The following is a 72,089-nucleotide window of genomic DNA, read 5'->3' as shown; positions in this document are numbered from 1 at the left end:
GTAAATCCAAAACTCATCTAAAATTCATGAAACTTGGCATGCTATCATGTAGCGGCATCAACATGTTGTGGTAAATTTTCTGTCCCATTTGGGGTAGGTTTTGATATAAGCTTCTCGCAAACCAGAGCTTCTCACAACAATCCTGATGGTTTCGGTAGGGAACGTGCCACCTTTGGGGACGAAACAATATCCGTTGACTCTTCTTGCTTTCAAAAAATTTCTAGTGTCAACATAGAACAGCAGGAGTGTTGTGTCAATATTTGGGATTTTTCGGGGTTTGCTACGACATTTTTATACATTAACTGGGTTTTCTAGGCATTTTATGTGCATAATTCAAATTTGAACTACATGCACATGCTCTAGTGCAGAATAATGGTTGAAAAATCAAATGTGTGTCCTTGGGTGCATGCTTAGGTCCCATGCAAGAAATGGGAATAAATTTCAAACACCAGGGCACCGTTGATTGCTGGCAAAATTTTGAGATACTTTGTTTTTAAATTCTAGTAAATCCAAAACTCGTCTGAAATTCATGAAACTTGGCATGCTATCATGGAATGGCACCCGACATGCTATAGTATTTTTCGTGTCCATTTTGAGAGAAGGTGCACTCGAATAATAGCCAACAAAGGCATTTTGAAACAAATAGCTGCCACTTTAACATCTCAAACGTTTTGTATAATTTAAATCGTGTGCGTTCTGTTAACCATTCACATGACACCACACCTCACTCTTTTAATGGCTAGGAGGTGCCATGCGGACAGGTGCTTGACTGAACAGGAGGCGTGCGAGCTATACTCCAATGCGTAGGCTCACCGAGAAGCGTGCGAGCTATAGTGATGTATGCCGCGTAGGCTCAAGGGGAAGGGAGCCCTTTGACTTCCATGGCCACCGCCCGCCTTGCTCGCATCCTCTCCATTAATGGCGCCGAAGCTGCAGTTTAATACGGGCCATTCCCCTCCCACAGACCTCCACCAACGCCATGGCATAGAAGGATCATCTGCCACTAGTCTTCCAGTTGGGTTTAATACTGTATCTCGATCATATGAATATAAATTCGCATTGCGACTGAATGAAAGATATGGTTTGAACGAACTTGTGTCTTTCTCTCTGAATGTACAAACTTATCAAATGATTTTCTTTAAAAAATGGTTTTTAAATATAAACACTCATCACAAATGTTTTAGTTAGAACACCCGTATGCAAACCGATAGCTTCCCCGGGAAGCCAAGGGAAAATGCCGAGCAGGATTTGTGGACCTCTTGATCGCAAACGTTTTAGATAGAACACCCGTATGTACACCGACAGCTTCTCCAGGAAGCCAAGGGAAAATGTGCCGAGCAGGATTTCTGCAGCTCTTGTTCGCAAACATTTTAGATAGAACACCCGTATGCAAAGTGAGAGCTATGGTCTTCCCCAATAAGCCAAGGGAAAATTCGCCGCGCAGGATTTGTGCATCTCTTCAACGCAAACGGTTCAGATTGAATACAGTGTGCAAAGCAAGACTTCGGCACTAAGCGAAGAGAAAATCTGGCAAGCAGGATTTGTACCTCCCTTCAACGCAAATAGTTTTTTCGGATGACCCGTGTGCAACCGCACGTACAGACAATTTGGTAAGATTTGCATCTCTCATATTGGGTATATTTCTATATTGCCATTTGTCAAACTGGAAAGATTGACATTTGTTGATCTAGTAACATTGCCATTTGTCAACCTTGTAACACTGCCATTTGTCAAAATATGCAGCTAAAAATCACTAGCACTATCTAATTTTTGCAACTAAAATTCAGTAATTAAGCATACATTTCATTCATAGATTAAGCATTCGTTCTTTTATACAAACAGTTCAACTCGACAGCTGAGCCGACCAAACTTTTCCGCAATTGTTGCCAACCATGTACTGAAATAGCTAGTTCAACTATATATACTAGCCAATTTTAGGTACGTTGTACAGTTCCACCACATCTATAGTCAGATGAAGTGAACAAAATAGCCCCTAAATACTACTACTACGGAGGGGCTTTGTACTACTTCTGGCAGCCTCTCCTTTGCCGAGCACCCTCAGTAAGAGGCAGAGGAGGACGAGTCTACTGACGAGCTGGACAACTGCAATACGGTGCCTGCCGCTGCTGCACCTTCAGCGACACTCACCTCTCGAACGCCCACTGTCGCTCTAGACGACCCCTCTCGAAGCGGTGGGACTCGTCGTAGATCTCCTGATTCCTCGCCTCAGCATTGGCGTGTGCTGTGGGCACGGCGGCGGTGAGGCTCTTTGCAAGCTCGACGAGGCGCTCCTCCTCCTCCCACAGGAACTCGATGTAGCGCTCAAGGTCGCTAACGCACATGCAGGCCTCCACCTCCGCCTCCCGCCTTTGGGCGGTGGTGGCAGAGCGGGTGATGACCCCGGCGGTCGACGGTGGGCTGGCGGCCACGGCGGCCGACGATGGAGTGGCGGCCACGACCACCACCTCCCACCTTCGGGCCTCGATGGTGGAGCAGGTGATGACCATGGTGGCCGGCAGTGGGGTGGCGGCCACGACGGCCACCTCCTGCCTTCGGGCCATGGCGGCGGAGCGGGCGATGGCCCTGGGTTTCGACGATGGTGTGGCGGCCACGGCGGCAGATGGTGGGGTGGCGGCCATGGCGGCAGGCGGTGGGGTGGCAGCAACAGCGGCCGGAAACAGCTGCCCACGGGCAGCAACGGCGGAGCGTGTGGTGGGTGTTCTGTGCACAGCTAACAGGAGGGACGCCATATGCACTACACTACGCCCAGGACAGAGCCGCGGCCACGGTGTAGCCTCCCAGTTGGAGCTGTCCTCTGATGATGGCGGAGTGGCTGAGCGACGATGATGGACCGGTGCCATTGGTGATTGTGGGAGAAACAGATGAAATAAGCTACAGGGAGGGAGGGGAAAATGCGACACAGGACTCACCGACCGTGAGGGTTTATATAACAGGCTGGTAAGCATTGGGATTTTGGGGGATTTCACCGACTCGGGCCGGAAGCTTGTGCGGGAACCTGCGCGGTTGCGCGAGAACGGGCTCACTACCGTTTGGCCAAATAAATGCCCCCTCGCGCTGCTCAAGCTTGCGCTCGAAGACGTCTGCAGCAGCGAGGTGAAAAAACATGCGAGAGGAGGACGAAAGGACACTTACACATACGATTAACAAAAAAAATGTTTGCGATTTTATTACCTACTACCCCGGCCCCGTCATGGTTTATAAGTAGGATTTAACTAATAAAATATGAATGCATGTCGCCAAAGATTATATCATTGGATTCGTATTTGAACATAGTTTCCAGTTATATAATTTTAATAACATGCATTAACATTTTGTTGGTTAAATTTAAGGTCAAAATATGGCACTGAATATAAAGGGGACTAATAGACCAAGACGGAGGTAGTAGCACACGGCCGCTCTCTATGCAGCGACGCAACTGCCGACCGGCTTGTAGACGATCATTCCCTGCGTGTTCAACTGCTCTATGCGTGTGGTTGCTCGCAGTTGAGGTGGCCGCGGCGCGCTCTGCTCGCGTCCCGCCCGACTCGGTGTTAGCAGCAATCATAGACAGAGCAAATCACACGGCTCATTAGCAACAATCGTCTGTGCTATTATTGGTCTTTGCACACATTTCTGATTACGGACCTGTTTGTCACGTATCACACACATCTTGTTCAGTTGAACTATTTCTGTTGTCTAGGCTCATCGCAAACAGTTCATCCGAGTGAACTCTATGCCCGCCATAGCACACACCTTGATCTGGCTGACCGTTTCTATTGTGTTGCCTAATCACACACAGTTCATCCTAGTGAACTGTATGCCGTATATCGCACACACCCTCATCTGGCTGCCCGTTTCTGTTGTTCTGCCTCATCACAAACAATTCTGCTGGATTAACCGTTTTCCACGCATCGCACACGCAACTCTAATCTGAACTGTGTTTGATGTCACCACCATCGCAAACGTTTTGCATCTTTTTTGACGGTTTTATTACATCACCGTTTGTGATTGATCCATTGCACATAGTTTCGTCGAAGGGTCTCTAATTGGACTGTCGCGTTTGGACCATCCTGCAGTAGTGTTATATTATCATTTCTATATACCTGATGTCGCTTGAAGCTACGTCGGTATTTCCCCAAAGAGGAAGGGATGATGTAGCACAGCGGTGGTAGGTATTTCCCTCAGATATGAAACCAAGGTTATCGAACCAGTAGGAGATCCAAGCAACATAACGAAAACATCCCCTGCACACAAATAACAACACCTCGCAACCCGACGTGTTAAAGGGGTTGTCAATTCCTTTCGGGTAAAGGCGCTAGAAACGGCGTGCCAACGGGAAAAGTTGTAATAGATTGAATAAATAGATCACAAATAAAATAAAACGCAGCAAGGTATTTTTGTATTTTTGTTTTAATAGATCTAAAAATAAATGCAAAAGAAAAGTAGATCGCAAAGGCAAATATATGAGAAAGAGACCTGGGGGCCGTAGGTTTCACTAGTGGCTTCTCTCAAGAAAAATAGCAAACGGCGGGTGAACAAATTACTGTTGGGAAATTGATAGAACTTCAAATAATCATGACGATATCCAGGCAATGATCATTATATAGGCATCACGTCCAAGATTAGTAGACCGACTCCTGCCTGCATCTACTACTATTACTCCACATCGACCGCTAATCAGCATGCATATAGTGTATTAAGTTCATGGAAAAACGGAGTAATGCAATAAGAACGATGACATGATGTAGACAAGATCTACCTATGTAGAGATAGACCCCCATCGTTTTATCCTTAGTAGCAACGATACATATGTGTCGGTGCCCCTTCTGTCACTGGGATCAAGCACCGTAAGATCGAACCCACTACAAAGCACCTCTTCCCATTGCAAGATAAATAGATGAAGTTGGCCAAACAAAACCAAAATATCGGAGAAGAAATACGAGGCTATAAGCAATCATGCATATAAGAGATCAAAGAAACTCAAATAACTTTCATGGATATAAAAAGATAGATCTCATCATAAACTCAAAGTTCATCGATCCCAACAAACACACCGCAAAAGAGTTACATCATATGGATCTGCAAGAGACCATTGTATTGAGAATTCAATGAGAGAGAGGAAGCCATCTAGCTACTAACTACGGACCCGAAGGTCTACAAAGAACTACTCACGCATCATCGGAGAGGCACCAATGGAGGTGGTGAACCCCATCCGAGATGGTGTCTAGATTGGATCTGGTGGTTCTGGACTCTGCGGCGGCTGGATCAATATTTCATCGACTCCCCTAGGGTTTTGGGAATATTGGGGTATTTATAGAGCAAACAGGCGGTCCGGGGGCACCCAAGGTGGGCACAACCCACCAGGGCGCGCATGGGCCTCCTAGCGCGCCCTGGTGGGTTGTGCCCTCCTCGGGACACCCTCCAGGCGTAGCCAGAGCCCATTATGTTCCTTCTGGTCCATCAAAATTCTCCGTGAAGTTTCGTTGCATTTGGACTCCGTCTGATATTGATGTCATGTGATGTAAAAAAACATGCAGAAAACAGCAACTAGCACTTGGCACTATGTAAATAGGTTAGTACCAAAAAACGATATAAAATGATTATAAAACATCCAAGATTGATAATATAACAGCATGGAACAATAAAAAATTATAGATACCCTGGAGACGTATCAATACCTTTTCTATCATTTTATATTATTTTTATGGACTAACCTATTAATTTAGTGCCCAGTGCCAGTTCATGTTTTCTGCTTGTTTTTTGTCTTGCATGAAATCAATATCTATGGAGATTAAAATACATCGCCGATTTGACACGATCTTTTTGGGCAACAAGAGACAGGAAGCTACGGGAGAGATCGAGACGAGCCTCAGGTGCCCCACAAGGACAAGTGGCATGGCCAGGGGGTGGCTGTGCCCCTGGGCTTGTGGGGCCCACGAGAACCGCCTTAGACCAATTCCACCATCATAAATTCCTATAAATACCGACACAATAATCTATCATACCACTAGAAGAATTTTATCACCGTCGCAAGCCTCTGTTCCGAAGAGATCCATCTGGAGCCCTTTTCCGGAGTTCTGCTGGAGGGGGAAGCCATTACCGGAGGCCTCTACACCAACCTTGTTGCCTCCATGACCATGTTTGATTAGTTCCCTCAGGACCTACGGGGCCATAGTAGTAGCTAGATGGTTCTCTCTCTCTTTTGGATCTTCAATGCCATGTCCCCTTTGTTCCTTGTGTGATTGGGATCAATCTGATGTAATTTTGTGGCGCGTTTGTTGGGATCCGATGAATTGTGAGTTATGATCAGATTGTTCATTGAATATTATTTAATCTTTTTTAAGTTTCTTTGATGTATAATTAAGTATCCATGTATGCTTTTCGATCTATTTGTCTTCTCTGGCCAAGATTGATGGGTAGTTCTTGAGAGGAAGTGGTGCATAGTAGTGGGCTCAATCTTGCGGTGCTCTAACCCAGTGACAATAAGGGCCAAGACACGTATTGCAGTGTTGCCACTAAGGACAAAATGACGGGGTTTAATCTTATGGCTAGATTTCTTTCTGTTACATCATGTCATCTTGCTTATTGCGTTACTCTATTTCGTGTAAAATTAATACCTTGAGATGCATGCTTATAGTGGTTTTGGCGTGGAGTAATAGTAGTAGATGCATTTGGGTTAACGGTCTACTTGTCACAGACGTAATGCCTATATGAGATTATGCCATGAATGATCTTAGTTATAAATATCACAATCTTGTCAATTGCCCAACTATAATTTGTTTACCATGCCATTAGGTTGCTTTCGAGAGAGATACCTCTAGTGAACCTATGCCCCCAGGTCCATTCTCCATCAATACTTTCTTCTATAAAAATTGCTCTTCTATTTTGCTGTTTCACTATACCATTTCTATCTATCTATTTGATTTTAACCTTGTAATTAACTAGCAAGACAAGGGGCTTGACAACCCTTTTGTTGCGTTGGGTGCAAGTATTTCATTTTCTTTGTGTGCAGGTGTTGCTTATGTTCTTAGTCTGAAGCTCCTGCTAGTTCGATAGACCTTGGTTTTTAACCGAGGGATACCTTTGTTGCTATCTACATCACCCTTCCTCCATGGGGAAACCCAACAACTCCTGCGGGAGTAGCAATTTGTCATGATGCACATAAGATGCTTGCCATGATGTTTACACAAAGGATATTAATGGCAAAAATGTGTGTAATTTTGTCATGATGGCAAATTCAGTGCAAATTTTCCATGATGGCAAAATTAGTGTAAAATCGCCATGTTGCATGTAACCCAATTTCCCGTGATGCTCAACAAAAACATCAACAAAATTGACCTGGTCTAAATATAAAAATTGCAATTGTAAATGTAAAAATTGCCTTGGTCCATAAACTAAAATTGCCATGATCCCCCAAAAGTATTTTTTTCCATGCATCTATTTCTTCCTTCGAAAAATTGTAAAAACAATAAATAACATGACAAAGTAGCTTTGTAAGATCATGGCAACTGTACATATATGCATTTGCCATCCTATTTCAAGAATTATTTTGCCATTGGATGTTAAACAAATTTCCCATGGTCTATATAGTAGGGTCATGGCAAGGTACTACCTAATATCATGGCAAATGTTTGCATGGCTAAGTTTGATAGAAAAACCATGAAATTTGGAGAGGAGTTAAATTACCACAGAAAATTAAGGAAAATGTTATTTAAATAAATAAAAAGGAAAAAGTATATATGCAAATGATGGCAAATAAGGAGAAAAAACTACTTGTATCATGACAACTACATAAAAATATTGGCAAAAAAACTACCATATAACATGGGAAATAAGGAGAAAAACTACTTGTATCATGGCAAATGTTTGTGGCCTATATCATGGATGATCCCTCGGCAGGTTTCTTAGCTAGGAGACTTGGCTGGAGGGTAACAGGAAGCAAGGATTTACCCAGGTTTGGGCTCTGACGGAGGAGATAATACCCTACTCCTGCTCTCATATATTGCATTGGCGTGCATACAAAGTACAAGAAAATACAAATAGATTGTGCCTTGTTCTATCGAAGAGCCTGGCCCCTGGCTTATATAGCATATCGGGGTCCTAGGTTTACAAATCTAAGTCAGCTACGTCGGTGGAGGTAGAGTCCTCCATGGCTCCATATCTTTGGCTTGTACTTCAAGTCTTCCAGAGTCTTTTTATAATCCGCCATGGGCCACCAATGTGACCTAGGACGAAATTGACCTAGGGGTCCTCAGCCCAGCCCACTAGGTCGGTAGCCAGCATGGTGAGGGACCCCTCGGCGGGGACACCATTAGTAGCCCTTGAACCGGTCTTCTAACTTGGCCGCACCTCCGAAACTTCGAGTTGCACTTCATCTTCGATCGTCGGGCTTGAAACAGGTTCAATGAAGCGTCCCCTAACATTTCCTTAATGCAACCGACCTCTTAATTGTCGGGTTGCCACCAAGGTGATATAAACCACCTCAATCTTGAAAATGTCGATGGACATAGCCAACCTTGACGACCCACAAGTATAGGGGATCAATCGTAGTCCTTTCGATAATTAAGAGCGTCGAACCCAATGTGGAGCAGAAAGAAATGACAAGCGGTTTTCAGCAAGGTAATTTCTGCAAGCACTAAAATTGTCGGTAACAGGTAGTTTGATAGCAAGATAATTTGTAACGGACAAGTAATGGTAACGGTAAATAAAGTGCAGCAAGGTAGCCCAATCATTTTGTGGCAAAGGACAGGCCAAAACAGTATCTTATAATATGCAAAGCGTTCTTGAGAGCACACGGGACTTTCATCTAGTCACTTTCATCATGTTGGTTTGATTCGCGTTTGCTACTTTGATAATTTGATATGTGGGTGGACCAATGCTTGGGTGATGTTCTTACTTGAACAAACCTCCCACTTATGATTAACCCCCTCGCAAGCATCCACAACTAAGAGAAAAATATTAAGATAAAATCTAACCATAGCATTAAACATGTGGATCCAAATCAGTCCCTTACAAAGTAGCACAAAGACAAGGGTTTAAGCTTTTGTCACTCTAGCAACCCATCATCTAATAAGTACTCCACAATGCGTTCCTGTTGAGGATATAACCATTAGAGTCACCCGCCCAGGAGGGGCCGGGTTACGTCATAATGATCATCACGTGAAGCCCAGTGCCAAGCTTGAGGATGGCGGTTCAGTAATGGGCTTAAGACCCGGAGGCGGCATAAGGCCCGTAGTGATAAACCGCCGTTATGGCCAGACTTGTAGTGTAAGGCAAGAATAGTTAAGAGTCCGAGCCGGGCACTGTTATAAGCCGGCTGGGACTCTGAGAGCCGCGGGGCGTCAACCTCTCTATATAAAGGGACGACCCGGCGGCGGTTCAGGACAAGTAAGATCAGATCGATAGCCAAGCAGAGCGGTTTAGCTCCTGGTCATCGAAACCCTAAGTAATACCACCTCAATTGGACGTAGGCTTTTACCTTCACCGTAAGGGGCCGAACCAGTATAATCCTTGTGTCCTTTGTCCCGTTTAACCCCTTTAAGCTTCCTAGCTGCGATGGCTCCACGACTAAGTCCTTGCACGAGGACATCTGTCGTGACAATTCCACGACAGTTGGCGCCCACCGTGGGGCCAGCGCACGGTGGATTTGAGTTCTTGAAGGGCAGCTTCGAAGGGCTCAAGGGATACGCTGTGGGCCAGATGACCAAGAGTCGTCGCGGCAAGCTCTACATCGACGATGCAAGCTGGGGCCCCGACGCCGGCTCAATCGAGTACGGGTATCGGGTCCCTTTCGGCGGAATCCACGTTTTCATTGGCAAGATTGGCGAGCCGGGCCCTGAGCCGGACCTCTGCGCCAACCTCATCGAGACGGCTCAGCGTGCGAGACCCGCCCGGACTCTGCCTGCCTTGAAGCGTGCTTTCGTGCGATGCGTCCATGGGGGACTCTCTGAAGGATCTGGATCTGGCGATGAGACGGCCGCTCGCTCTGACGGCGGGTCGTCCACAGACGAGACCAACTCGTTATATCAACTTCAAGATGGCAGGCTCAGGGGTGGTTCCGATGGCGACAGTATTCCGGACCCCTTTGAGCCGCCCAGCCGGGTTGGGATCTTCATGGCCGGCGCACAACCTGTTCAAAACCCCGCTGCTGGGGAAGGAGGCCCTGCGCACTCGCCGGCTCAGGCGCTGATGGATCTCACAGATAAGATGACAGCCCTGTTAACTGCTATGGTTGTCCCAGCGGATCAAGCTCAGCATGATGCGGAGGTGGCACAGTTAAAGCTGGATATAGCAAGAGCCAAGGAAGACCTAGCAGCGGAAGGGATCAGGATGGCTGCAGAGCGGGCGGCTCTCGACGCCCAGACTCAGCTAATCTAGGCGCAGTCTTTCTGGCTCACGATGGATCAGAACGCATCCAATGAGATCATGAGAAGGAGGCATCAGAAGGCTCAATCTCGACTCCCTCTAGTTTACGATCCTCGAAACCTTTTCAACACGCCTGGTGCAGGGCCCAGTAACCCGCCAGAGATCATGGCACCCGGGGCTGGAACGCCGCTTCAGCCGCAAGTGATGGGGCCTCCCCGTGTGAACACTACCCCGCCTCAGTACGTGCCAATACCACCGGGTCATTATGCCAACCCGTTGGAAAACATGGTCGCCGCGGCGGCGCGATTGGCGGCTCTCCCAATCGATGGCGACTCTCCAACGGCGGTCAAAACCTGCCGGGTCAGAGAACTTCTTCAGACGGCTCTGGCGCAACAGGAGGCATATTCATATAGCCGGGACAGGATTCACTCAACCCCTCGTCCAGGCCGGAGCCCAAGTTATAGCAGACACATGGTCTCAGTGACCGGTTCAAGCAACGTCCAGCGCCATGACTTGTCGGCGGGCCACGGCCCGGCTCATAACGGAGCCTTTAACGCAGTAGACCAAGACAGGGCACGGCAAGAGGCGGAGCAGGCGCCTCAGTTAACGGCTTACCAGCCCCTCCCGGTTTATCCGACGGCTTCTATAGAGGCGGGTATACCTACGAGGACCGGAGGTGTCCCTTGTCTGGTGCCGGCTCTCCGTAATGAACGTCTGCCCAATGATTTCAAAGGACCTAGGAAGGTGCCTAATTATACGGTTGATTTACAACCTGGAGCATGGATCGAGAGCTACGAGATGGCTATGGAGTTGCTAGAGGTCAGCGAAGCGGCAATGGCCAAATACTTCACCATGATGTTGGATGGAACTGCCGCACTTGGTTGAAAGGACTGCCGCCTAATTCTATCGGGTCATGGGCAGAGCTAAAAGCCCGGTTCATCCAAAACTTCAAAGATACATGTAGGCAATCTATGTCAATTGTGGATTTGACTAACTGCAAGCAGCAGGAGGGTGAGTCTACAACCCATTGGGTTGGCCGGGTCAAAGAGATAATACATTCATCTGATAAGATGGATGCCGGCTCTGCAGTCTTAATGTTGGAGCAGAATTGACGTTTTGCGCCCCTGAAGATGAAGCTCGGGCGGCTCAAGCGCAATTGCAATGATATGGGTACGCTGATGGCGGCTCTGGTCAAATACGCCGACTCTGATAGTACCAAGGATCCCGCGTCGGATGATGAAAGGACAGGGAAGGGAAAATGGAATGGCAATGGCAAGGGCCCTCAACATAACCCGGCGAACCAGGGAGGTAACAAGCGTAAGGCTAATGGCAGTATGGAGTTTGTGACCGACACCAATTCACAGGGTAACAACCACCGACGTAAGGGGAGACCACCTCCCCGAGCTGGCGGGTCAGGCCCGACGCTTGAGCAGTTGTTGAATGAGCCTTGTCCAAGGCATGGCTCTAGGGAGAAGCCGGCCACTCGTCTATGGAAGGACCGCGCAATCATGAAGGCCTTCAAAAATTCCAATGCTTTTAATGGCAACAATGGCCCGGGCGGCGGCTCAGGCGCCGGTGGTTTTCATGGCCCGGGCGACGGCTCAAATCCCAATTCTCAGAATTTCCAAGGGAGTTTTAATCAGCAATCTGGCCAGGGTAATCAGCAGCAGCAGCAGGGGGGTACCAGACCAATCCAAAGCAGCTCAATGGTGACAGTATCATGTGTTCACTACCAGCCGGTGCAAGCGAGATTAGAAGCTTCATAAGAGGGCTGTAAATGCTGTTGAGCCGGTGATTCCCCGCTATTTAAGATGGTCTAAGCAGCCTATCATATGGAGTAGGGAAGATCACCCTCCCTGGGTCGATAATCCGGGTCACCTGGCCTTGGTGGTGGCCCCTCAGGTTGGGGGATATAAATTCACCAAAGTGCTCATGGACGGAGGTAGCAGCATCAACATCCTCTATTATGAGACCTTCCGTCTTATGGGATTAACCGATAAGAACCTCAGCCAGTCTAATACTGTTTTCCATCGGGTGGTGCCCGGCAAGTCGGCGTATCCTGTCGGTAAGATCGAGCTGGAAGTGGCCTTTGGAGATGAGTACAACTATAGGGCGGAAAAACTAACCTTTGAGGTGGTTAAGATAATAAGTCCGTACCATGCTTTATTTGGGCGGCCGGCTTACGCCAAGTTCATGGCACGGCCGTGTTACGTGTATTTGCAGCTCAAGATGCCGGGTCACAATGGGACCATTACGGTTCATGGCAGCCGAAAGATAGCCTTGGAGTGTGAGGAAGGTGACGCGGCTTACGCTGAATCTGTTTGTGCAACAGAGGAGTTGAAGTTTTACAAGGACAATGTTGACCCGGCAGATATGACGTCTTTGAAAAAGCCAACCACGGAGCATGAGCCAGTAATGAAATTTAAGTCAGCTGATGAGACTAAACTTGTTGACTTTGTTCCAGGTGACTCATCTCAGCAGTTCAGCATCAGTGCCAATCTGGATCCAAAATAGGAAGGCGCGCTCATCGAGTTCATCCGTGAGAACAGGGACATCTTTGCATGGAAACCTTCTGACATGCCGGGTGTACCTAGAGAACTCGCTGAGCACACTCTCAATATTGATCCGAAATTTAAGCCGGTCAGGCAATTCCTCCGGCGGTTTAATGAGGAGAGGCGGAAAGCCATTGGTGAGGAGGTAGCCCGGCTCTTGGCGGCCGGGTTTATTGTTGAAGTTTTTCATCCAGAATGGTTAGCTAACCCGGTGCTCGTGCTCAAGAAGAACGGCACCTGGCGGATGTGTGTGGACTATACGGATTTAAACAAAGCTTGTCCGGCTGATCCTTTTGCTCTCCCCCGTATTGATCAAATTATTGATGCTACGGCGGGTTGTGAGCGTTTAAGCTTTTTGGATGCTTACTCTGGATACCATCAGATCAAAATGGCAGTTAAGGACCGGGAGAAGACGGCGTTCATCACTCCCTTTGGAGCCTTCTGTTATGTGTCTATGCCTTTTGGGCTCAAGAGTGCACAGGCGACTTACCAGCGTTGCGTGCAGAATTGTCTTCATAACCAGATTGGGCGCAACGTTCATGCCTATGTGGATGATATCGTGGTTAAGTCCAGGGTCTTTCAAGAAGGTGATCTGGTGCTCCAGCTCATCCAAGATCAAACAGATGCACACAAGTTATCCCCGCCTTGGGAAGGGCCCTTTGTGGTCAGCAAGAGCTTGCACAACGGGTCATACTACCTTATCGATGTTCGGGGGCACAAAGGTTCACGTAAGTCGGAGGAAGAGACCCGTCGGCCGTGGAACATAGCTCAGCTTCGGCCTTATTACACTTGAGCCTTCGGCTCTCATAATGTACATATTTCTATAGCCATGTATATATTATGATAAATAATAAAGCAGGACCTCTGTCCTTTTTTCCTCCAAAGGTAAATGTATTATTGTTATTTCCATTACAACATTACATGGTCACTTGGAGGTTGATCCAGCTTATGATCGTATTCTAATCTAAGTTAACAATATGATCACTTGGGGGCTTCCTGTTCAAACATAGGTCATATCCGAACCAAAGAGAACATAGCTGTCGATACCCACTTGATTGGCAAATTGCCGAGCTCATTGGGGAGTTTTTCTTGATCATATCTGAATCATAGCTCAACCCCCTTTGGGAACCAACGTGGATCGTATTCGAATCAGTGTCGTTAAACAACTCTCAAGGTCATTTGGGGGCTTCCTGTTCAAACATAGGTCGTATTCGAACCAAAGAGAACATAGTTGTCGGTACCCTCTTGATCGGCAACGCCAAAGCCACTGGGGGCTATATGATTGCATTCGAATCTTAGCTTAACCCCTTTGGGACAGTTCTCTGGTCGTATTCGAATCAGAAGCCCCTAAGTTTTTGATCTTTTGGTTTGCACCAAGTTCTTTTGATCATATCAAAAGTGTGCACGGGTGGTTCTTACTCCACCGGCTTCACTTTGATTAATAATGTTGATAGCACACAATAAGCACTATAGGTGCTGGTGAACCGGAGTTGAGTTCTCAACCTCATTATTTGGGTTACATAAACCGGAAGTGTACTTGAAGGCTTGCAGGTATGCTATTATGGTTATCTCGAAGATATAATTGAGAACCGGTCTTTTATGACCTTGGTTCATATTCCGGGTTATATGTAAAATATATGACTCTCCATGCGGTAAGCCGCCTAGAGACTTGTGATTTGTTTTTCTATGCAGGACAATTAAAGACAACTCTTTAAGCTTAAGGAAAGTAAATGATCAAACATAACCCGGAGGAATATAAAAGAGCAGCTTCAACAGAGTTAAGCGCTGCACACGTGCACGATGGCACGGCAAAATTAAGTGTTTGTCCTACTCTATTACAGGACTCCCCGAGTCCAAAAGGTGAGGCATTGTTTTTAAGGCATAACCATGAGCCGCCTAAGAAATCAAAGTGCTTGTTGGGTTGAAGCTCCCGGCTCATCCCTCTCCGCTCCTCCGGCTGTTTCCATGACCTGGAAGGTTGATGATTTCCGGTCAATGCCACTCAAGGCTTCAAATTGAGCCTCATCATCAATTAACCCGGCCGGGTCAACTTCTGGGGCGAAGGTATGCTTACGAGTCGGAGGGATCAGGCTGACTGCTTCATAACCTGGAGTTGGGATCCTCTGATTCTCCGCGTCATAGCCCGGTTGATACTTGGTAAGGTCTGTGTCATTCCCAATCAAGGTGGCCACCGGACGCACGCTCTTCACACAGGCGGTGAAGTCTTTCTGGTCAAAGGGGGTGCCGTCTTCCTTCAGGCTGGGGTATCCAAGAGCGATGTCGGCCGGGTCTAGCTCCGGTAGAAACGCCTTGGCCCGGCTCAGAGCAGCTATAGCTCCGGCTCTTGCAGAAGCCCGTCTCAGCTCTTGGAAGCATTGAGGAAGTACGGCAAGCCGCCTGAGTATGTCTGCCAGGTGAGTGGGAACCTCATTTGACAGAGCCACAACGGCTAAGGCACGCTGTGACCCGGTGTAAAGTTGCTCTACCAAGGTAAACCGCCTTCAGCTTGGTCAGCATGTTCTGATTGAGATTGGAACTTCCGGGACCTGCATGACAAAGTCAGGTGAGCTGACGGCAATGGTGAGGTTTCTGGGAAATGAATGGTGTAAACTAGTTAGAAACTTACAGAGTAACTTACCGAAGATTGTGGAGACCATCTGAGACACATGGCGTTTTAAGCCGGAAAGTTCGGCGGTCCTTTCAGTAAGAGCGGCCTCCGCTTGTTCGGCCCGGCTGAGCAAGGCAGTCTTCTCATCCGCCCAGGCTTTTCTTTCTGCTTCAAATTTTTTCTTCAGTTTCTCTAGTGCAGAAACACTGAATTCAAATTTGGCATTGGCCTTTTGGGTCTCACTTTCCTGAGTCTTCAGGCGGTTCTTCAGATCAGAGATTTCTGATTCAAATTTCTTGCAGGCAGCCTGTACAATTTCTGGGTTACAGTTTGGGTGATTATCATGCAACATTAAAGTCCCAAGCACTTTGCAATCAAAGACACTTGGCACTTGGGGGCTAATGTATGCTGAGAAGCTCTATTTATAGTGCCGGTTCATGAAAATAAGTCCCAAGCACTTTGCAGGCAAAGGTACTTGGCACTTGGGGGCTAATGTGTAAGGTTGCTCAACTACTTGGTTAAAGAAAGGAAAGAACCGGGTGAACTATGCTGTTTAAGCCGGCCCTTGAGTGGTACCAGGTAAGCCGGTTTTTCTTGCAGTAGTTATTAAGCCGGTATTAAGTCTACAGCATATTTTATCATAAGTCATAGACTTGGGGGCTGGCATGGTAAGGGTAACTATGGAGTAAGCAAGAGAATCATACCTCAGATTTTTGCCGGATTTGCTTCACCATGTCAATTTCCAGATCCCGGCTGTTGTGCACTTGATTAACATAGCCGGAGACAATATCTCCTATGCTCAAATTAGCATAGTCAGTGATGTCCAGCCTGGCCCTGTGGCGTTCCAGCAGTTCTTCCTTGGCAGAGCATCTAGCTAACACAGTGGGTCTCCCCGGCTCGACAAACTTTGTCCGGGTGATTACAACGTCCGGGTCATCGGCCGGTTGAGCCGGGCTGGGGATCTCCGGGTTATCAGAGCCCTCCATGACTTGTTCTTCAGATGGAGCAGTGGTGGTTTCAGGAGCTGAGATAGACGGCAGCTCAGGAGCAGAAGCCTCAGGTTCAGTTAAGACCAGCTCTTCGACCGGCTTATTTTTCTTCGCCCTCTTGCTGGGCTTTACTTGTACACTGAAAGTCAAAGAGTTAGTGCAAAAACATGAGTAAGATAAGCACAAAGTAAGCTGATCATCATTACCCGGGGGCGGTCTTGAAGGCCGGCAGGCTAGACTGCATGGAGTCGCCGGAAGAAGGTGAAGTTCCCTGATAGTTTGAATCAGAAGAATTGAGTGGTTGACGAGTGACGCCCGCCAAAGGATGAAAAGGATATAAGTCGGAGATAACCTCGGTCCGGCGCTTCCTTGATGCTTCGGGTAAGCCGGAGGAGAGGTCTGCATCCTTGCTGGTCCGGGTCTGCCTCCGACTCTCATGAATCTGTCGCTTCAAAAGAAATTGAGGATCTTGATAAGCTAAAGGATGTGAAAATCTTACTTTCCGGGTTACTCTTCGGACTTTCAGTCTTGGCAAGGGCTCTGAGTCAGAGGAAAGTATAGTTACCTCTTCAATCACCGGGTTACTCGCTCCGGTATCCTCCTGCTGATAATTAGTGTCAATAAGATGGTTAAAAAAGGATCCTAAAGAGTCAAGGGCTACCTCTGACTCGGAGGTGTCTTCCAGGTGAAGCAGGTCCGAGGCGCTAGGCTTACTCCCCTTCTTGCGGGGAGCGGCTCTCCTGGCGGCTTTTTTAACCTTCCTGGCTTTCTTAGCAGCTTCATGGTCATATCTGACCTTCCAAAATTTATCATTAGCCTGTAAAGTACAACAAAGATTAGTGAGCTAAGCCAAAATCGTTAAAATGAAAGGAGAAGCATTCAGGTCGATGGTTTACCACAGGAGCCGGGTTAGTCTTGCAGAAAGGGCTTAAGCCCACTCTCCCGCAATCTGCCAGGCTCTCGTTCAGAAGCGACTTGGTTGTATCATCAATAACGTCTTCAGGTAAGTCATCTGGACTGTGCCGTAGAGGGTCATCTTTCCGGCCTGTGTACTCACACATCAAGCTGGGGCGGCGGCTTAAAGGAATCACCCGCCGGGCAACCCAGACCCGGACCAGATCAATACCATTTAAGCCGTTCCCCAGAAGAGCTTTGATTTTGTTGATGGTGGGTCTAAGTGGTTGACGTTCAGCTTGAGATAATTTGTCTGGCAAGGGGTGATTTGATTCCAGACGCAGGGCGCGAAAGCCGGGCAGAGGGTTCTCGTCAGCCGGAGAAGTGTCCTGGCAGTAGAACCATGTCTGGTTCCAATCTTTTGGGTGGCTTGGCGGCTCAGCATAAGGAAAGAGACAATCTCTCCGTCGTTGGATTGAAATTCCGCCAAGTTCCAAGCTAGGCCCGTTGGCACACTCATTCTGGCGGTTCAGATAAAATAGCTCCCTAAAGAGCAGTAGGCTGGGCTCTTCTCCAAGGTACACCTCATAGAACACTTGGAAGTTACAAATGTTCGACACGGAATTGGGTCCAATGCCTTGAGGTCGTAGATCAAAAAAGTGCAGAACATCTCTGAAGAATTTTGAGCCAGGAGGTGCAAAACCCCGGCTCATGTGATCAGCAAATATAACAACCTCTCCGTCTTTTGGTTGAGGTCTCTCTTCGGACGGGTCAGGAGCTCTATAGGACATGACCTCCTTCTTAGGCAGGTAACCCGTTTTTACGAAGTCATCCAAGGTGCTATCAGTAACGTTGGATCTCACCCAGTTGCACGTAATGGGCGCTTTGGGAGCCTTGGGCGGCATTGTGGAAGATGGAAGCCTATGACAAAAGAAAATTTCCGGTTCAAATTTAAGCCGAAGGAAGATTTCAGTTCAGTATTCAAGATGCGGCTTATGAAGGGGCCTAATGATGTATGGCTAATTGTGTCGGGTTATCTAAGCCGCTGTGGATATCATAAGTAATTCAAGTTATTTAAAACTCTATTATGAATGAGCCGGAAATTTCACAAAGCATGGCCTCTTTTAAGCCGGCGATACGAGCCGCCATGGCTAACAGATGCAGTTTTTTGTCTAAGTGTTGCACAAACAAGTTTCACAGATTGCAGGGATTATTTTGGATCAAACGATCGTCCAGAAAGAAAAAATTTCTAGACCTAAAAACTGATACAGAGAAGTTCATAAGCTCTAAATGAGGTCTTTTTGCGGGCAAGAGGGATCTGCTAGCATAAAAATGGGTGAGAAACTACTACCGCAGGAATTTTGTACCATTTTCGGATCAAAAGGAACCTCGGTGGAGGAACTGTGAAGAAACCGAGATGAAACTATGAAGAACAGGGAAGAAACATGGAACCCTAATGCGAATCTACTGTACGGGGTAGCAAAGATTTACTGGTGCCGATGAGCAGCGGAGGTCGCCGCCGTTTCTCTGGACCGACTCAGGGTGATGCAGCGGCCGAGGTTGATGAAGACGAGGGGCGCGGCGGCGGCGGCGGAGCTCGGGCTCTGGGGCGTCAGAGGAGGAAGACGATGGATCGAGAAGAGTGACGAAGGCTTATGGGCCGGGCCTATTTATAAGGGACGGCTGGTAAATGGGCGCGAGAAACGAGGAGGCTGAAGACATGATTATCTTGCCGCAGAAACGCCTCGATTCTCGGGATGGTCATTAAGATAAGATCCGTTGGGATATGACAGAATAAAAAATGAATTTAATGGAAGATGACGTCATGGTGGGTTACCAGGAATCCAGAAGATGACGTCACGGCGGGTTATAACCTTCGCACAAGCAGAAGCCGGAAGATTTTCTCTTAAAGGTATTGAAGATTGACATGAACCGATTCAAATCAATCTGGGGCCTAATGTTGAGGATATAACCATTAGAGTCACCCGCCCAGGAGGGGCCGGGTTACGTCATAATGATCATCACGTGAAGCCCAGTGCCAAGCTTGAGGATGGCGGTTCAGTAATGGGCTTAAGACCCGGAGGCGGCTTAAGGCCCGTAGTGATAAACCGCCGTTATGGCAAGACTTGTAGTGTAAGGCAAGAATAGTTAAGAGTCCGAGCCGGACACTGTTATAAGCCGGCTGGGACTCTGAGAGCCGCGGGGCGTCAACCTCTCTATATAAAGGGACGACCCGGCGGCGGTTCAGGACAAGTAAGATCAGATCGATAGCCAAGCAGAGCGGTTTAGCTCCTGGTCATCGAAACCCTAAGTAATACCACCTCAACTGGACGTAGGCTTTTACCTTCACCGTAAGGGGCCGAACCAATATAATCCTCGTGTCCTTTGTCCCGTTTAATCCCTTTAAGCTTCCTAGCTGCGATGGCTCCACGACTAAGTCCTTGCACGAGGACATCTGCAGTGACAATTCTACGACAGTTCCCTTAGGCCCGAAGATGGTGAAGTGCCATGTAGTCGACGTTCATATGACACCACTAAGGGAATCACAACATACATATCATCAAAATATCAAACACATATCAAATTCACATTATTACTTGCAACGTGACTTCTCACATGGCCTCAAGAACAAAAGTAACTACTCACAAATGATATTCATGCTCAAGATCAGAGGGGTATTAAATAGCATAATGGATCTGAACATATAATATTCCATCAAATAAACCATATAGTAATCAACTACAAGATGTAATCAACACTACTAGTCACCCACAAGTACCAATCTGAGGTTCCGGTACAAAGATTGAACACAAGAGATGAACTAGGGTTTGAGAGGTGTTAGTGTTGTTGAAGATGTTGATGAAGATTGGCCTCCCAAAGATGAGAGGGTTGTTGGTGATGACGATGGCTTCGATTTCCCCCTCCGGGAGGGAAGTTCCCTCGGCGGAATCGCTCCGCCGGAGGGCAAAAAATGCTCCTGCCCAAGTTCCGCCTAGAGACGGCGGCGCTCCGTCCCGAAAATCCTCTCCTTATTTTTTCTAGGTCAAAAGACCTTATGTACCAGAAGGTCGGCATCGGAGGTGGGCTGGGCTGGCCAAAACCCACAAGGGCGCGCTTGGGGGCCTGGCGCCCCCTAGTGTCCTATGGGCACCAAGTGGCACCCCTCTAGTGGTTCTTTCCTCCAATAATTATTAAATATTCTAAAATAATTCTCTGTAGAATTTTAGCTCATTTGGAGATGTGCAGAATAGGTATCTTTGACGTAGCTTTTTTAGGTCCAGAATTCCAGCTGCCGGTATTCTCCCTCTTTGTGTAAACCTGGCATATTATGAGAGAAAAGGCATTAGAATTACTCCATAAAGCATTATTATGCATTAAAACATTATAAATAATAGTAGGAAAACATGATGCAAAATGGACGTATCAACTCCCCCAATCTTAGACCCGTCTTGTCCTCAAGCGAAAGCCGATATCGAAAAACATGTCAACATGGTATGAGAGAGAGGTGTCGATAAAAACAAAATACGAACATAGTAGCATCATGCTTATTATTATAAAAGCAACAAACTTCATCATAAAACTTTATCATATAACTTCTCATGAACAAGTAACAATTCATCACAACATCAAAGTAGAAAGCATAAACTTTATTGAAAACCAACAAACTATGTTCTCAATCAACTTTGCAGCTACAATTCATCATATTTTTAGGAAGGGTCACGTATCGGAGCCTTTTGGAAAGTCCACATACTCAACCATCATTTAATCTTCTATGATTGCTAACACTCACAACATATATATGAGCAAAAAGTTTCAACCGGACACATAGAAAGATAGGGGCTTATAGTTTCGCCTCCCAACTTATTCACCTCAAGGGTGATGTCAACAATAATAACTCATGGTCACTCACATCCAAGTGGATATATGTGCCTAGATCTTTCCCCATCACATGATGCTTGCCAAAGAGAAAAATAAAAAGGAATAGAGGAAAATACTTTGGCTCTTGCATAAAAGTAAATACATAAAAGTAAAAGATAGGCCCTAGACAGAGGGAAGCAGAGGTTGTCATGCGCTTTTCGGTTGTATGCACAATGAACAAGGCTTATAGTTTCGCCTCCCAACGTATTCACCTCAAGGGTGATTTCAACAATAATAACTCATGCTCACTCATATCCAACTAGATATATGTGCCTAGATCTTTCCTCACCACATGATGCTTGCAAAAGGGAAAATAAAAAGGAATAGGGAAGAATACTTTGACTCTTGCATAAAAGTAAATACATGAAAGTAAAAGATAGGCCCTTCGCAGAGGGAGGCAGAGGTTGTCATGCGCTTTTTGGTTTGTATGCCAAATCCCTTAATGCAAAAGAACGTCATGTTATATTGCCCCTTATGATAGCAACCTTTACTATGTAGTCTGTCGCTTTTATTACTTTGCCATCACAAGTTCGTACAATGGTCAACTTTCTCTTATACTAAATGATCAAACACATTTAGAAGCAATTTTTATTGCCTTATTGCACCGATGACAACTTACTTGAAGGATCTTACTCAATCCATATGTAGGTATGGTGGACTCTCAAAACATGAGTTTGGGTTTAGGGTTTTTGGATGCACAATTAGTATCTCTACTTAGTGCGGAATTTTGGCTAGCAAAGATACTGAGCAAGCGCCACATGTTGAAGGATCTATGACAATATAACTTCTATTTGAATATGAACAACCATAAATCATTATGTTATCTTCCTTGTCCAATGTCAACCGTTTGGCATAAGATATTTAGTGGGGGTCTCACAATCATAAAAGATGTCCAAGATAGTGTATTTTCATGTAAATATTCTCTTCCCTTATTAATTCTTTCATGAATTGCATTATTGACCAATCCTTTGTTTGTCAACTTTCAACAAATTTTACCACTTATACTTTTCCTTATGTGATGGCATTACTTACCATAAGATTAGCATATGATTTTTATTATTATTTCCTTTTATTTTGATTGAAACAAAAAGGTAAAGAAGCAAAAACTCAAACTAAACTTTATTATATAACTCTCACACTATTACATATATAGATAGATCATGAAACTAATACTATAGAAAAGATCATACTAAACTTTTATTCAACTAGATCATGAAATAACAAAAGATCGAACTAAGATAGGTAAGGGTAATAAAAGTGATGGTGATACGATACCGGGGCATCTCCCCAAGCTTGGCACAAGCCAAGGGGAGTGCCCATACCCGTGTACTCAAGTCTCCTTTGGTGGTGAAGATGATGATGGTGGCGGTGTAGATGAGGTAGTAGTGTCACACTTCAAGCTCAATAGCTACTCCAATCTACGAATGATGCTCCGGAGGGCAATGATTTGCTCTTGCAACAAAATATTTTCGCGAGTGAGATATCTATTCTGAACACGAGCCGTTTCAAAGGCCCTAAAAGCTTCAATTTCGGTAGGGGTGAGATGATTGATTGTAATATGGTTGAAGGATATCTTCTTCTGCTGGCATGGCCTGCCCTCCTGTTTGAGCTTGATCTCCCGTAGCTTCCTTGACCTTGTCCTTGTCCTCCCTGATGGCTTCCTTTGGTCCCTCTCCTTTCAGTTCCATCTTCATCAACCAAGCATCTTCTTCTACGTTGTTGGAGGAGGGATAAGACATGAAGCCTTGCTTGATAAATCTGACACAGAAACAACGCAAAATAAAAATAGAAGATTTTTCTGCGATGCGGTGGTCAAATCGTCAGGGAGTATATATAAAGATTGTTTATCTTTGGAGACAAGAATACAAAACGAAAAGGAGTTGGGAAGGTGCTCGAGGGCCCCACAACCCACCAGGGAGCGCCAGGGAGGGCAGGCGCGCCCTGGTGTATCGTGGTCACCTCGGTTGCCTTCCTGGTTGTTTCTTACTTTCCTAATTTTTTCTAATATTCCAAAATTGACAAAAATATTTTTGCGGATTTTTTGGAGTCCCTTTACTTAACGTATCACGCACCTCCTCTTTTTCAGGGTTCTGGAGTGTTTTGGAAGGTTTCTTTTATGTGCTCCTCTAGTGTCATGGTTTGAACAATATTGGTTTCAACATTAATAGGCGTCCCTGAGATATAGTGCTTAAATCTTTGTCCATTGACCACCTTCGGGTTAGTACCTTCGGCATTATTGATCTTGATAGCTCCAGAGCGATAAACCTCTTTTTGATAATATATGGTCCTTCCCATTTGGAAAGAAGTTTTCTTGCAAAAAATCTAAAATGAGAGTTGTATACAAGAACATATTCTCCAACTTTGAATTCCCGCTTTTGGATTCTTTTGCCATGCCATCTTTTAACTTTCTCTTTAAATAGTTTGGTATTTTCATAAGCTTGGGTTCTCCATTCATCTAGTGAGCTAATATTAAATAAACTCTTTTCATCGGCAAGTTTGAAGTCATAATTGAGTTCTTTGATTGCCCAATATGCTTTATGTTCTAACTCAAGAGGCAAATGACAAGCTCTTCCATAAACCATTTTATATGGAGACATACCCATTGGATTTTTATAAGCTGTTCTGTAGGCCCAAACTGCATCATCCAATTTCTTAGACCAATTCTTTCGGGACCTATTGACAGTTTTTTGTAATATTAATTTTATTTCTCTATTGCTAAGTTCAACTTGACCACTAGATTGAGGATGATAGGGTGATGCAATTCTATGGTTAACATCATATTTAGCAAGCATTTTACGAAAAGCACCATGAATAAAGTGTGAACCACCATCAGTCATTAAATATCTAGGGACCCCAAACCTTGGGAAAATAACTTCTTTAAGCGTTTTAATGGAAGTGTTATGATCAGCACTACTAGTTGGAATAGCTTCTACCCACTTAGTACCATAATCAACAGCAACCAAAATATGTGTATACCCATTAGAGGAAGGAAAAGGTCCCATATAATCAAAAGCACAAACATCAAACGGTTCAACAACAAGTGAATAATTCATAGGCATTTCTTGACACTTATTGATATTACCTATTGTTTGACATTCTCACAAGACAAGACAAACTTACAGGCATCCTTGAAAAGAGTAGGCCAATAAAAACTAGATTGCAATACCTTGTGAGAAGTTCTATATCCCGCATGATGTCCTCCATAGGCTTCAGAGTGACATTTCCGTAGGATTTGTTCCTGTTCATGCTCAGGTACACAACGTCTAATAATACGATCTACTCCTTTATAAAGGTGTGGGTCATCCCAAAAGTAATGTCTTAAATCATATAAGAATTTTTTTTCTTTTGTTGGTATGTGAAACTAGGTGGTATAAATTTAGCAACAATATAATTAGCATAGTCAGCATACCAAGGAGTATTATGAGAAGCATTTATTACAGCTAATTGTTCATCAGGAAAGCTATCATCAATAGGTAGTGGGTCATCAAGAATATTTTCTAACCTAGACAAGTTATCAGCTACAGGGTTCTCAGCTCCCTTCCTATCAGTGATATGTAAGTCAAATTCTTGTAGCAAGAGAACCCACCTAACGATTCTAGGTTTAGCATCCTTATTTTCCATAAGATATTTTATAGCAGCATGATCGGTGTGAACAATTACTTTGGAATCAACAATGTAAGATCTGAATTTATCACAAGCAAACACAACTACTAAAAATTCTTTCTCAGCAGTAGCATAATTTCTTTGGGCACTATCTAGAGTTTTGCTAGCATAATGTATAACGTTCAATTTCTCATCAACTCTTTGTCCTAGAACAGTACCAACAGCATAATCACTAGCATCACACATAATTTCAAAAGGCAAGTTCCAATCAGGTGGTTGAACAATAGGTGCAGAAATTAAGGCTTTCTTAAGTGTTTCAAAGGCTTCTACACAATCATCAAAAAAACAAATGGAACATCCTTTTGTAAAAGATCATTAAGAGGCCTAGAAATTTTAGAGAAGTCTTTAATAAACCTCCTATAGAAACCAGCATGACCAAGGAAACTACGAATACCTTTAATGTCCTTAGGACATGGCATTTTGTCAATTGCATCAACTTTAGCTTTATCAACCTCAATACCTCGTTCAAAAATTTTATGCTCCAAGACAATGCCTTCATGAACCATAAAGTGGCACTTCTCCCAATTCAATTCAAGACAAGATTAGTTTGTTCACATGTCTGCAAAACTTGATCAAGGTTGCTTAAGTAATCATCAAAAGAAGTTCCGTAAACGGAGAAATCATCCATGAAAACCTCAACAATCTTTTCATAGAAATAAGAGAATATAGCAGTCATACATGTTTGAAAGGTAGCAGGTGCATTGCATAAACCTAAAGGCATACATCTATAAGCATAGGTTCCAAAAGGGCAAGTAAAAGTAGTTTTCTCGTGATCAGGTTGTGAAACAGGTATTTGAGAGAAACCAGAATATCCATCAAGGAAACAAAAGTGTGTGTGCTTAGATAATCTTTCTAGCATTTGATCAATAAAAGGCAGAGGGTAATGATCTTTTCTAGTAGCTTTATTTAATTTTCTAAAATCAATTACCATTCTATAGCCAGTAACAATTCTTTGTGGAATAAGATCATTTTTATCATTAGGAACAACAGTAATATCTCCCTTCTTAAGGACACAATGAACAGGACTTACCCATCTACTATCAGCAATGTGATAGATTATACCTGCTTCCAGAAGTTTTATTATTTCAGTTCTTACTACTTCTTTCATCTTAGGATTCAATCATCGTTGGTGATGAACAACGGGTTTGGAATCAGGTTCCGTATTAATCTTATGCTGACAAAGAGTGGGACTAATGCCCTTAAGATCATCAAGAGTATATCCAATAGCAGCACAGTGCTTCTTTAGAATTTTTAATAATCTCTCTTCTTCATGTTCTGAAAGGTTAGCACTAATAATAACAGGATATATCTTCTTCTCATCAAGATAAGCATATTTCAAAGTGTCGGGCAATTGCTTTAATTCAAACACAAGATCACCTTTGGGTGGAGGAGGACCTCCTAGAGTTTCAATAGGCAAATTGTGTTTAAGGAGAGGTTGTTCTTCAAAGAATATTTTATCTATTTCATTTCATTCACGCAAGTGCATATCATTTTTATGGTCTAGCAAATATTGTTCTAGTGGATCGGTAGGAGGCATGGCAATAGAAGCAAGACCAATTATTTCATCCTTACTTGGTAATTATTTATTACGAGGTTGTCTACGAAACTTAGAGAAATTAAACTCATGAGACTCATCACCAAAGCTAACACTGGCAGTTTCTTTATGGCAATCTATCGTAGCATTGGCAGTGTTCAAGAAAGGTCTACCAAAGATAATGGGACAAAAGTCATCTTGTGGGGAACCAAGAACTAGAAAATCAGTAGGATATTTTATTTCCCCACACAAGACTTCAACATCCCTAACAATCCCAAGTGGTGTGATGGTATCTCCGTTTGCAAGTTTAATAGTAACATCAATGTCTTCTATTTCAGCGGGTGCTATATCATCCATAATTTCCTGGTATAAGGTAAACGGAATAGTACTCACACTAGCACCTAAATCACATAAGCCATGATAGCAATGATCTCCTATTTTAACTAAGACAACAGGCATGCCAACAACAGGTCTATGTTTGTCTTTTTCATTGGGTTTGGCAATTCTAGCAGCTTCATCACAGAAATAAATAACATGCCCATCAATGTTTTTGACCAAGAGATCTTTTACATAGCAACATTAGGTTCTACTTTGATTTGTTTAGAGGGTTTAGGTGCTTTAATATTACTTTTCTGAACCACGGTTGATACCTTAGCATGTTCCTTTATCCTAACAGGGAAAGGTGGTTTTTCAATATAAGCAATAGGCACAATTGGATCAACATTGTAAATAATAGTTTCATCTTTAGCTATAACCGGTTCTTTAATTTCTTCTTTAATAGGGGGATGATATCTAAACCACTTCTCCTTAGGGAGATCAACATGAGTAGCAAATGATTCACAGAAAGAGGCTACTATCTCAAAGTCAAGTCCATATTTAGTGCTAAACTTGTGAAAAGCATCGGTATTCATAAAAGATTTAACACAATCAAACTCAAGCTTAATACCTGACTCTTTACCTTCGTCGAGTTCCCAATCTTCAGAGTTGCGTTTAATTCTTTCTAAAAGATCCCACCTGAATTCAGTAGTCTTCTTCATAAAAGAACTGGTACAAGCATGGATTGATCATCATGAGAAAGCAGAGCATAAAAATTCGGAATAATAATTTCTCTTGAGAGCTCATGATTGGGACATGAATATAACATTGACTTAAGCCTCCCCCAAGCTAGAGCGATACTTTCTCCTTCACGAGGCCAAAAATTATATATATAATTCCGATCACGATGAACTAGATGCATAGGATAATTTTTTGATGAAATTCCAATTTCAATCGATTCCAGTTCCAAGATCCAATATCATCGCATAGCCTATACCATGTCAATGCTTTTCAATTCAAAGATAAAGGGAAAACCTTCTTCTTAACTTCATCTCCAGGTAAACCTGCAAGCTTAAATAATCCACATATTTCATCCACATGTATCAAGTGCATATCAGGATGTTCAGTTCCGTCTCCTGCATAAGGATTAGCTAGCAGTTGTTCTATCATACCCGAAGTAATTTCATAACCAATATTTTCAGTAGGTGCATTAGGTTGAGGAGCAACACTTCGTGTTTCCGGTCGAGGTGAAGATACCCCGAACAAACCCCTCAAAGGATGGCTTTCCATAGTAGCAAGTGGCAATAAATTTCAGCATGTAATATAAAATTTTCCTTACCGATTTCCACTTACCAAGAGCGCTTCACTCCACGGCAACGGTGCCAGAAAAGAGTTTTGATGACCCACGGGTATAGGGGATCAATCATAGTCCTTTCGATAAGTAAGAGTGTCGAACCCAACGAGGAGCAGAAAGAAATGACAAGTGGTTTTCAGCAAGGTAATTTCTGCAAGCACTGAAATTGTCGGTAACAGGTAGTTTGATAGCAAGATAATTTGTAATGGACAAGTAATGGTGACGGTAAATAAATTGCAGCAAGGTAGCCCAATCCTTTTGTGGCAAAGGACAGGCCAAAACGGTCTCTTATAATAAGCAAAGCGTTCTTGAGGGCACACGGGAATTTCATCTAGTCACTTTCATCATGTTGGTTTGATTCGCGTTCGCTACTTTGATAATTTGATATGTGGGTAGACCGGTGCTTGGGTGCCGTTCTTACTTTAACAAACCTCCCACTTATGATTAACCCCCTCGCAAGCATCTGCAAATACGAGAAAAGTATTAAGATAAAATCTAACCGTAGCATTAAACATATGGATCCAAATCAGTCCCTTACGAAGTAGCGCATAAACTAGGGTCTAAACTTCTATCACTCTAACAATCCCATCATCTAATAACTACTCCACAATGCATTCCCATAGGATCAAAGATGGTGAAGTGCCATGTAGTCGACATTCACATGACACCACTAAGGGAATCACAACATACATATCAGCAAAATATCGAACACATATCAAATTCACATGATTACTTGCAACGTGACTTCTCTCTTGACCTCAAGAACAAAAGTAACTACTCACAAATGATATTCATGCTCAAGATCAGAGGGTTATTAAATAGCATAATGGATCTGAACATATAATCTTCCACCAAATAAACCATATAGTAATCGACTACAAGATGTAATCAACACTACTAGTCACCCACAGGTACAATCTGAGGTTCTGGTACAAAGATTGAACAAAAGAGATGAACTAGGGTTTGAGAGGAGTTAGTGTTGTTGAAGATATTGATGAAGATTGGCCTCCCAAAGATGAGAGGGTTGTTGGTGATGACAATGGCTTCGATTTTCCCCCTCCGGGAGGGAAGTTCCCCCGGCGGAATCGCTCCGTCGAAGGGCAAAAATGCTCCTGCCCAAGTTCCGCCTCGAGACGGCAGCGCTCCGTCCTAAAAGTCCTCTCCTTATTCTTTCTAGGTCAAAAGACCTTATGTACCAGAAGATGGGCACCGGAGGTAGGCTAAGCTGGACACAACCCACCAGGGCGCGCCAGGCCCCCAGGTGGCCCCCCTCCGGTGGTTCTTTTCTCCAATAATTATTAAATATTCCAAAATAATTCTTCATAGAATTTCAGCTCATTTGGAGATGTGCAGAATAGGTTTCTCTGACGTAGCTTTTTCAGGTCCAGAATTACAGCTGCCAGTATTCTCCCTCTTTGTGTAAAACTTGCATATTATGAGAGAAAAGGCATTAGAATTACTCCATAAAGCATTATTATGCATAAAAACATTATAAATAACAGTAGGAAAACATGATGCAAAATGGACGTATCAAACCTACATACAAGATTTATTTCTCGCACAGGTAGGCCAACGCCAAGTACCTAAACGAGTTCATGGACACCAATAAGAAATGGAGGAGGAATGGTTTTACATCCGACCAGATGCCATTCTTGGAGCCCGAAGAACAACCCCGAAGAGTTTAGGTCGACCCAAAATTTGAGCGATAAGGTGCCCGAGCTGGTTGACAGGGGCCTGACTCTAGTGGATGTGATGCACGTGGCCCTCAATTGAGACATGCATCCTATTGCTCCAAGCTCAGCCACATCTGATGTGGATGTACACCGAGGATATAGACCCGACTAGGGTAATTCGAGGTGGCTTCTTTGAGGTAAAGTCGATGCGGGAGATGCTTTCCCTAATGTTCAAGGGCAAAGTTGTCGACTTCCCTACCAGCTGTCTAGAGCTAGCTTCCATGCCCACTCGATTGTGATCGAGGTAAGTAATTATTCAAAATGTTCCAGGTATTTGTCGATTCTGATGATTCAAACTAATACCCCACTAGCTGATGCAGCTATACCACACCTAGGTGGCCATCATACATTCCTCCGCCCCTCAACCTAAAGGCGACTAGATAGAATTGTTGGTGTGGTAGCGAGTTCCGCTATAGTTTTATCTTTGTTGCTGCCATATTTTTTTGGTCGTGGATGGTTCTTGAATCTCGATAATTTAAACTCTCTTTCTTCCTTTCCAAATCTGAGAGATACCACTTCCCTTTTACAATCTATTTTGGCTCTTGCAGTGTTCAAGAAAGGTCTTCCAAAAATAATTGGACAAAGTTTATCCTCAGGAATTTCCATAACAACAAAATTAACGGGGCAAGTGGAAGTCCCTAAATATGACATAAACACCCAATAAAATACCATAAGGTTTTCTAAATGTACCAACTGCTAATCTAATGTCCATGTTTGTGGTCTTGAGTTCACTAATATAGATTTCGTCATGTATCTTAGCATAGACAGTGTAAGGCATAACATTAATAGAGGAACCAATATCATAGAGCCCGTAATAAGAGGTGCTACGAAAGATCAAGGTATGATGGGTTTACATGTGTTGGTAGCTTTAATACATGCTTTAGCAAAAGATGTTGTCTCTTTCTCCATTTCCACCACATTATTACTCACCGATTTTTTATTTTTTTCACCAGTGTCTGCTTAGCTTGAACAACAGATATATGCTTTATTTCTCCTCTTGTTAGTGTTTTAGCTTTTCATGCTCATACTCCAATTGTGCTACTCTTTTGGGAAAAGGTAATTTCTGCATACGTTCATAATCACCTTCAATGGGCATCTCTAATGATTCCACCTCAAAGGTTTCTATGACCTCTTCCTCGGGGTCTTCATCAGTGTAATATTCACGCTGTTCTTTCGACACCTGCAAAAACTTAGCATACCATTTGACGACTCGTAACACAACATCCGGGTCAAGATAAAGATTTTCACTCAATTTATCAACTCTTCAAGACTTAAGATGAGTTCTTATGCAATCAAAATCTATCTCAACTCCTCCATCTCCACATTCGTCACTCCCCCAAGCTTCGTTATTAGCATGTATGTTATCTAACAATTCCCAAGCTTTAGAAACTTTATTATCACTAAAAGGACCCTAAAAGGCTACGCCTAATTCAGTTTACATTCCTTTCTAAGATCTCAATAGAAGAGATTTAGAACTAATCTGGGGCAGTTATCAAGTAGAATACGGTACCTTTGATATGCCTTTACTAGGATCTCACCTGGTCTTTGGCCAAAATTTATGATCCAACGCTGGATTTATAAGATTTTCTTTAAGGATAATAATGAGGCAATAATGCCTTGCATAATCCCAAGTGTCCAAAGTACCTGCAGGATGAGAAAGTATCCATGCTTTCGCCTCAATTGTTACTGTTTTCCCAAACAATTTTAGTTTCATCTCATCATAAGTGAAACCATTAAACATCTCGCATATTTCATCAAATAATTGTGGATGTTGGCAAGGTCCTCATCATCATTACCTTCAAAATGCTTGTCATGCAATAATTGTAGTAGGCTCGGATTAATCTCATAAGATAAACCATCAGGTCTTGGGCCCAACAATGTAAATATATTTCTGATAGGTCGCCCTGAGAGCTTCATTGCAGTGAGTTGGTAACGATGCCCAAACTCAACCATGGTTGCTCAGAACCTTCAAACAACTTAGTACACAAAAATAAATCAAACTTAAAACAAAGAGCAAAAGTGTTGAGCTCCTCAGCAACGGCGCCAGAAAAAGCTTGATGCCATGCAAGTGCAAAAGGTTCGGTTGTAGCCTTTTCGAAGTAAGAGTATCTATCCCACAGGGAGCGCAGGAATTGGACTTTGACTCTCATAGTGATTTAAATTGTAGTGCCTGCAAATTATTTGTGATTCAAAGCAAAGCAAAAAACATAAGTTTAATATATTGAGTTGTTCTTGCGAGCACAAATATAAAGAGCAAGAGTAAAATAAAAGAGCATGTGACGTGAGTAACAGTTGTTGAAATCGATAGGACTAAAGCATTTTCAGGGAGTCCGGATTCCCCACTAGTATGTTTGTACAAGTCGGCGGAGCCAAGTATAGATATGTGTATAGATGCAGCAACCCAGTATCCCACATGCCACTACCATTCATCCCCGCTCCGGTTACCGAATGGTAATTTAGGGTATCCCCGTGGACGCAACTAAGGTGGTCTCCGGTTATCCCCTATTGCAGTGATCTTGGAAGTAGGGAGATAAGCAATGTCACTACCGGCCTTCGCATCCCACCATCACACCAATAGTAATAACCTTTCGTCCAAAGAAGGCATATGTTGGATGGTCGACTTCACCCAACATGAAGAAGATCATTAAGATTAACCTATAAAAAGGATATAAAATGCTATTATCTTTCAATCATAAACATACCAGGGTTCCTCAGTATCCTTGAGAACTAGGGAAACTACTCACACATTGATGAAGGCATAGACATTGCGGGGTGAATCATGATGAACATGGTGTTAGTGTCAACATAATACAGAAGTGTCCACACCGACTAATGTATTACATAGAGATTGTGATGGGATGGTAATGAATGCGGAGTTGTGGCGGCAGAGTCCCTAGATCAATTCCTCAACCGGAATCCTTTCGGGGCCTAAGGCTCTTTGTTCTGGATGTGTTTTCTGGTGGCTGTCTATCTCTAATCTAAAATCCATCTGCACGGGGATGAATTAGTTGATGAGGCGAAGGTGGCTGCAAGCGGTAAGACCAATGGTACAAGTGTGTGTGCTCGTACCTTGCATTGTCTTGCGCTCTGGAGGCTCCTACATGAGTCCTTTCTTCTCCCAAGTGTTTAAATCTTATATGACAACATTCTATCACTTTAATTGACAAGATTTTATCACCATATATAAGTTGGTGTTCTTTCCTTAAACTTCGAAACACTTCCATGCATGACAACCTAACGAAAACATATAAAAGAGTTGCAGGAACAGAGTAAAATCCGAAGAATCATATAGCTATGGAATGAAATAAGGGGTGTAAAACACCGCACAATTTGGACTCATCGGAGTCACCCATGTCTTCTGGTGCCTTTGGTCGCATAGGAATGTGATAGAGTTTGATGATCGATCTGGAAGTCTCACACCCCGCCCACGTGTAGGTTCTTCTCGTGGCTCGCGGCTCGTAACCATTGTTGGATGACGAACCGACTCTTACATTGTGATCTACCTCATTCGACTTATTTCCTATTTGGTGATCAGCAACCAGAGTCCATCCAACATCTTACGATGGGTTGTGTGTTGACACGACAAATGTGGCATTAGTTGCTTGCTAAATGGGGACAGCTTGGGTGCTGAAGAGTGATTCACAACTCTTGGAGTGGTGGACATCCTTGCGGACGGATACGAGGGCATTCAAGGATCTATGCGTGGGAGTCACCATTGTCTTCTAGTGCCTCTAGTCGCATAGGAATGTAACCGGATTTGATGGAGTTGTGGCATCCGCGCACGAGGTCTTGTATTGCATTCATGAGGAGTATCAGGTGTGGCGAGTGGCAGGACTGTTTAGAGGTGATAGGTTTAGGTTCTCTAGGGTATATACATTAAGAGCATGAGACTAGCCTTCAGTCTTGTCACATGCGTGAACTAGGGAAGTTGTAATCCAGTTATGGTGAGGTGGTGTTGTTGTTGGATCTGTTCGAGCAACTCTAGCAGAGTCGCCATATATGGCCCCGATTGCCATAATAACAACCAATATCGTGATTTTTGGCCAAAATGGCACTCTAGCAGAGTCCCATATGGGTGTGGGTCGGCATAATTATGGAGCTTGCTCCATAAACAACCTCGTAGCATCATATTTGACGGCTGAGAAGATCTAGTCGCACCTAACCACCAGCGCAGGAGGGAAGATTCAACTTCTTCCTCCTCACACCATATCCATGGTTTGAAGCTGCCTGCTGCAGGTACACACACCACTGCGCACAGATAATCACTGGCGAGCAATGATGACGGGATGGCTAACCACTTGTTGAGTAATGGCCTCCACCGCTCCCCCAATTCCCAAGGCAGTCGTTCGGATGACCACGTGGCTTCATCCTCGGTAAAAGCATGGCGGCGAGACACCCCCATCACCAAAGCCCTAGTTGCCTCCTCTCCTCCCATATCCTCCACCAACCGGGACAATGTTGTCGCGCAAGAATGCAGCCTATTGGCTCAACTTGGCGGCGGAGCGAAACCTCCCATCCCAGACGCCGTGATCCGGCGCGAACTCTTCGCCCGATGCACTAGACGCCACAGCCACTGGATACTCCTCTCGCGACATCGACGGATCTGCCAGCCGTGAGGGATCTAGCCCCCTCGTCCGGGCGAAGTATGAGGAAGACGTCGTCCCCGCTGGTCCCGGGAATGACATCATCCCCGTCAAGGCACAACCAGAGCCTAAGGACCGATCGACGCGATTATGCGGTTCTTCGACCTCGAAGCTTGCAACGAGGAGTGGATCCTCCTAGAGTCCGGCCCCGCACTGACCGACGAGTAGAAGTGGCTACTCGCATTTGCTGCTCGTGAGTCCGACCCCTACGCCCACTTCGAGGACCTCTCGAAGGAGGATGAGAAGGGGGGAAGAGGAAAAGAAGGGCGACGACTAGTCGACGCCGACCACCGATGAGTGTAGGTAGAAGTAGGTAGCAATGTCGCTCGAATAGAGACATTGCTTATTTTGAAAATGTTGTTAAACGACATTTCAAATCACTAATATATGTAAAGCGTCGCATTTTGATCAATAAATATAGTTATTGTGTCGATATGGACTAACTTGATCTTAAATCGCCACTACAAAGCTGAAAAAAATGATAAAAGAAAACAGAAAAAAAATGTAGACCACATTATGGCGATGACACCTCTTTGTTTTGTGCACAATGGTTACGACCTCTATCTATACTACCATATAGTGTACCAGTTTTGAATTGGATCTGGAGCATCAATCATAACCGTTGGTGTGCTAAATCGAACAGCTGCCAGCTGACAGCTGTGGGATTCGTGATGAACAGTAGAACGTAACAACCTCCACGGTGTTTTCGAACCATCGCCTCCCACTTCCCAGAAAAGAGGCCTAATATGTGATACATCTGGAGCCATGTTGCAAATTGAGTGGAGGACGTGCTAAGCCCAAGGCAAAATTTGCAAAATCTTATCTGTGTCATGAGGTTGGGCTTCCATACTTGCTACCTCAGCAATACTTGCTAAATTGCCTAAAAAACAATACTTGCTAAAAAAGCAATACTTACATTCGGCAAGCTTCTAAAAAAAAAAATCACTCCATGATTGTAAGACGTGCATTGCACGTGTAAGCATGGTGTTATGGACAGGGGAAAAACAAAATTGATACGGTACTAGGAGTATATAAAAGCTACTATTCATATTTTTTGGACTTGTGGTTTTTTATTGCCTTGGATACCAGGACAGTCATTCCCCCGTAAACTTACACGGGTATTATGCTAGGTCATGTTTGTTAAATAAGTTTCAGAAAGTTTTGAATCTTTATTTATTTTTTAATTGATTTTTCAACTCGGATGCATTGGCCGGCATGTTCCAAAGACCACAGTGTGCTACCGCTTCGAGACACCTTCCGTTCCCTTGCAGACAGACACCTGTCATTGACCGTCTCGAACACATCGGAGATCAACGTTGAAAACTCTGCACTGTCACTATGCACGCATCTTGACACCTTGTCTTGTTTGCACATTCAACTGCACAGACATGCTCGAGCTCGACCGTGGTCACGTTTCTCCGTGGAACACACAGCCCGCCTGACGAAAGAAAAGAAAAGAAAAAATAAACAGCCCGCCCGACGCCGTGGCGCAGTCAAGTCACCACCGCCGCCACCACACTCGCCACGCCAGTCGCCACCTTCCTCGCAGTCGCAGTGAGCCGGTGATGGACTCCAACTGTGCGCAGTCCAAGTCTTCGCCCCCGTCCATCTTCCTCCACCTCGCGGGTGTGCATTTCTCCGTGTGTTCCTTCTTGGCTAAGGATACTCCTACTCTGAGCACCGCCCCCCCAGCTACCAATTTGTCCATTTCCCATGGCTTCACCCACAAGCTCCAACTGATTTCCCCTAGCACCAATTGCAGCTTGTCCGGTTCCTCCCTTCCGCCTCCGTGCATCTGCTTCAGTAATTAGCCCCCCATTCTGCTCCGTCGCCGCACAGATCCTCCAATTCGTGCCCAAATCAGGTTCTTGGCCGACCAAATCCAGGCCTCGCTCGGCGTAGAGTGAGGCATTCGGCTCGCGGCGGGCGGCGATGGAGTTCGTGGCGTCCATCGTCGACACGGCGTTCCGGCCGCTCAAGGACTACTTCGCGCGGACGTTCGGGTACGTCATGTCCTGCGCCGACTACATCGACGCGCTGGGCCACGAGGTGGACGAGCTCAAGAGCAAGCGCGACGACGTCAAGCGCATGGTGGACGCCGCCGAGCGCCAGGGGATGGAGGCCACCAGCCAGGTCAAGTGGTGGCTCGAGTGCGTCGCCAGGCTCGAGGACGCCGCCGCCCGGATCCACGCCGAGTACCAGGCGCGCCTGCAGCTCCCGCCCGACCAGGCGCCCGGCCTCAGGGCCACCTACCGCCTCAGCCAGAGGGCCGACGAGACGCTCGCCGAGGCCGCCGGCCTCAAGGACAAGGGCGACTTCCACAAGGTCGCCGACGAGCTCGTGCAGGTCCGCTTCGAGGAGATGCCCAGCGCGCCCGTCGTCGGCATGGACGAGATGCTCCAGGAGCTCCACGCCTGTGTCCGGGGCGGCGACGTCGGCGTCGTCGGCGTCTACGGCATGGGCGGGATCGGCAAGACCGCGCTGCTCCACAAGTTCAACAACGACTTCCTCATCGGCTCGCAGGACATCAATGTCGTCATCTACATCCAAGTTGGCAGGGAGTTCAGCCTCGACGACATCCAGAAGGTCATCGGCGACCGGCTCGGGTTGAGCTGGGAGAACAGGACGCCCAAGGAGCGCGCTGGGGTGCTATACAGGGTGCTCACCAAGATGAACTTTGTGTTGCTGCTGGACGACCTCTGGGAGCCACTCAACTTCCGGATGCTCGGCATTCCGGTTCCCAAGCACAACTCCAAGAGCAAGATCATCGTGGCGACGAGGATGGAGGACGTGTGCAACCGAATGGATGTCCGTCGCAAGCTCAAGATGGAGCGCCTGCCACCGATGGCCGCCTGGGAGCTCTTCTGTGACAAGGTCGGCGAGCACCTCGTGCGTGCCGCCCCAGAGATCTGGCGCCCGGCAAGGGGAGTGGCCATGAAATGTGGTGGGCTGCCCCTCGCGCTCATCACCGTCGGCCGGGCCATGGCAAGCAAACACACTGTAAAAGAATGGAAGCACGCCATCACTGTTCTAAATATTGCCCCATGGCAGCTTCTTGGCATGGAGTTGGACCTTCTTATGCCTCTCAAGAGCAGCTATGACAACTTGCCCAGTGACAAGCTAAGGCTCTGCCTGCTGTATTGCTCGCTGTTTCCAGAGGACTTCATCATTTCCAAGGATTGGGTCATAGGCTACTGCATCGGTGAAGGTTTCATAGATGATCTATACACTGAGATGGATGAGATATACAACAAAGGGCATGACCTTCTGGGTGATCTCGAGATTGCATCTTTGCTGGAAAAAGGTAAAGACGACGAACACATCAGTATGCATCCCATGGTCCGCGCGATGGCTCTCTGGATAGCATCAGAATTCGGCACAAAAGAGACCAAATGGCTTGTCCGTGCCTGGGTTGGGCTCAAGGAAGCACCAGGTGCAGAGAAATGGAACGAGGCCGAGCGGATTTGTTTCATGCGGAATAACATCGTGGAGCTGTATGAGACGCCTAATTGCCCTCTGTTGAAGACCTTGATGCTACAAAACAACGCTGGGTTGAAAAAGTTGTGCGACGGCTTCTTCCAGTTCATGCCATCTCTCAGGGTATTAGATCTCTCGCACACCTCTATCACTGAATTACCCTCAGGGATCAGTGCATTGGTTCAGTTGCAGTACCTTGATTTGTATCACACATACATCAAATCACTGCCAAGGGAGCTAGGATCACTGGTCAGTCTGCGGTTCCTGCTGCTCTCACATATGCCGCTTGTAATGATCCCAGGTGGTGTCATAGATAGCCTCAAAATGCTGCAAGTTCTGTACATGGACTTCAGTTACGGAGACTGGAAAGTTGGTGAGAGTGGAAATGGTGTTGATTTTCAGGAGCTTGAGAGCCTACGCAGGCTCAAGGCAATCGACATCACAGTACAGTCGGTCGAGGCCCTAGAGAGACTGGCGCGGTCATATCGCCTCGCCGGTACAACAAGAAATCTGATGATAAAAGCATGCGGTGGCCTGACAAAGATAGAGCTCCCTTCAAGCCACCTCTGGAAGACCATGACAAACCTGAAGAGAGTGTGGATCGCAAACTGCAGCAATCTAGCGGAGGTGATCATTGACGGCAGTGAAGAAACTGATTGCCCCATTTTAGATCCCTGTGATTTTATGAGGATGGGTGAAGTTATCGAGTGTGAACAGCCCGCCCTTGATAGCCTGCAGGGTATCATCCTGCAGAGCCTTCTGAAGGTAAAGATCGTCTACAGGGGTGGGTGCGTCGAGAATCTGTCATCATTGTTCATCTGGTACTGCCTAGGACTGGAGGAGCTCATCACACTCAGCGATGGAGATCAAGAAGCAGCGGCGAACGAAGACGAACAAGCTGCAGGGACTACTAGCAAAGTGATCACGCCCTTCCCTAAACTTAAGGAACTGTATCTCCAAGGCCTACCAAATTTGAGGGCGCTGAGCAGTAGCGCATGCATGCTGCGGTTCCCGTCACTGAAGAGACTCAAGATCGTCGATTGTCCAAGCCTCAAGAGGCTTAAACTTGTTGACGCGGAACTAAAGGTGATACAATGCGCGAGGGACTGGTTCGATGGGTTGGAGTGGGATGATGATGAGGTCAAAGCATCTTACGAGCCACTGTTGGATGAAAGATATGAGTGAATTCAGTTTTTGTGCATTATGTTGGCCCAAAATTTCAGAGATACATTTCCCCTCGCTTATGCCGGGCTTTTGCGTCTGGCATTCGACGGGCCTTTCTTGGCATTTCGAAGAAAATAAAAACAGGTTTACTCCACCCCTTTTTATACTTTTCAAAAAAGATGCTTGGTGTTGATCAATCACTGAATTCAGGGATTGATATGCCCTTCAGATGTGTCATCATTCTTCTGAGAGATTATACTTTTGTTTTTGTGTGGACTGGACTATGCACATCTGATGAATGGATCGTAGCAGTGATCGGCAGGTGTTGGTATGAATATATTGCCGGTACCAACCAGTGCTGATCCAAATCTCTATGCAGTACGGCTGATGGCTGATGCAGCTAACATATCCCTGCGTGCTCTGCTGCAAATTGCAATCGACAATCCCTAAAAAAAACTAACTGTGATTGATGTATCCTTATCACAGATTTTAGACTTGGCTAAAGATGAAAAGAAAACCTAGTAGTTGCAATCTGTGATGACGGGCGCCGATGTACGTACCTCGAGCTGCTGCAATCTCATCTAGAATTCCTGATTCTAGCGTTGCTGTAAACAGCGAATCTGGACTTCACGCATTGGGAATAAATAGGGATTTGGGAGGTGGCGACCGGGGCAGTCGGCGGCCTTCAGGAACGGGGAGGACTGGGGTTACCGCCTACCTCCAACTGGACGCAGCTCCCCTGGGCCCACACGTCAGTGACCAAAGTCAGGTCTGACGCGGGGATCCAACTAGGCACTGGGCCGCTCCAAGGTTGTGCGCATAGTTAAAAAAAAAAAGAGGGATTGGAATTATACTATGGGCTTTTGAAATAAACCTTGTCTCAGATCTAATTGATCGACCCCTCAAAAAAAAATCTAATTGATCGAATTGATTAGCCTCAGTCACCTAAAAAAAAGTTGATTAGCCTAAAAAAAATTGAAGAAACTAATTCTGTATGGAGAAACAAAAAATCTCTCATTTCCGACCCTGTGTTGCACTGAAAAAAGGACAAAGGAGAAGACGCTCTTCGACGAATTGATGTAAATTAAGCAAACCAGAACCACATGGCGTATGTGGTAAACAATCTCAAAACAAATAATGTCAAGAAAAAAAGATAGCAATGGAGATGTTTTCTTCGCCGGTATGCTTTTTTACATGATGTCTTGGGATCTCAACCACCTCATCAAGACCTCTCTTTCGATACAATGAGTAAGTAAAAATAAAATGGGAATCCTTAACGGGATGGTTTCAATGCAGATGAAGTTATTAACAAGAAAGGAAGGGAGAGGAGCGGTGAACTGATTGTCCAATTGGTCGAAAATGGTAATAATGATAATCTGATAATGAGCATCAGAAGTTGGTGCCACCAAATGCACTAGAAGAGTGTGTGTGCGATCTTGTCTCTGGCCTTGCTAGCACTCTCAGAATGCACAAGGTTCTCCGGCACGGTCTCAAAGTCGATGACATCACACCGCAACTCTGGGCTCATCACCTCCCCTTTGACCTCACATATGTTGTGCAACACACAACACGCACCGATCACGATAGAGACGTTTGAGATATTCACACCTATGCGCTTTTGCAAGAATGCCCATCGCCCCCTGAGCCTTGCAAAGGCATCCACGGCCACACGATGAACCTTCATGACCTTCTTGTTGAAAGAATGTTGTTCCCTTGTTAAGTTTTGGTGTGGGTATGGGACGAGAAGCCACTCCATTAGTGGGTAGCTAGAGCCACCGACTACCCAGGAACTAGGCATCACCTGAGGTCTTCCACGCTGTTGTAGACCCGAAATACAGACGATCTCATCGTCACGCAGGGCCCCAGGGCAACCAATGCATACATCGGTGAAAGTGCCGAATGGGTTGACAACTCCTTGGATGGTGGTTGAGAGGTAGGTGCTATTCCTGTTGTAATTGTAAGGACCCCAATCGAGGTAATCACTGGCCCACAATATCGGTTGGATGATCTGGACATGGGTGGTATAGATGGCACCAACAACGTCTGGGATACCGGAGATGGCCTTAAAGTTGTCCTTCAAGGCGATTGTCTGGTCAGGCCACTGGATAAAGCGGGGCATAAGTATGTGCCAGATAGCGGCACAAACTTCGTGAAAGATCTTTAGGCAGGTAGAGAGTGCAATGCCAAAGCGTTGAGAGACAACATGGAGGGGCTCACCACTTGCGAGGCGCCAGACACAAATAGCAACACGTTGGCGCACGGGGATGGCAGGATGGAGTGGGGTGTCCTTTTTGGCAATAGAGGAAGCCAATGCATCGCAGATCATGTCAAAGGTGCCCCAACCCATCCGGAAGTGGCTGCGGAATTTTGCCTCAGGGTAGTCAGGGCTAATGCACTGCTTCCACCATGTGCCTGATTGGTCCTTTTCCCATAGTTGCCCCTGTTGGTGAGGTGAGGTATCACCCCCTAACTCCAACGATGTGGTGGGGCTCTTGGATGGATTACCAGTCTCCTTCCCATCCACTTGAGTTAGTTGAATCTCCACCTCGGCATCATCTTCATCTCCATTCTTTTGGTTTCCACTCTTGAACTCGAGGAGATGCAAATCATGTCTTGTAGAATTGAAGGACGGGAGTTCATTGGTGATGCACCTCTTCTTGCTTGTATCATCGCGATCACCACTACCATCGCCAATCTTGGGTTCATCACTAGATCTATGTTCCCGTTGGTGCGATGGCATTTGTGAATGTGTCTTGGAGAGGGAGGAGAAGGAGATATTTTGTGATTGTAGGGGAACAATGGCATCTTATATATCATTTACTACCCAAGAGTAGGTAGGTGTGAGTGCTATAGTGGAAAAGATTAAGTAACATAAAGTATCAAAAGCTAATCGATTTTAGGTGGTGCCACTTTCCTTCTTGTTTTGGACGGGACAACACGACAAAGGAAGGGAATGAACAGATGTAACCAATACTGGAACACGAAGGAAATAACTATATATGAACGAACCATGAGACTTTTGTCATCATCATGGTAGGGGAAATGATTGCCAAAATTGGAGGACTACATGCACTTGCATCAGTCTACGAGTTTTAATTTATTTTATCTTTTGGCAATAATTTACAGCGTTTCTTGTATTGACATGCTAATTCGTATTGTGCCAGGTATTTGCCAACTAGACTCCTACTTCATGTTCGATCTGAAGGGCTATTTAGTGAGTGCTTGCAGGAGTGCTTCTTGTGGAGTCCTCAATGTATGCTCGCTAGGATCCTAAAACACATAGAAAATTGTATAAGTGATTCACTGGTGCAGAAAAGCCTAGCTAGGATCCTAAAACACATAGAAAATTGTCTAAGTGAGTCACTAGTGCAGAAAAACCTAGCTAGGATCCTAAAACACATAGAAGGAGTTGGAGAGCCGTTGCATGCCACTTCATGGCGGTGTAATTTCCGTTTTCTCTTGTCTTGTAAATAACTTTCTGCCTTCTACAAAGCTATGTTACGAGATTGCGTACTCTTGAAAAGAAATCTTCAAGGAGGATTCCCCAGAGTGGACACCTCATGACGGCATTGATGAGTCCCTTTTGTGGTGACGTCCTTTTCCATGTGGGCGGGCCTTGTCGCCGGCTACTAGCGGGTGTAAGGAGGTTAGTTTCCCGCAAAAAAAGTTCTACTTTCTTCGAGGGTCTTCACTTGTAAAACTGCAGTTGTTCTCGGAAATCCAATTTGGTTTCCGGGAGTACGTGCTCCTGGGCACGGAAAATAATTTTTGAAATGTCAAAAAAATCCTGACATTTTTTTTATGTATTTATAGTCACATCCAAATGCTACCTGCGAAGTTTTAGGTAAAAGGGTTAAAGATTTTAGTATGTGCAAAAAAGGACAAATTTTGAAGACCAAATGTTACCCTAAATTTGTTTTTTTTTCACCGACGAAACATTACTGCTCCGTTTCGCATGAGTCAAGCATGCTTTTTTGAAAGTGAAACCGTAGAACAATCGTTCTACGACAAATATATTAATAAAAAGGTACATATACAGGTGAAAGAAAGCAAAAAAAAATCTATTTACATGGCAAAAGCCTATCCAATGCCTGCTCTAGGAAATCCCATGGTGTTCATGAGGCTTTATAGATGCTAGTCAAACCAGTTACGAAGCTGGTCTTGAAACTTGTTCTTGATTCTGTGCTGAAGGAATATCAGATCAACCTTGAGTAGACTTCTCCAAGAAGCTATACATGGAGTTTGAGCTCTGAAGATTTTACCATTTCGTTGCATCCATATGTGCCAGCATCCCATGATGGTTATCTCAAGAGCAATTGGGCCATGCAGAGTTTCAATTATCAAATTTATATCATCATGAACTGAAATCCTTCTATGTTTAGGTCCCAGGATGGAAACCCAGCAATTAAGAGCAAAAGGGCAGTCCCAAAACAGGTGAAGGGTCGTTTCCTCAGTGTTGTCTTGGCACAACTCACATTTGTATGATGGTAGATAGAAAGATTTTATGTGCAGAACATTTCTTGTACTGACTTTGTCATGAAGGAGCCAAAAAAAATCTTGCGACACTAACACGAATATCCACACAAAAAATCAGAATTTTTTGAAAACATTTTAACACTTTTTTTTGCGGTGTTCATCCGGGAGCAAATGATCCCGGGAGATTGTTCTCAAGAAAATCAACGGCTACAAAATTGTCAAGCATGAAATGCAACATCCAATCAGATCAACTTAACCATCTGAGGTTTTATGCTTGTGCTTACTAAGGCCACAAGATAATAAGTATGACACTGATAAATCACTTTTATTTAGATGCCGTGGTGATCGAACGGCCAATCGACAGAACTGCCATTAAAGATTTGATGAGCGAGTAAACAAACATCAAACGAAGGGCCGGTAACCACGGATCAGAGCCCATCATCGTACGCCACACCTGTGCCCTTGAGCCAGTAGCCGCCCTGGATGAACTGCCCCACGGTGAACTGCTCGGCCACGCTCCCGTCCGTGATGACGCGGTACCCCGGCCACTTGACGCGCCCGGCCGTGCCGGCCCCGGGCCCCTCGTTCGCGTACTCCCCGTAGAAGAGCGTGTTGAGCGCGAAGTCCCCGTTCCACTCCAGCCACCCCCTCGGGTGGACGTGCGCGCCCAGGTACGACTGCATGTACACCGTGCGCGAGTAGGCCTTCCACGGCCGGCCCAGGAACGTCGGGAACGCCTCGGCCACGGGCGCCAGGTCGTCCGCCGGCACGACGCGGCACCGCTGCAGGGACGTGCCGGTGTTCTGGTTCGGGTCCGTCCTGCCCTGCGCGGTGACCGCATTCTTCTGCCCGCGCGCGGGCCGGCGCGCGGTGATCACGCAGTTCTGGAGCACGGCCGCCGCGTTGCCGAAGACGAAGTCGACGGTGCCGGAGACGAAGCAGTCGCGGTAGAACTGCCGCAGCTGGTGCGCGTAGAGGGTGTCCTGGTAGCCGTCGACGCGGCAGCGGTTGATGACGGCGCGGTCGGCGCTCACGCGCAGGGCCACCGCCTGGTGCTTCTCGGGCCCCGCCGTGTTCTCGATCCTGAGGTCCTGTAGGATGACTCCGTCGGCTGCCACGGCTGCAACATTCCAGTTCGACACACACAACCGTTAATCCTTGACGACTGTCCGCTTAATTCAGGACGCCATTAGCGGCCATGCATACTGTTGTAAAATGTGAGGCATCAGGCATCCATGGGTGTGCAAGGCGATCACATGCTTGCTTTCAACCAAAGAGTGGAGAATCCGTAACGACCTTCCAGTACGTATATACTTGTGTAGTACACATACGTACGTACACGTGCAAAATTAATTGTGCGCGTACGTTATGCGATGCATCACCGGCGTGCTTAGGAGAGCTAGCTAGGTGGTGGCGGGAATAAAAGCTAGCGCTTTTGATAACTAGTTGTAGAAAATGCTCGATATGTGCTATATTTTCTGTTTCTTCCATCATTGTGTCCGTGATCTAGACCCCATTGTCGATTCTTTTCGGGTAATAACCGGTACTAATCGCAACTGTATGGCGCACCTAGCACCGGTAGCTTCATTCTTTATTGTTACTCTATCTCGTAAGAACAGGTACCAAACTTGTCCAACTAAATTTAGGTGACTGGTTTATGGCCAGCAGCAATCAGTGTATTCACTGACCACTCTTCACTGACATAAGCGTACGCACACCGCACATCTTGTATGCATGTTCTTCGGCAAACAGATTGATTTTGTGATGCCAAAGATCGTCTCTATTGCACTAGCTAGAATGTGGCAATGCAAAAGCCGAAAGGCAGCAGGGTTTAAGGCTTTGATGCGGTCCTTCATCATGATAGAAAGAAAGAAAGAAAGAAGAAACTAGTAAAGTTTATCGAACATACTAAAGGTGCAATCGCGGTCATAGTCTCATAGATGGGAAATTAGTGCGAATCTCGGAAAGACGCAAAGTTAAGAGAGAACAAGAAAAAGAGAGAAGAAGAAGCATCCTTACCTAGAGTGGCCGAGTTGAAAGTGGTGGCGCCGTCGACCACGTTGCGGCTGCCGGTGATCACCGTCGCGTCCATGCCGTCCCCGACGATCATCAGCTCGCGCTTCTTCTTCCACACCGCCAGGTTCTCCTTGTACACCCCCTTCTTCACGTAGATCACGTACCGGCGCTTGCCGCGGTCCGGGGCCGCGTCCACCGCCGCCTGCACCGTATTGTACTTGCCACTCCCGTCCTTGGCCACCACCACGTCCGCCTGAACGGCGCGGGATCCTTCTAGGAGCGCACGGTCTGCACTCGGCACCCACGATGGAAGCTCGTCTACTGCCTCGGCGAGCATGTCGTCGGCAGCCGTGTCAGAATCCACGGCGTTGAGTACGGCGAGCGACGCGCTCGCGAGGGACATGAGTGGCTCCAGCTGCGCCCCCACGGCGTCGCGCGGTGGCCCGTCGTCGAGGCCGTCTAGGCACGTCACGTAGTCGGTGAGCACCGCGCTGAGCCACGTGCGCGCGTCTTCGGGCGCCACCGAGGCGTGGTCCGCCGCGCCGGCGAGACGGTCGCGCGCGAGCTCCATTAGCTGGACACAGTCGGCGAGCGCCGCGCGCTGCCTGGGGTCGCTGGCGCGCCAGTGCATGGCGGCCACCGCAACGGCGGCCGCGTCATGCTGGTGGAGGGACCTGTCGATTATTGCGGGAAGCACTTGCGCCGGTCGGCTCGGGTGGGCGTCCGGAGACGTCAGGACGGCGTCGGCGACGATGGCGTGGCACGAGGCCGGGTCCGGGGAGTTCGTGCAGAGGTCCACCGTGACCGTGGCAGGGCTGAGGACGAGGAAGGCGGCGAAGCAAAAGCAAAGCAGAGTAGCCAGAAAGATCGGTGTGACCAAGAGAACTTTGCTCAGGGAACAGTTTCTTTGTGGTGGAAAAGAGAGAAGGGGCTCGTTGATCGGATCCATGGCGATTGTTGTGTAACCGATTAGAACTTGGAAATGCACTTGTCGAGTCTGTGTTAGTGGGTTATATAGGCGAGTGCATGATCTGGCCAGCCTAGGAGCTCTACTGCTTCCATGAATTTGCTGTGCATAAAGTTGTGGTTGTGGGATGTACCTGGTGCACAACTTGTCAAATCAGGGAAGTATGCACCGGTGCGCCAGACGCCGTATCACATTTTAAAACGTTTCAAAAAATCTGAAAAAGGTCTAGTACATACAACACCAATGTATGTTGTCATAAAATTTCATATCAAAATTCGAAACATTGCACGAGATACAATTTTTTTTACTTCAATGTGATAACGGGCCAAATCTAAAGCTCAACTTTTGTTATGTACTATTCAATGTCGAATTTGTTATTTTTGTATCTTGAGATTGCTTCAAAAAAAAAATTGTACCTCTAGCAATGTTTTGGATCTTTCTTTCAAAAAAGTTGAACATATTAAAATGCGCTACGGGCATCCGGTGCACCGGATACATTCCCCGTTGGATCATGCAAGGAGCTCTCTACGCTCAGCGCATGGTTTACTGTGTTCAATATCCGGATATTGAACACTAATTGCTTGGACTTTTATTAGCTTAGCTTGACCACATAGATGATGACTAGGAGTAGATAGAACCGTGAGTAAAATTAGTTAGTACTCTTTCAATCTCAAATTGTTTGAATTTTGAAGTTTGTCCTCAATCAAACTTCTTTACATTCGACCAAGTCTATGAAAAAATGCCAACATCTACAAGACCAATTAGTTTCAATATATTTGATGTTGTAAATACTAGCATTTTGTTTGTATAATTTAGTCAACCTTTAAAATTTTGACTTTGGACAAAGCTAGAACACCATAAAATTAGGAAAGGAGAGAGTACCCGACATGTGGTAACATATGATGCCATAGAAGGAGAGGGGTTTAGCGATGAACTGCCATTCTGATCTCGGGTGCATATGCACCTGATATGAACAGTAGAATTTTAAATTTTTTTGAATAAATTCATTCAATAAATTCGTTTTTTTTTGCAACAAACATTGGTTAGTTCTCTACCTACTTGCACATTTTCGTGATGGAATGACATTCATCGCGGTTAGAGAAAAAACAGTGCTCCAAAATGATTTCTAAAGCAGCGTTTCTGGAACATTGTTTTTTTCCCAAAGCATCGCAGATGTTTTTAAATTATGAAGCTTTGCATGTTGGTGAAACACTTAACAATGTTTGTCAAATTAAAATTCCAAATAATAATAATTATTCTTTTACTATTCATCTGGAAGCATGTGCACCTGGGAGCAGAAACTCCACGTCCGATTCAGAGTCTACTTTTTTAATTCTTTTATAAACAATTAATACAAACATAGACAAAGTCTACCATATGTACACTTCGCACAGATCTACTGACAATTCAAGCCAGATAGTTGAAATTAGCACATGATCCTCAAGGCACGAAAATGCGCGCATAAGATGAGAGGGGTGGTGGACGAGGAGTATGTGTATATACCCTCTTGTAAATTTCCTATGGGTGTGGAAGACCAAAACTTCTACATTGGTCTAACTCAACAATCCTATTCGGCGCTTAGCAACCCAATGCACACTTCGCCAACGTACTGCATGCTCAATACTTCCATCTTTCCCACTGATTTTGGAAATGTTCTAGAGTTCTAGCCCCTCACCCCCCCAATATTTTTTTTGTGTTTTCCTTTCATTTCTTCCAAAATACAAAAATGCTTTTCTGTTAATCCATTCCAATTTCATCATAAATAGAAACCCTTTTAGAATAAAAAGTTCATTGTATTGAAAAGCAATTCTTACTTTTGTTTTTCACCTTTTTATTTTTTTATTTTCATTCCATTTTAAATTTAAATTCATAAAAAATATATCTTAATCCAGGAATATTTTTCCAAATTCCTGTTTTTATTTGAGAACATTTTATAAATTCACGAGTATTTTTTAATTCATGAACATTGTTTTAATTCCACGGGAAGAACCTATTCAAAACCTTTTTGAATTTGCAATATTTTTCAATATCATAAACATTTTAAAAATTCTCGAATACTTATCGAATATACAAATATTTTTTAAAATTTAAGAACATTTTTCAGATTCATGAACTTTTTTTTTCAAATTTATGAACATTTTTGCAAGTCCACAAGAATTTTTTAGAAACAGCATACATTTCTTTTTACTTTGTGAGCATTTTCAAAAATTGCAAACACTTTTTGAGTTTGCGAACCTTTTTATTTGAAAACATTTTTCAAATTCGTGAATAGTTTTTGAATTGTGAACATTCTCTGAATTCACAAACATTTTTGAACTTGTGGACATTTTTTAAAATTATAAACATTTTTGAGTTCATGTACATTTTTTCAAATTTGGAAACATTTTTATAAGTTACAAACATTTTTTGAAATCTCTCATACCGTTAGCGCACACTGGGCCGGCCATTTAGCATTCATGCAGGGAGGGGGTGTGTGATTGCCCACTTACCCAGTGCGTTATGCGTCCTATGGAGGAGCTCTCCTCAACTCACCCTCTTCGTGTCATGCATGAATGAGCCCACTAAGCCTTTCAGATTTATTCTACTCCCTCTGTCGCAAAATATAAGAACGTTTTTAACACTAAACTATGTCAAAAATGTTCTTATATTATGGGACGGAGGGAGTAGAAATTATCAAAATATTTAATGCGCTTGATCAACATACTTGCAACATCATTGGTTGGTTATTGTTTAGTTTTTTCTGATCTTTGTGTTAACATTGGATTGTAGTGGCATTTTCTTTGAGCTGCATTTTATTGGCATCTGGCATCGGCATAACTAGCACATTCTAGTACACAACAACGAATCTATAGTACAAACATTATTTTCGTAAACAATTGCAGGGGCAGAAATCCCACAGCACATGAAAATTTCCCCAAATTTAACAGTCATTTTCTTCTGACAAGAGAGTGGAAAATTGCAAAATTCAGTTCCGCGTGCACCACGGCCACCACCAACTTTATTATTCAGGATGCCGCTACATGAACATAATGTAAAGAAAAGAATGAGAGCGAAAAAGCAAGGGCGTCCATCCACGGGCCAAAAGCATCCAAGCATCCACATTCTTTCGGCAACCCCACGCGACCCTGCTCTGCTAGTCTGCTATCCGTAGTTGAGCCGGAATATGTCATTCTGCACGAAGAAGCTTCCCTGCTCGTTGGGCACCAGTTGAAACATCTGGATAAACAGATCAAGTCACATCAAAAACCCATCTCATAATGCAAAAGGACGTGTGACTGAAATGGGTTTCTTAATTACCTGGCTGAACCTGAGCTGGTGCTCCTCGCCGGCGAGCTGGAGGTTGCCGCTGACGAACACGAGGATGCCGCCGGGGAAGGACGGCGTGGGCTGGCAGTCGATGGTGCAGATGGAGTGTCGGCATTGCTCGAAGGGCAGCTGGGCCAGCTTCAGGCCGATCTCCTCGGCGCCGGCCACGCGGTGGCCCTCGAAGGACAGGACGGAGGTGCCGCCGTAGAGCGTGGCGAGCGCGCCGCGGTTGGCGTCGAACGTCTGGTAGTAGTACTCCACGAAGGCCCTGCCCACCACGTCGCACTCGCTCCCCGCTCCCCCGCCGCCCTCCTTCCCCTGCCCGTCCATGCGCTCCGTGTTATGTAGCTCGGCGCGGCTCGATCTCTCGTGCTCTGGGCTACCGAGCACGAGCGCTCCGCGCGGCTATTTGTAGGCCCGGCGCCGTATGGGGTGAACCATTTTGTGCAGTCGGAATGGAAACTCCTGCTTCGCTTTGCCTTTATCCCGGTCGCGTAGATCGCACGCCCACTCCCAGTGCGTGCGTGGAGGCCATGTCGTCAACTGAATGTCGCACGCCCACTCACATAAGGAATCAGCTTTGTGTGTTTTTCCCTTAGATAGCTTAACTTTTTTTTTTCAGTCGAGTCTATATGTCATGGTTGCAAGAAAAGTAGTGATTCCCAATAGTCTATGAATTTTCCCAGTCACCCGAGAAGACATATGGTTATGGTATATAAACCTCAACCGCTAGCTGGATTTACCCGGCCGGTGCTTGCTTTCGGCGAGTGAAATGTGATCTTATGTCATCCTTGCGTGGCCGCAGACACTTTCGGCGACCGAACCAAATGGGATAGCACATGTGAGTTTTTTTTTTGGGTAGGGAATGCACATGCGCAGTTGTGCACCTACGGGCATGCCTAGCGCGAGCAGCCCAAAATCCCCGTCAATGCGTGAGTGTCAAAAATTGCGAATTCCATAAATTCTTCACGAATTCAAACATACCAATTGACAAATCATCGGTTATCCAGCAAAAAATAAATACTATGCATCGCTCCTTGCGAGCGATACGATAGCAATTGCTCAGGGCTGGTAAGCAACCAGGCGGGATGGTTTCCGCCGGTTTTGGAAGCTCTAGCCGTTTTTTCCTTTCACTATTTCCTTGTTGGTTTTCTGTTCGTTTTTTATTTTCGTTTTTTCGTATTTTTTATTTTCTGTTTTTTTTTTGAAATTCATGGACGTATTTCAAAATTTTAAACTTCTTTCAAATTTGTGATTTTAAATTCACGAATATTTTGTAAATTCACGAACAATTGTGAGCTAGTATATTTTTTGATTTCACGAACAATTTTTTAAATTCACTCATTTTATTTAAATTTCACAAACAACTTTTGAAATTTCTGAATACTTATTGAATTAGTTGTCATTTTTGAATTCATGAACAATTTATGAAATTCGTGAACATTTTTTGAATTCGTGATTTTTTAAAATTCATGAAAATTTATTTAATTCATGCTCTTAAAATATGTTGTTGCTGGACATCACTTGGAGGTCGTCATAAGGGGCCAGAGGAGCGCCTGGGTGGAGGTCCCCAAGCCTCCACGTGGCTGGCCGACGAAGCCAAACCCCTGGCCGCGTCACCTGGACATGTTGGGCACCCTCCACTCTATCACCTCTCTATCCCCATGGCTCCGTATGACCCTAAAAACTCTAGTCACATTTATTGAGGAATTTTTTACGTCACCGCATGTACACATTCTGAGGCGATCCAATTTGGAGACCTTTTCCGTTACTCCCATGAAAAGCGAAAATTGCTGCTGGAGCTATCTTCATCAACCTTGCAGCTGTGTGGTTGTTAAACCCTAGTCATACTATGGTGAAAAGCATATTGAATTGCTACTTTTGTTGGTTGTTAAGCCTATTGTAGTTAATAACCTTTTTTTCATTTTGATATATGTGGGTTTACTAGTGTGATTATTCTGCATGAAGCTATTCCTGATAGTACGCCAATTCTTATAACACGGTGACAATGGGAGAGACTATGGTTTACCATCAAGGTTTGCTTGACCCTTTGGCTCATAGCACATCACTGTGCAATCGCATATGACTTAAAAATATTTTACTTCTTGCAGTTGTCCTTATGTTAGATATTTAGACCCATAATCCGACCCTTTTTTCATATGGGGCAATGAGATGTTCAAAGAAATGTTTCAAACAAAACCCAAAAAGATCTTTAGGATAAAGAGACTATCCACAAAAAACAACAAACTTTGTTTTTGCACAACGAAGAAGGCAACAATCAACTATAAGATAGTACTAATTTGCTTACCTTGTTTTCTTTTCCTATGCACAATATATATTTAATATTTGAAAAACAAAATCTGTATTATTTTCATTTTCTGTGCTTTCTAGTACAATTCACTCATGATTACTTCGCAAATCACATGTATGATCATGAGACAAGGAAGTTTATAATGTTGCGGCGGTCTTCCTCAAGAGGGCGAAGAGCGGACGGTCGATCCTTCACAGGCTTGGGACTTGAGTCGTGCTGACCTTCAACATCCAGCACGGCACAGTATCACTACTAGGGAAATGCTTATACACATGAGCTTAGTAGTAGCGCTTTTTATAAGGAAGCGTTGCTGCTAAATAACGGTAGCGCTTGGCGCAGAAGAGCGCTGCTACTATTGATGTAGCAGTAGCGCTTAGGTTAAAAAACACGTTACTACTATAGTTGCCAACGGTTGCATGGCAGTGTAGGTATACTAGTAGCGCAGGTTTTTAAAAAGTGCTACTGATATTGTACATAGCAGTAGCGCTGTCCTACGGCGAGCGCTACTGCTAAATAGCAGTAGCGCTTATTTCCAAAAAGCGCTACGACTATGCTTACCTTATCCACACACACGGCGCCCCGCACGCGTCCCTCTCACTCTCCCCCACACACTCTCGCCGCACGTCGTCGCCTGCCGTCGCCCGCCGTCGCCTGCCGTCGCCTGCTGTCTCCTCCTCTCGCCGCCCTCCTATCTCCCTCTTCCCACGGCCCTCCTCTCTCCTCCTGCTCCGCCGGCGGCGCCCCCCTCTGATCCTCCTTCCTCTCCGGCAGCCCCGTCCTCCTCCCTCCTCCTCCTCCTTCCTCCTCATCCCTCCTCCTCCTCCTCCCTCCTCCTCCTTCTCCTCCCTCCGATCCTCCCCCTCCCTCTCCGGTAGCCCCCTTCCCCTCCTCCTCCCTCCTCCTCCTCCCACTGCTAAATAGGTTTTAGTTTTTGTTAAATGCAGGTTTTTGTTTTTAGTAAATGTAGGTTTTTAGTATATTTTGTTTGTAGAAAATTTGAATAAGTAATTTGAAAAGAATAAGTAAACATAGGTATTTTGAATAGAATAGGAAATTTTTGGAAATTTTGAATAAGTAAATTTGAATAGAATAAAATATGAAATTGAAAAAAATAAGTAAATATAGGTCTTTTGAATAGAATAGGAAATTTTTAGAAAATTCGAATAAGTAAATTTGAAAAGAATAGGAAATTATAAGTAAATTCGAATAGAATAATTCAATGTAGCTTATGGAGTTTCACTAAGTCCTAAGATGACGATAATAATGTTTTTGTTTATATTTTGTTTTTGCAGAGATCAAGGAGCCCCTGCATCATCCCTGCCGTCGTCCCCGTCACTGACCCCCTCCGAACTCGATCGAGGTGAGACCAGCCACCCCATGTTGTTAATTTAATTTAGGTATTTTAGGTGTTTCATCTTAGAATAACATAGTATGAACCCTAGTTATGATCGAATCATGTTCAAAATGTAGGTTTTTAATTAGGTGTAGTTAATAGAATTTAGGTGTTTTAGGTGTCACATTTGTTGTTATTTCTTTAGTTAAAGTAATTATTCCCGCATCGACGTCGACGATGCCTATCCCGCATCCTCTTCGTCGACTCGGTGGAGGAGGCCTGTTTGATCAGAGGGGTCATGTCCGGGACTGGGCTCCGCCGGGCTGGTATTGGGAGGTGCTACCTTCCGGGGGGCGCAGCTTGGTGAGGAGCCAGCCCGTCGTTGACCAGAACCTTCTTTGGTGGCGGTCGCGTGGGCCAGTGACGGTGCCGAGGCTTTCGGACACCGCGGAGGTGGTACGTTACCGTGTCAGCGAGGAGGACGAGCACGTCCGTCGCTACATGGTTGCGTTGGAGGGCAGGTTCGACCATACCTGGCAGGTTCTTCAGGGATCTCACTGGAGCTATGATCCTGTGATGGTTCCTTCTCTTTGGGTGTCCACCGCCCGCGCCGATACCCGTCGGGCGCTACGGTTTTAGCTGTATTAGCGATGCTATATATATGATATTATTCGAGGTGTATTAGTGATAATATTCGACGATGTACGGACGCAAGAGATGATGTAGTTTTGCTTATTGAATGCATGCTAAATTGAATAATAATTTATTTTATGATTTGGTTTTGCTTATTGAATGCTCATATGATGTAGATAATGTTGGGGAACGCAGTAATCTCAAAAAAATTCCTACGCACACGCAAGATCATATTGATGCATAGCAACGAGAGGGGAGAGTGTCGTCTACGTACTCTCGTAGACCGTAAGAGGAAGCGTTATAACAACGCGGTTGATGTAGTCGTACGTCTTCATGATCGACCGATCCTCAGCACCGAACGTACGGCACCTCCGCGTTCAGCACACGTTCAGCTCGGTGACGTCCCGCAAACTCACGATCCAGTAGAGCTTCCAGGAAGAGCTTCGTCAGCACGACGACGTGGTGATGGTGATGATGATGCTACCGACGCAGGGCTTCGCCTAAGCACCGCTACGATATGACCGAGGTGGATTATGGTGGAGGGGGGCACCGCACACGGCTAAGAGATCAATAGATCAATTATTGTGTCTATGGGGTGCCCCTGCCCCCGTATATAAAGGAGCTAGGGGGGAGGTGGCCGGCCAGGAGGAGGGCGCGCCAAGGGGGGAGTCCTACTCCCACCGGGAGTAGGACTCCTCCTTTCCTAGTAGGAGTAGGAGAAGGGGGAAGGAGGAGAGAGAGGGGAAGGAAAGGGGGGCGCCGCCCCCCTCCTTGTCCAATTCGGACTAGAGGGGGAGGGGGCGCGCGGCCTGCCCTGGCCGCCCCTCCTCTTCTCCACCAAGTCCCAATAGGCCCATTATACTCCCCGGGGGGTTCCGGTAATCCCCCGGTACTCCGGTATATGTCCAAAACCTCCCGAAACTCTTCCGGTGTCCGAACATAGTCGTCCAATATATCGATCTTTACATCTCGACCATTTCGAGACTCCTCATCATGTTCGTGATCATATCCGGGACTCCGAACTACCTTCGGTACATCAAAACACAAAAACTCATAATACCGATCGTCATAGAACTTTAAGCGTGCGGACCCTACGGGTTCGAGAACTATGTAGACATGACCGAGACACGTCTCCGGTCAATAACCAATAGCGGAACCTGGATGCTCACATTGGTTCCTACATATTCTACAAAGATATTTATCGGTCAAACCGCATAACAACATACGTTGTTCCCCTTGTCATCGGTATGTTACTTGCCCGAGATTCGATCGTCGGTATCTTAATACCTAGTTCAATCTCGTTACCGGCAAGTCTCTGTACTCGTTCCGTAATGCATCATCCCGCAACTAACTCATTAGTCACATTGCTTGCAAGGCTTATTGTGATGTGCATTACCGAGAGGGCCCAGAGATACCTCTCCGACAATCGGAGTGACAAATCCTAATCTCGATCTATGCCAACTCAACAAACACCATCGGAGACACCAGTAGAGCACCTATATAATCACCCAGTTACGTTGTGACGTTTGGTAGCACACAAAGTGTTCCTCCGGTATTCGGGAGTTGCATAATCTCATAGTCACTGGAACATGTATAAGTCATGGAGAAAGCAATAGCAGTAAACTAAAGGATCAAGTGCTAAGCTAACGGAATGGGTCAAGTCAATCACATCATTCTCCTACCCGAAAAAAAATCACATCATTCTCCTAATGATGTGACCCCGTTAATCAAATGACAACTCATGTCCATGGCTAGGAAACTTAACCATCTTTGATTAACGAGCTAGTCAAGTAGAGGCATACTAGTGACACTATGTTTTTCTATGTATTCACACATGTATTATGTTTCCGGTTAATACAATTCTAGCATGAATAATAAACATTTATCATGATATGAGGAAATAAATAATAACTTTATTATTGCCTCTAGGGCATATTTCCTTCAGTCTCCCACTTGCACTAGAGTCAATAATCTAGATTACACAGTAATGATTCTAACACCCATGGAGTCTTGGTGCTGATCATGTTTTGCTCGTGGAAGAGGCTTAGTCAACGGGTCTGCAACATTCAGATCCGTATGTATCTTGCAAATCTCTATGTCTCCCACCTGGACTTGATCCCGGATGGAATTGAAGCGTCTCTTGATGTGCTTGGTTCTCTTGTGAAATCTGGATTCCTTTGCCAAGGCAATTGCACCAGTATTGTCACAAAAGATTTTCATTGGACCCGATGCACTAGGTATGACACCTAGATCGGATATGAACTCCTTCATCCAGACTCCTTCATTTGCTGCTTCCGAAGCAGCTATGTACTCCGCTACACACGTAGATCCCGCCACGACGCTTTGTTTAGAACTGCACCAACTGACAGCTCCACCGTTTAATATAAACACGTATCCGGTTTGTGATTAGAATCGTCCGGATTAGTGTCAAAGCTTGCATCGACGTAACCATTTACGACGAGCTCTTTGTCATCTCCATAAACGAGAAACATATCCTTAGTCCTTTTCAGGTATTTCAGGATGTTCTTGACCGCTGTCCAGTGATCCACTCCTGGATTACTTTGGTACCTCCCTGCTAAACTAATAGCAAGGCACACATCAGGTCTAGTACACAGCATTGCATACATGATAGAGCCTATGGCTGAAGCATAGGGAACACTTTTCATTTTCTCTCTATCTTCTGCAGTGGTCGGGCATTGAGTCTTACTCAACTTCACACCTTGTAATACAGGCAAGAATCATTTCTTAGCCTGATCCATTTTGAACTTCTTCAAAACTTTGTCAAGGTATGTGCTTTGTGAAAGTCCAATTAAGCGTCTTGATCTATCTCTATAGATCTTGATGCCTAATATGTAAGCAGCTTCACCGAGGTCTTTCATTGAAAAACTCTTATTCAAGTATCCTTTTATGCTATCCAGAAATTCTATATCATTTCCAATCAACAATATGTCATCCACATATAGTATTAGAAATGCTAAGAGCTCCCACTCACTTTCTTGTAAATACAGGCTTCTCCAAAAGTCTGTATAAAACCATATGCTTTGATCACACTATCAAAATGTTTATTCCAACTCCGAGAGACTTGCACCAGTCCATAAATGGATCGCTGGAGCTTGCACACTTTGTTAGCACCCTTTGGATCGATAAAACCTTCAGGTTGCATCATATACAACTCTTCTTCGAGAAATCCATTCAGGAATGCAGTCTTTACATCCATTTGCCAAAATTCATAATCATAAAATGCGGCAATTGCTAACATGATTCAGACGGACTTAAGCATTGCTACGGGTGAGAATGTCTCATCGTAGTCAACTCCTTGAACTTGTCAAAAGCCTTTCGCAACAAGTCGAGCTTTGTAGACAGTAACATTACCATCAGCGTATGTCTTCTTCTTGAAGATCCATTTATTCTCGATGGCTTGCCGATCATCGGGCAAGTCAACCAAAGTCCATACTTTGTTCTCACACATGGATCCCATCTCAGATTTCATGGCCTCAAGCCATTTTGCGGAATCTGGGCTCATCATCGCTTCCTCATAGTTCGTAGGTTCGTCATGGTCTAGTAACACGACCTACAGAACAGGATTACCGTACCACTCTGGTGCGGATCTCACTCTGGTTGACCTACGAGGGTCGGTAGTAACTTGATCTGAAGTTTCATGATCATCATCATTAGCTTCCTCACTAATTGGTGTAGGTGTCACAGGAACCGGTTTCTGTGATGAACTACTTTCCAAAAGGGAGCAGGTATAGTTACCTCATCAAGTTCTACTTTCCTCCCACTCACTTCTTTCGAGAGAAACTCCTTCTCTAGAAAGGATCCATTTTTAAAAACAAATGTCTTACCTTCGGATCTGTGATAGAAGGTGTACCCAAAAATTTCCTTTGGGTATCCTATGAAGACACATTTCTCCGATTTGGTTTCGAGCTTATCAGGTTGAAGCTTTTTCACATAAGCATCGCAGCCCCAATCTTTAAGAAACGACAACTTTGGTTTCTTGCCAAACCACAATTCATAAGGCGCCGTCTCAACGGACTTCGATGGTGCCCTATTTAACGTGAATGTAGCCGTCTCTAAAGCATAACCCCAAAACGATAGCGGTAAATCAGTAAGAGACATCATAGATTGCACCATGTCTAGTAAAGTACGATTACGAAGTTCGAACACACCATTACGTTGTGGTGTTCCGGGTGGCGTGAGTTGCGAAACTATTCCGCATTGTTTTAAATGTAGACCAAACTCGTAACTCAAATATTCTCCTCCACGATCAGATCGTAGAAACTTTATTTTCTTGTTACGATGATTTTCCACTTCACTCTGAAATTCTTTGAACTTTTCAAATGTTTCAGACTTATGTTTCATTAAGTAGATATACCCATATCTGCTCAAATCATCTGTGAAGGTGAGAAAATAACGATACCCGTCGCGAGCCTCAATATTCATCGGACCACATACATCAGTATGTATGATTTCCAATAAATCTGTTGCTCGCTCCATTGTTCCGGAGAACGGCGTTTTAGTCATCCTTCTCATGAGGCATGGTTCGCAAGTACCAAGTGATTCATAATCAAGTGATTCCAGAAGTCCATCAGTATGGAGTTTCTTCATGCGTTTTACACCAATATGACCCAAACGGCAGTGCCACAAATAAGTTGCACTATCATTATCAACTCTGCATCTTTTGGCTTCAACATTATGAATATGTGTATCTCTACTATCGAGATTCAACACAAATAGACCACTCTTCAAGGGTGCATGACCATAAAAGATATTACTCATATAAATAGAACAACCATTATTCTCAGATTTAAATGAATAACCGTCTCGCATCAAACAAGATCCAGATATAATGTTCATGCTCAACGTTGGCACCAAATAACAATTATTTAGGTCTAAAACTAATCCCGAAGGTAGATGTAGAGGTAGCGTGCCGACGGCGATCACATCGACTTTGGAACCATTTCCCACGCGCATCGTCACCTCGTCCTTAGCCAGTCTTCGCTTAATCCGTAGTCCCTGTTTCGAGTTGCAAATATTAGAAACAGAACCAGTATCAAATACCCAGGTGCCACTGCGAGCTCTAGTAAGGTACACATCAATAACATGTATATCACATATACCTTTGTTCACCTTGCCATCTTTCTTATCCGCCAAATACTTAGGGCAGTTCCGCTTCCAGTGACCAGTCTGTTTGCAGTAGAAGCACTCAGTCTCAGGCTTAGGTCCAGAGTTGGGTTTCTTCTGCTGAGCAGCAACTTGTTTGCCGTTCTTCTTGAAGTTCCCCTTCTTCTTCCCTTTACCCTTTTTCTTGAAACTGGTGGTCTTGTTGAACATCTACACTTGATGTTCCTTCTTGATTTCTACCTCCGTAGCCTTTAGCATTGCGAAGAGCTTGTCTTATCCATCCCTTGCATATTATAGTTCATCACGAAGCTCTTGTAGCTTGGTGGCAGTGATTGAAGAATTCTGTCAATGACGCTATCATCCGGAAGATTAACTCCCAGTTGAATCAAGTGATTGTTATACGCAGACATTCTGAGTATATGTTCACTGACAGAACTATTCTCCTCCATCTTACAGCGGTAGAACTTATTGGAGACTTCATATCTCTCAATCCGGGCATTTGCCTGAAATATTAACTTCAACTCCTGGAACATCTCATATGCTCCATGACATTCAAAACGTCGTTGAAGTCCCAGTTCTAGGCCGTAAGGCATGGCACACTGAACTATCGAGTAGTCATCAGCTTTGCTTTGCCAGACGTTCATAACATCTGGTTCAGCTCCTGCAGCAGGTTTGGCACCTAGCGGTGCTTCCAGGACGTAATTCTTCTGTGCAGCAATGAGGATAATCCTCAAGTTACGGACCCAGTCCATGTAATTGCTACCATCATCTTTCAACTTTGCTTTCTCAAGGAACGCATTAAAATTCAACGGAACAACAGCACGGGTCATCTATCTACAACAACATAGACAAGCAAAATACTATCAGGTACTAAGTTCATGATAAATTTAAGTTCAATTAATCATATTACTTAAGAACTCCCACTTAGATAGACATCCCTCAAATCATCTAAGTGATCACGTGATCCATATCAACTAAACCATAACCGATCATCACGTGAGATGGAGTAGTTTTCAGTGGTGAACATCACTATGCTGATCATATCTACTATATGATTCATGCTCGACCTTTCGGTCTTAGTGTCCCGAGGCCATATCTGCATATGCTAGGCTCGTCAAGTTTAACCCGAGTATTCTGCGTGTGTAAAACTGTCTTACACCCGTTGTAGATGAACGTTGAGCTTATCACACCCGATCATCACGTGGTGTTTCGGCATGACGAACTTTGGCAACGGTGCATACTCAGGGAGAACACTTTTACCTTGAAATTTAGTGAGAGATCATCTTATAATGCTACCGTCAATCAAAGCAGAATAAGATGCATAAAGGATAAACATCACATGCAATCAATATAAGTGATATGATATGGCCATCATCATCTTGTGCCTTTGATCTCCATCTCCAAAGCACCGTCATGATCACCATCGTCACCGGCGCGACACCTTGATCTCCATCGTAGCATCGTTGTCGTCTCGCCAACTATTGCTTCTACGACTATCGCTACCGCTTAGTGATAAAGTAAAGCAATTGCAGTGCGATTGCATTTCATACAATAAAGCGACAACCATATGGCTCCTGCTAGTTGCCGATAACTCCGTTACAAAACATGATCATCTCATACAATAAATATAGCATCATGCCTTGACCATATCACATCATAACATGCCCTGCAAAAAGAAGTTAGACGTCCTCTACTTTGTTGTTGCAAGTTTTACGTGGCTGCTATGGGCTGAGCAAGAACCGTTCTTACCTACGCATCAAAACCACAACGATAGTTCGTCAAGTTAGTGATGTTTTAACCTTCTCAAGGACCGGGCGTAGCCACACTCGGTTCAACTAAAGTTGGAGAAACTGACACCCGCCAGCCACCTGTGTGCAAAGCACGTCGATAGAACCAGTCTCGCGTAAGCGTACGCGTAATGTCGGTCCGGGCCGCTTCATCCAACAATACCGCCGAACCAAAGTATGACATGCTGGTAAGAAGTATGACTTGTATCGCCCACAACTCACTTGTGTTCTACTCGTGCATATAACATCTACGCATAAACCTGGCTCGGATGCCACTGTTGGGGAACGCAGTAATTTCAAAAAATTTCCTACGCACATGCAAGATCATGGTGATGCATAGCAACGAGAGGGGAGAGTGTCATCTATGTACCCTCATAGCCCGTAAGCGGAAGCATTATAACAACGCGGTTGATGTAGTCGTACATCTTCACGATCGACCGATCCTCAGCACCGAACATACGACACCTCCGCGTTCAGCACACGTTCAGCTCGGTGATGTCCCGCAAACTCACGATCCAGTAGAGCTTCCGGGAAGAGCTTTGTCAGCACGACGGCGTGGTGAAGGTGATGATGATGCTACCGACACAGGGCTTCGCCCAAGCACCGCTACAATATGACCGAGGTGGATTATGGTGGAGGGGGGCACCGCACACGGCTAAGAGATCAATAGATCAATTGTTGTGTCTATGGGGTGCCCCTGCCCCCGTATATAAAGGAGCTAGGGGGGAGGCGGCCGGCCAGGAGGAGGGCGCACCAAGGGGGGAGTCCTACTCCCACCGGGAGTAGGACTCCTCCTTTCCTAGTAGGAGTAGGAGAAGGGGGAAGGAGGAGAGAGAGGGGAAGGAAAGGGGGGCGCCGCCCCCCTCCTTGTCCAATTCAGACTAGAGGGGGAGGGGTGCGCGGCCTGCCCTGGCCGCCCCTCTTCTTCTCCACCAAGGCCCAATAGGCCCATTATACTCCCCGGGGAGTTCCGGTAATCCCCCGGTACTCCGGTATATGTCCGAAACCTCCCGAAACTCTTCCGGTGTCCGAACATAGTCGTCCAATATATCGATCTTTACATCTCGACCATTTCAGGACTCCTCGTCATGTTCGTGATCATATCCGGGACTCCAAACTACCTTCGGTACATCAAAACACAAAAACTCATAATACCGATCGTCATAGAACTTTAAGCGTGCGGACCCTACGGGTTCGAGAACTATGTAGACATGACCGAGACACGTCTCCGGTCAATAACCAATAGCGGAACCTGGATGCTCATATTGGTTCCTACATATTCTACGAAGATCTTTATCGGTCAAACCGCATAACAACATACGTTGTACTTGCCCGAGATTCGATCGTCGGTATCTTAATACCTAGTTCAATCTCGTTACCGGCAAGTCTCTTTACTCGTTCCGTAATGCATCATCCCGCAACTAACTCATTAGTCACATTGCTTGCAAGGCTTATTGTGATGTGCATTACCGAGAGGGCCCAGAGATACCTCTCCGACAATCGGAGTGACAAATCCTAATCTCGATCTATGCCAACTCAACAAACACCATCGGAGACACCTGTAGAGCACCTTTATAATCACCCAGTTAGGTTGTGACGTTTGGTAGCACACAAGGTGTTCCTCCGGTATTCGGGAGTTGCATAATCTCATAGTCACTGGAACATGTATAAGTCATGGAGAAAGCAATAGCAGTAAACTAAAGGATCAAGTGCTAAGCTAACGGAATGGGTCAAGTCAATCACATCATTCACCTAATGATGTGATCCCGTTAATCAAATGACAACTCATGTCCATGGCTAGGAAACTTAACCATCTTTGATTAGCGAGCTATTCAAGTAGAGGCATACTAGTGACACTATGTTTGTCTATGTATTCACACATGTATTATGTTTCCGGTTAATACAATTCTAGCTTGAATAATAAACATTTATCATGATATGAGGAAATAAATAATAACTTTATTATTGCCTCTAGGGCATATTTCCTTCAGATATAAACATGTATATCTTGTGTTGCTCAAATAGGATATGTGCTTGCCCAAGTGGCCGACCATGTTTGCTGGTTACACCTCCTATAGTGGCCTATGTTTTGCCGGAGTGTTGATTAATTTCCGTTCTAGCAAATTTCAGGCACTCGATATGTCATTTTTTAGCAAAGGTCATGCCGGATTTTTCTGTGAATTCTGGCATGACTTGTGCTAGAATATGTAGGAAATATCGAGTGGCCTGGATTTTCTCGAAAAATAATTAAACGACATTTCGGGTTGACTTTAAGTCTGTCGAGGCTCCATCACCGAAGGTCAAAAAATCAGTGAGGGAGTGTATCCACCATATAGGAGAGAGGACGAAGAAGCCCGTCTGTTGTCTTTGGGGTCGTTTCTCCTTCTTCTCTGGGTGCTAGACCTTTATTATGCACTAGGGGAAGAAGGAGTAACGACCATCACCGCCGGTCGCAAATGTCAGAGAGGAATCAGTGTGTGAGAGTCTCCACCACATATGAAAGGACGAAAAATCCCGACTGTTGTCGTGGGGGTCGCTTCTCCTTCGTTCCCGTGTGCTAGACATTTTGGTGTAATGCACTCGGGAACGAAAGGAGGAGCTACCATCACCAACGGTCGAATGTATACACCACGCGAGCTGAGAGTTTTCAAGAAAAAGACTCGACAGATCGATAGTCAACCCATGATGAATAATAATGATCTAATTTAATTTTTGTAGTACATATATTGAATTGTACAAGTTTAATCTTTGAATTATGAACGTAGGAAATGTCGTCATCGGACGACTAAAGTCTCCCGGGGGAGTGCAGCTGGTGCCACGACGATCGAGGTCTATGCGACAGGCCTCACCTGGACGAAGATCGGTGCTTCAACATTAAGCTCGAGGAGACCTTCGATGTTGAAACGGTACACAACAACGACAAGTGTTTTTTCGTAATTAAGCATGACTTCAATTATTTCAACGTGTAATTTTCATCTTTTACAATTCGAGTAGCTTATCCCATGCCATGCAAGACGCTATGTCTTGGAGAGGATGGATTTTGAAGACCATGAAAATTTCGAAACAAAGAAAATTCACCTAAGGACTCATGATGGTATGGATTTTGAAGTAAATCTGTATAATTCTGAGAGCATAACCCATTTTGGTTGCAAAAATTGGGAAGCACTTTGCAAGATGTATGGTTTTTATGAGGGTATGCTTGTCAGCATGGATCTTGGTGATCCTGACATCGACCAAGACAATATGGACATTTGGGTCCTTATTGATACGCTTCCAGTTCTACAGTTATGTGAGTTTCTCAAACATAGTTATTAACTAATTTATATTGTTTATTTTAAAATAGTTGACAGCTTATTTCCATTGACATCTTATTTTCATTGTTCAAACAATGTGCGGAACATGGTAGACAGAACGTACTACACCGATGGCTCTGAGTTAACTTATCAGGAGAAAAATCATCTGGTCGCATTTTGTACTGATCTTGAGAATTACAATATCTATTATAAAACTCCTCCACATTATGGTCAATACGTGACACTAGTGCACGTGTTGAACTACGGTAACATCCATGGAGATGCCATGGTAAGACTTTTTAGTATTACTACATCCGTGCATCTTTTGCATAAATTCTTTAAAACTCAACTACATTGCTAACTACGAAGTTATTACTATGTTTTTCAATAGAAGATCCCGAATGATTGTGTGCCTCATCTGATGTATCAGAATGGTCGCCTTGATGTTTTGAACATACGGCCAGGTCATCCTACGAATCTCACCTGTCCATATCAGATTTCTAAAAGAAGTGGAGACATGAAAAATCAAAGAATGGAAAAAATGTATGAACAGTCGTAAGGAGGTACTTGGAAGCAACATTGTGCGAAAGACAAGAATTGAAGACAGGATAATCTCCATTCTCCATAATGGAGAGTCAGGGCCTATCTTGTTTTATGCTATTTTACCTAAGAGAAGGTAGTAGGTCCTAGTTAATAAATACTCATGATCATGTGCTAAGAACAACTAAGTAGGATTGGTTAGATGACTATTATGATGATGTGGTATCGAGTATAAGTTGTATGATCGATGATGATGAGTATGACTTGTTATTATGATACCAATGATGAGTTATTTATTATTATGATCGATGATGCATGATGCTAAGTTGTTATATGAGCATGATTACTTATTATATATAACAGTGGGTGAAATGAATGTGGAGTAGATTCAAGTGGAGGCAACATGTGGTGCACTTCGAAAGTACTACTAATCCAAACTAGTCGAAAGTACTACTAATCCAAACTAGAATGTGGAGTAGATTCATGTGGTGCACTTCGAAGTGCACCACATGTTGCCTCCACTTGAATCTACTCCACATTCATTTCACCCACTGTTATATATAATAAGTAATCATGGTCATAAAATCATATGATGAAAGTACTGTATATAAAACCACACAATGAAAATAAGCTGTATTTTTTAAAATACAGGAAAATTTAGCAGCAGCGCTTTTTAAAACAAGAGCTACTGCTACCTACAAGTAGCAGTAGTGCTACCCAAAGGAGAGCGCTACTGCTAACTAGGTATAGCAGTAGCGCTCCCTTTCCGGTGCTACTGCTACTAGTTAGCTGTAGCGCCTTAGTGGAGCGCTACTGCTATGCATATTTCAAGCGCTGCTACTAGGGTTTTCCCTAGTAGTGTATGGGCCTTCCGCGTCTACAACTTGCCGAATGAGCTTCGTTTGTATGTTCACGGTCTATGATATGCGACATTTGAAAGGTTTTAGATGCCGAATGTGAAGTGATACTTGTTTAGTTTGGTGCTCCTATATCTTGGTACTAGTTCATATGGTGCTATATATTGTGATGCCAATTATGTAATGTTGTTACTAATCATGCGGGATGGATTCCCCGTCACACACGTTTAATCGGCTCCAATTGTGTGCGATGGTACCTGTAGAAGACTATAGGATGCAACTCAATTGTATTCCATCGGAGTCGGTTACAATATATACAGGTGGTGTCTTGTGTGACAAGCCAACTAACCCTACAATATCTCTAGGAATCAGCTATACAAGGCTAGAGATAATAGGAGAATCAGTCAGTAATAAATACAGGGATGTCAAGTTTCAACACCCCCCCCCCCCCCCGCAGTCGAAGCGTTGGCATCAGCGATGCAAAGACTGGAACGAAACTCCTGGAAGGCAGCAGTTGGCAACCCCTTGGTCATGATGTCGGCAAACTGTTGGGTAGTCGGAACATGAAGAACACGAAGCTGTCCCAACTGAACCTTCTCGCGCACAAAGTGAACATCGAGATCAATGTGTTTGGTGCGCTTGTGCTACACATGATTAGCCGCGAGGTAGGTGGCCGACACATTGTCATAGAAGACCACAAATAGCTTTCGGAAGTGGAATCCGAAGCTCACCAAGAAGATGACGAAGCCAACAAGTCTCCGCGACCACGTTGGCAACAACTCGGTACTCAGCCTCAGCACCCGAACGGGAGACAGTAGGCTGCCGTTTAGAGGACCAAGAGACGAGAGAGTCACCGAAGAAGACACAGTAGCCAGACGTGGAACGTCAAGTGTCGGGACAGCCAGCCCAATCCGCGTCAGTATAAGCAATAAGCTCAGTCGAGGCAGAGGCACGGAGACGAAGACCGTAGGTCGGCGTGCCGCGAATGTACCGAAGAATGCACTTAACCAAGGACCAGTGAACATCACGGGGCGAGTGCATATGCAAGCAAACTTGCTGCACCACAAACTGAATGTCTGGTCTGGTGAGCGTAAGGTACTGAAGTGCGCCAACAATGCTGTGGTAGAGGGCGGCGTCAGCAGTGGGCTAGCCGGCAATGGCGGAGAGCTTCGGCTTGGCCTCAGCAGGCCTGGCAGCCAGCTTGCAGTCAGTCATGCCGGCACGGTCCAGAAGATCAAGAGCGTACTGCCCTTGGTGAAGAAAGAACCTAGAGGCATCACGTCGCACATTAATGCCAAGGAAGAAGTGCAACACGCCTAGGTCCTTCAGCCAAAACTTAGAGCCAAGACGACCAATGATGTCGCGAAGAAGATCCTCTCGGGAGGTAGTGATGACAATATCATCGACGTAGAGCAGAAGCATAGCCACATGATCAGACCGATGAAGCACGAACATCGACGTGTCAGAGGTGGTGCTGCGAAACCCGAGAAGACCGAGGAACGTCGCGATGCGTTGGTACCACGCACGCGGAGCCTGTTTGAGGCCGTATAACGACCGTGACAATAGGCAGACATCATCCGGACGCTGAGGGTCAACGAACCCGGCCGGCTACTGATAGAGAACCCGCTCCTGAAGATGGCCGTACAAGAAAGCGTTGTTGATGTCGAGCTGATGTACGGGCCAGCGACGAGAGGCAGCCAGCTGGAGGACAACACGGATCGTGGCGGGTTTGACAACCGGAGAGAAAGTCTCGGAGAAGTCAACACCGACATGTTGTGCAAAGCCACAGACAACCCAGCAAGCCTTGTACCTGTCGAGAGAACCGTCTGGGAGGAGTTTATGCGAAAAACCCACTTGCTGGAGATGACGTTCGCTCCAGGAAGACGAGGAACAAGGGTCCACGTCCGGTTGGCGACAAGAGCATCATACTCAGCGCGCATGGCGCCGGTCCAATGCGGATCACTCAACACAGAACGCACCGAGCGCGGAACTGGAGAGATGGTCGTGACGCTGAGGTTGTGGTAGCGCGGGTTCGGCTAATGCACGCCGGCCTTGGCACGTGTCACCATGGAGTCGTGAGGCGGCGGGGGAGGTAGGTGCGGACCGCGGCGAGTGACCACAACCGGCGGCTCAGATGATGATGAAGACGCGGGTGAGGCCACGGGCGTCAGAGTCGAGGGTGCAGTCGACGAGGCCGACGACGTGGCCGACGAAGCGCCAGAAGGCCCGGCCGGGGTTGGCGACGAAGGCGCCTAAGGGGCCGAGAGGGCCGGCTCCTCCTGAGCCGACGAGAAGATCCGCGAGGCGCGCGGAGACCTAGCCGAGGGCGAGGCCGCGCTCAGGGACGAGACCCCCGAAGGCCCGGCTGGTGGCGGGGCCAGGAGCAGGGCCGGTCCTGACGAGCCGGCTACTGCAGAGCCGAGAGGTGAGGGCCCAGCGAGGCCCGGGAGGCCGGCTTCTCTTGAGCCGGCGAGGGCAACGCCGAGGGCGGTGAGGCCGCGACCGAGGACGAAGAGTCCGTCGAGGCCGCAGCCGCGCCCAAGCGACAGGGTGGAGGGAGCGCAATGGCTCCACGATCCCGTCGAGGAGGGGCGTCCGGAGAGGGCGCGGAATGCATAGATGCCTGCTGAAAAGGAAAAACAACCTCATCAAAATAAACGTGCCGAGACACGATCACACGATGGGACTCCGGGTCGTAGCAGCGGAAGCCTTTTGTGTTGGGTTGGTACCCAAGAAAGACACATGCAAGAGAATGCGGCGCCGTGGCTGTGATATTAGGATAACAAAGGCAACCGAACACGTGGAGGTCATCATATGACGGAGGTGACCCGAATAGGAGATGATGAGGGGTGTAGTTCCACCGGGGTTTGCAAGGCCGGATGTTGAGAAGTGTAGCGGTTGCAAGAGCATCGGGCCAAAACCGGGCAGGCATATGCGCGTGGAAGAGCAAAGCGCGAACGCTCTCATTGAGCGTGCGAAGAACACGTTCAACACGACCGTTTTGCTGTGATGTATATGGACATGTAAGACGAAAAATGGTGCCATGAGTGGATAAAAGAGTGCGAATAGCAAGGTTGTCAAATTCCTTCCCGTTGTCCGTTTGGAGATGAGCAATGGTGCGATGAAAATGGGTGGCAACATAAGCGTAGAAAGCATGAAGTGTTGCGGCAACGTCGGATTTGCGGCGTAACAGAAAGGTCCAAGTGAAATGAGAAAAATCATCCAAAATCACGAGGTAATATGATAAACCCGAATTGCTAGGCACGTGAGATGTCCAAACATCATAGGAAGAACATCAAAAGGAAAAGTGGCAATTGATGATGAAGAAGAAAACGGCAAACGAACATGTTTTCCTACGCGACAGGCATGACAAGTGTGTGCCTCTGATTTATTACATGAAAACGGAATCTGCAAAACTTTATGAAGAGCGTCGGCGCCGGGAGGAACAAGCGATCGGTCATGAAGTTCAGCTTGGTGCAGTACTCGTCGATCGTGAGATCGTTTTGCTGCATGGTGAAAAACTCCCCTTGGAGGAACACGCGGCGCTGAAGCTGATTGTCGAGGAAGAGGTCGCAAAGCCGCGTCCAGATGGCATGCGCAGATGGGTCGTGGCAGTTCACCCTGTCGAAGAGTCCGCGCGAGATCGTGAGGAACATCCACTTGACGATACAAGCGTCCACGGCCAGCCACTCGTCGTCGCCTTTCATGCGCGGATGTCAACACTCCCGTCAACATGCTCGATGAGACGGTAGGAGTGGAAGAGAAGCGCGAAGTAGGTGCGCCAAGCGTTGTTGGAGGCGGGGGGGTCTAGCTCGAGGATGACGGGAACACGCTCTTTGATGTGGAGGTCATTGAGGCGCTCGGAGGTGAAAGCTAGGACGGTGGTGGAGCTGCTGAGGGAGGAGGTGGATCCTACCATGATGGGAGGAGGGGGGTGGCAGAGAGGTTGGGAGACGCGGCGGCGGCGGCTGTGAAGAGAAGCAGCGGTAGCTGCGTGATCGGGGTAGGGTTTTGCGGCGGCGGCGGCTTGAGGAGGGAAGTAGCGGCGACGGCAGGGGAAGGGTTAGGGTTTGGGTGCGGCGGCGGCGGTGTGGAAGGGTTTAGGGTTTGGTGCGGCGGCAGTGGCTTGAGGAGCAAGCGGCGGCGGCGGCAGGAGAGAGGGGCGGCGGCGGCCTAGGGCGGAAGCAAGGGAGATCGGTAGAAAACTGATACCACTATAGGATGCAACTCAATTGTATTTCATCGGAGTCGGTTATAATATATACAGGTGGTGTTTTGCGTGACAAGCCAACTAACCCTACAATATCTTTAGGAATCAGCTATACAAGGCTAGAGATAATAGAAGAATCAGTCGATAATAAATACAAAGATGCCACGTTTCAACAGTACCCCTTTGCACACCGTTCTTTTCAAAGAGACTGTGCGGCGGACCACACCAGCGTACATATCTTCTCCGATGGTGTATGACCCCTCGACACGCGTTGACGGCTGGACAATCCGCCATATGCAATGGGTTTTTGAACCTCGTGCGATGAGTGGATGTACACTAGCGTAGCCTTGAATCTTCTGAGCACGGGGGAATTGCCGTGGCCGTATGTATGGCTGGGCGCGCGATCCCTGTCTCCGGGTGGTTGACCTGGCCTATCAAGTCTTAATTAGCTCGTATGGAATTGCATCCATTGGGGTAGAGCATGGACCCTGATGGATATACAGAAATGGTTCGAAATTACTTTACAGCCGACACTTCTGTGGCCGATCCTTGCACGATGGCCGATCCGGTGGTGTGCTGCACTTTGGTTTGTGGATGGATGGTTGGATACGTAGTATGGTGCAAAAGTCGTGCAAGAAGCGTCGTCCACATAGCAGCTCTCGAAATGGTTTGGGTATACTTCTTAGTTTAGACAAGATAAGTCTATGGGTTACTACACATGGGGCTGGTTGGTTGGTGGTGATCAGCAATGGCGAATCCACATATGGCGTTGATGATAATGGATCGACAATGAGTTGATAGTGATTATATATTATAGAGAAAAGTATACTCTTCGTCTCTCAACTCTTCGCTGAGTTCAGTTTTCGTTTCTCAACTCTAAAACCGGACAGAGTGCACCCCGAACTCTCGAAACCGGTCATTTTTCGTCCCTGCGACTGAGTCAACCCGGTTTTGACCACGTGTGAACAGTACATCCGATGAACAGTAAATTTGAAAAAATAGCAAAAGAAATAAAAAAGTCTGAAATTTTATGACATCGAAGATACTCAGGTGTGCCATGTGCGTGCAAATTCTCGTCGTGTTTGGAAGTTCGAGGAGCTCGCAGCAAAAAAAACAAAAGTAAATCTACTCTGAAGTGAATAGTAAATTCAAAAATAGCAAAAAAAATCAAAAAATTCTGATTTTTTTTGGTATCGAAGATGCTCGGGTGTGCAGGGTGCGTACATATTTTCGTGGTCAAATGACATCCAAGAAGGTCGTGCCAATAAAAACAAAATAGCGTACGTGTGCGTGCCGCTTCGGGTGGTTTCCAAACCCTCGGATCTTATTTTACCACGAAAATTTGCACGCACCTTGCCCATCCGAGCATCTTCGATGCCAAAAAAATTCAATTTTTTGACTTGTTTTCTAATTTTTTAATTTACTGTTCACTTCAGAGTAGATTTACTTTTGCTTTTTTGCTGCGAGCTCCTCGAACTTCCAAACATGACAAAAATTTGCACGCATGTGGCATACTTGAGTATCTTCGATGTCATAAAATTTCAGAATTTTTTTATTTTGTTTGCTATTTTTTCGAATTTACTGTTCATCAGATGTACTGTTCACACATGGTCAAAACCGGGTTGACTCAGTCGCAGGGACAAAAAATGACCGGTTTCGAGAGTTCGGGGTGTACTTTGTCTGGCTTTAGAGTTGAGGGACGAAAATTAAACTCAGCGAAGAGTTGAGAGACGAAAAGTATAGTTTTCTCTATCTTATATTACTCCCGGTCACGAGTTACATGCACCACGATTAGTATCTGTCGACACATGCGGGTGCTCACTAACATTTATCTTCAAATATTAAATAGCAAAGTTACATGCACCACGATACGATTTTGAAACATCATCCGTCTGAAATAGAGTGCAGTAGAAGTCTCTGAAACATAACGAACGGGACAAACCATGAGGTAGCAGGTAAATACAGCAGTAGATGTGACAAATCACAAATGCCGGCAACGACACGGTATCAAAGGTAAACAGATGGAT

General features: G+C 45.5%; 4 protein-coding genes across 4 annotated transcripts in view; 1 reads left to right on the top strand and 3 right to left on the bottom strand.

Moving 5' to 3' along the window:
- Nucleotides 1-36,051: 36,051 nt before the first annotated feature.
- On the top strand, nt 36,052-39,485 carry LOC109749583 (disease resistance protein RPS2). The gene has a single exon (XM_020308530.4). The coding sequence runs from the start codon at nt 36,501-36,503 to the stop codon at nt 39,228-39,230; it is 2,730 nt and encodes a 909-aa protein (XP_020164119.1). The 5' UTR covers nt 36,052-36,500; the 3' UTR covers nt 39,231-39,485.
- Nucleotides 39,486-43,900: 4,415 nt separating this feature from the next.
- On the bottom strand, nt 43,901-46,764 carry LOC109749581 (pectinesterase). The gene is made up of 2 exons (XM_020308526.4): nt 45,705-46,764; nt 43,901-44,805 (listed from the first exon to the last, which is right to left on the bottom strand). Exons 1-2 carry the CDS (start codon nt 46,648-46,650, stop codon nt 44,114-44,116), a joined length of 1,638 nt encoding a protein of 545 aa, XP_020164115.1. The 5' UTR covers nt 46,651-46,764; the 3' UTR covers nt 43,901-44,113.
- Nucleotides 46,765-49,624: 2,860 nt separating this feature from the next.
- On the bottom strand, nt 49,625-50,414 carry LOC109749567 (nuclear transport factor 2B). The gene is made up of 2 exons (XM_020308507.4): nt 49,966-50,414; nt 49,625-49,884 (listed from the first exon to the last, which is right to left on the bottom strand). Exons 1-2 carry the CDS (start codon nt 50,302-50,304, stop codon nt 49,810-49,812), a joined length of 414 nt encoding a protein of 137 aa, XP_020164096.1. The 5' UTR covers nt 50,305-50,414; the 3' UTR covers nt 49,625-49,809.
- A 21,519-nt stretch (nt 50,415-71,933) lies between these two features.
- LOC109749584 (salicylic acid-binding protein 2) overlaps nt 71,934-72,089 on the bottom strand; it is a 1,340-nt gene continuing 1,184 nt past the window's right edge. Inside the window, exon 3 of the mRNA XM_020308531.4 lies at nt 71,934-72,089. This exon is cut by the window's right edge and continues 354 nt beyond it. The gene's annotated coding sequence lies outside the window, so the exon portion shown is untranslated.

Source organism: Aegilops tauschii, chromosome 3 (assembly GCF_002575655.3).
Source record: "Aegilops tauschii subsp. strangulata cultivar AL8/78 chromosome 3, Aet v6.0, whole genome shotgun sequence".
Taxonomy (NCBI): domain Eukaryota; kingdom Viridiplantae; phylum Streptophyta; class Magnoliopsida; order Poales; family Poaceae; genus Aegilops; species Aegilops tauschii.
This window is presented reverse-complemented; position numbering and strand designations above follow the sequence as displayed.

Excerpts from the sequence above, each read along its gene's own strand:
- LOC109749583 (XM_020308530.4), top strand. The coding sequence starts at position 36,501 with ATGGAGTTCGTGGCGTCCATCGTCGACACGGCGTTCCGGCCGCTCAAG.
- LOC109749581 (XM_020308526.4), bottom strand. The coding sequence starts at position 46,650 with ATGGATCCGATCAACGAGCCCCTTCTCTCTTTTCCACCACAAAGAAAC. Across the intron at positions 44,806-45,704 it reads TTTCAACTCGGCCACTCTAG|CCGTGGCAGCCGACGGAGTC; the intron begins GTAAGGATGCTT and ends GGAATGTTGCAG.
- LOC109749567 (XM_020308507.4), bottom strand. The coding sequence starts at position 50,304 with ATGGACGGGCAGGGGAAGGAGGGCGGCGGGGGAGCGGGGAGCGAGTGC. Across the intron at positions 49,885-49,965 it reads ACCAGCTCAGGTTCAGCCAG|ATGTTTCAACTGGTGCCCAA; the intron begins GTAATTAAGAAA and ends CTGTTTATCCAG.